This window comes from Vitis vinifera, chromosome 10, assembly GCF_030704535.1.
Source record: "Vitis vinifera cultivar Pinot Noir 40024 chromosome 10, ASM3070453v1".
NCBI classification, from domain to species: domain Eukaryota; kingdom Viridiplantae; phylum Streptophyta; class Magnoliopsida; order Vitales; family Vitaceae; genus Vitis; species Vitis vinifera.
This window is the reverse complement of record NC_081814.1, coordinates 25,867,243-25,939,331: the sequence shown is the minus strand read 5'-3', so window position 1 is coordinate 25,939,331 and position 72,089 is coordinate 25,867,243. Positions and strand designations below refer to the sequence as shown.

The 72,089-nt window shown below is 31.3% G+C and overlaps 3 protein-coding genes across 3 annotated transcripts; all 3 read left to right on the top strand.

The window, feature by feature from the left end:
* The first annotated feature begins 13,809 nt into the window (after positions 1–13,809).
* LOC100256682 (uncharacterized) lies at positions 13,810–27,236 on the top strand. Its single transcript, XM_010657725.3, has 9 exons — positions 13,810–14,189; positions 14,421–14,610; positions 16,892–17,152; positions 19,490–19,893; positions 21,000–21,089; positions 21,991–22,091; positions 25,309–25,355; positions 25,442–25,518; positions 26,802–27,236. The coding sequence occupies exons 2-9, from the start codon at positions 14,436–14,438 to the stop codon at positions 26,949–26,951; spliced, it is 1,305 nt and encodes a 434-aa protein (XP_010656027.1). The 5' UTR covers positions 13,810–14,189; positions 14,421–14,435; the 3' UTR covers positions 26,952–27,236.
* A 17,532-nt stretch (positions 27,237–44,768) lies between these two features.
* LOC100251557 (protein STRICTOSIDINE SYNTHASE-LIKE 10) lies at positions 44,769–46,437 on the top strand. The gene is made up of 3 exons (XM_002273544.5): positions 44,769–45,059; positions 45,352–45,621; positions 45,747–46,437. Exons 1-3 carry the CDS (start codon positions 44,794–44,796, stop codon positions 46,231–46,233), a joined length of 1,023 nt encoding a protein of 340 aa, XP_002273580.1. The 5' UTR covers positions 44,769–44,793; the 3' UTR covers positions 46,234–46,437.
* Positions 46,438–63,109: 16,672 nt separating this feature from the next.
* Positions 63,110–68,621, top strand: LOC109123305 (uncharacterized). Its single transcript, XM_059740465.1, has 3 exons — positions 63,110–63,222; positions 68,151–68,410; positions 68,499–68,621. The coding sequence occupies exons 1-3, from the start codon at positions 63,189–63,191 to the stop codon at positions 68,619–68,621; spliced, it is 417 nt and encodes a 138-aa protein (XP_059596448.1). The 5' UTR covers positions 63,110–63,188.
* The last annotated feature ends 3,468 nt before the right edge of the window (positions 68,622–72,089 follow it).

The following is a 72,089-nucleotide window of genomic DNA, read 5'->3' as shown; positions in this document are numbered from 1 at the left end:
TCCACTAACCTATTGCAAATGACAACTTCCAAACAAATGAGATACCCGTCGTCTACTTCAAAAAACCCGAGTCGAGTCATGTCCAAATTCAGTGAAGCCACTACTGTATCCTTGGGCAACATTGTACTCCCCGTTGAAGCTAGTCTAATTACTCTCAATGTGAGATTCTCTGTCGTAGAAGATCTGTTACCCTACAATGCTATCTTGGGATAATCGTGGCTACACAAGATGAAAGTCATCTTGCCTACCTATCATCAGATGATCAGCTACTTGATATAGGCTAGTCAAGTAGATTTGCATGGAAGCTAGCTAGTCGCTTGACAGTGTCACCAAGTAACAGTAGAATCTGGGCACACTAACCCGATTAAAGACGAACCCGAATCTTCCACGAGAGAAACAAAATAGCAATTACAGAATCAAGCGCAAAGAATGGTAGAGGATAGAGACCCATTGGTAGCAGACCCACTGGAACGATTATCGATATCAGAAGATGAGGAGCAGATGACTTATGCTAATGCTCTACTAACTAAGAACTAGTGCAACCATTTGGGGAAAATGCTCTGCAGAAATAAAGCCCTGTTTGCATTGAGCTATTTTGACATGCTTGGGATAGACCCGATAGTAAGCTCCCATAAATTAAACATCCTTCCTATAGCAACACTCATACAACAAAAAGTCTGGCGTTTCCATTTGGATAACAGAAAATTATTCAGATAGAAGTAGACAAATTATTAAAGGCCAAATTTATTAGAAAGGTGACCCATTCGAATTGGTTGTCAAATGTGGTGGTGGTACCAAAGAAAGACGAAAAATGAAGAGTATGTGTTGACTACACGAATTTGAATGATGTTTGTCCGAAAGACAGTTTTTCGTTGCCCCGAATATATCAGATAGTAGATCCCATGATAAGACATGGAATGTTATCTTTCCTCGATGCCTTATCCGGATACCATCATATACCAATGTTCCTATTTGATGCAGAAAAAACGAAATTCATTACTCCACAAGGACTGTATTGTTATATAGTTATGTCGTTCGAGTTGAAAAATGTTGGCACCACATATCAAAGATTAATGACTATAATTTTCAAGCCTTTAATAGGCAACACTGTGGAAGTCTATATTGATGACCTTGTGATCAAAAGTAAAACCAGATTTGAGCATCTCCATCATTTGGGAGAAACTTTTGAATTATTGCACAAATATGGCCTGAAACTTAATTTGCTTAAGTGTGCATTTGGAGTAAGTAAAAGAAAATTCATTGGGTTTATGGTGACATAGAGAGGAATAGAAGCGAATCTAGACCAAGTAAAAGTAGTGTTAGAATCATTTGCTCCTACCAACAAGAAAGAAGTGCAACGATTGATTAACCATTTAAATGCCTTAGGATGGTTCATAGCACCCTTCACCAATAGACTTTGTCTTTTCTTCAACATTCTCCAATGAGCAAGGAGATTCGGTTAGACGAGTGAATGCGAACATGTTTTTGAAGCTATAAAACAATATTTTTCAAAGCCACCCATCTTAAGCAGTCTCGAAGCAGAAAAAGAGTTGTATATGTACCTAGCCATGTCAAGCTTCGCTACTAGAGTCATTCTGTTCCGGAATAACCAACGTAATGAGTAAAGACCCACCTATTATGTAAAAAAGCTTTGGTAGATGTTGAAACAAGATATTCCCAAGTGGAGCAAATGATTTTTGCACTACGAATCACAGCCAAAAAGCTCCCGACCATACTTTCAAGCTCACCAAGTAATGGTCTTGACCAATTTACCATTACGAGTTACTTTGCAAAAGTTGGATCTCTCTAAAAGCATGATGAAATGGGTGATCGAGTTAAGTGAATACAACATATGGTACAAACCTTGACTTTTCCTTAAAAGGCAAGTTCTCACGAATTTTATAACTAAACTGCCCTAGGGTCAGAAGAAGCTGGAGAGTGAAGCACAATGGTAGATCCTTCATGTGGATGGATCATCAAGAATATCAAGGGTCGCAGTAGGAATACTATTACAATCTCTCACAAGAGAACAAATTGAGTAGGTCGTGCAACTTGACTTTCCAGCATCTAATAATGAGACGTAGTACGAAGCAATCATAGTTAGACTTGATCTAGCAGTTGCTTTCGCTACCACAAAAGTAGAAGTCAGAAGCGATTCACAACTAGTGGTCAATCAAATTCAAAGAAAATATGAAGCAAGAGATGAATGCATGGCTTGCTATCTCACCTTAATGGATGCTTAAACACAAAAGTTGGAAGGATGAACAATCCAACATGTACCCCGAGAGGAGAACGGGTGAGTTAATGCTTTGGTCGGAGTCACGACCACCATTCCCATATTGGAAACCACGATGTTACTAATCTATCTCCAAGTCACTCCCTCCATCTCTCATGAATCATAAGATTTGTGTGCAAGCTGCATGATATACTTTGATAAATAAACAATTATATAGGCAGTCATTTGGGGGACCTTATCTCATATGCCTGAACAACATGAAGACACAATATGTTCTAGTAGAGTTACACGAAGGCATATGTGGAAATCACCCAAGCAGGAGAACCCTGGCTTATTGGGCTTGTTCCCAAGGATACTATTAGCCCACCATGAAAAAAAATGCAGAAAACTATGCTAAAAAATGAGTCCAATGTCAAAGATATGCTCCTATACCCATATTTCCATCTGAGTGACTCAATCTAGTTACAAGTTCTTCGTTGTTTACACAATGGGAAATAGTTATAATCGGTATGCTCCCAACTAGCATAACACAGAAAAAATTGCTCATAGCAATAGATTATTTCAACAAATGGGTAGAAGTTGAGGCTTATGCCGCCATCTATCAAATTGTGTCGATTCGGGATCCTCTAAGCAATTATCATCGACAATGGGCCACAATTTGATAGCGATGTTTTTCGGATGTTTTGTTTGGAATTGAAAATAAAAAATCTTTATTCAATTCCCAGATATCCCTAAAGTAACAAATAGGCAGAGGTGACAAACAAGACTTTGTTGAATTCACTAAAGAAAAGGCTTGAGGGGGCAAAGGGAAAATGGGTAGACAAACTACCAGGTGTCTTATGGGCTTATTGAACCACCAATGATGGCAAGGGAGCACAATGACAGTGTAAGAGACGAATAACCCATGAAGCAAAAGTAAATAAGTGAAACCCAAAAAGCAGCCCTAAATAGGAATAGACATGTACATCAAAGCGTCTAAAAGTGTTAGGATTGAGCCATGGAAAGCATGACATGATGTAATAGATTGAGATTCATTTATAAATTTATTTATTTATAATTCTTGGTTTCCCTTAAATATCTCATTTGTATTAATTGGTTATTTGAGCATACACACCCTACATCACGTACATTGTACATGACTTAAGTGCATTAAGAGTTGCATAGAAGATCCAAGTCATGGGTTCCTTATAGAATGATGTTGTGTCCATAGTTAGTTCATGAATTTGGGTTATCCATATGAGACTATAGTACACTACCTTCTAATTGGAGGGATAACTTGTTTTGGTGATCAGGATGGTTTTCCCATGGTGAGTGTATTGGTGCTTGTGATGCACATTGGACAGGACCTACGGTGAATCAAGACACAAGATTATCAATTGTCATGATTCACTAAGTTGCTTTACTGCATAGAATCTCAACCTTAAGAGGATATTAAGCTTGTGTTAAAGTTAATAGGAGGCTTTGATCTATGGGTGAGACCCTAAAGTGGTCATATATCCCTAAGGATTGGGTCACTATTGATGGAGGCTAGTGACAATAAATATTATCAATAGGAGCATCATGATATCTCATGGATTGAGACAGTGTGTCCCCTTAAGTGATCCAAAGGACATGTGATCTAGAAGACTATGGTCATAGCATTTCCTTTAGTGAAAATTTGACATATGCTCTTTCGAGTTAGAGTATGTCAATTAATCATATAATAAATGGGATTTGTAACTCAAAGATTGGAGATGTAATCTTGATAGGTGATAACAATACCTTATTAGATTACGAGCACTAGTTCATAGGGGTCTGCATGCAGTGGATAGTAGGTCATGAACCTCGAGTTTCGTCTCGTTGTTATTTACATATGATATTGGAGTGTAGTTGATTCTCTTTAGTTGAATGTTGAATCAACTTCAGAATTGAATTCTAAAGGAGCCAATACTCTTATAGGTCTTAATGGTGCCCGTTTTGAGCTCATATACTATGATGACACGGTTTATGAGGGATGAATTGACTCTTGGTTCATTCTTGTGCATAGGGTCATTTTGGTAATTATGTAAGATTGCATAAAGGATAGTAAACAAGTTCTCTGGATTGGGCTAATTGATTAATTAGATGGCTCTATGGGGCTAATTAATCAATTAGGACCCATTTTGGGTTAGATTAAGTGACCCAAGCCTTGGTGGACTCAAGTCTTTTAAGCTTAGTAGGGAACCTTATAAATATCCTCATAGGGGTTAGAGTTTCCATAACCTAGAGAGAGACTTTGTCTTCCACCTCCAGAAAAAAAAAAAAAAAAAAAATAATGAGAGCCAAGAGATCATCATTTCCAAAGTTCACACTTTGGAGTGTCAAGATCATGGTTCGAGTCATCGGGCGGAAGATCTTGGGTGCATGAAACTTCCAGATTCATTGTTCTTCATCTTTTTCGAGCGGAGTTGATTTGAGAACATCCAAATCAAAAGTAAAATTCTCTAATGGCTTTTCTTTTGATCTTAGAATTGTAAAAATATGTTTTTTTTTTTTTTTGCTTTTATTGTATAGGATGTAGAGACCTAGGGTAGTTTTGCATGCACCTCTATGATCCAAGGTCAGAGAATGGAGAAATCTAGGGTTCCCAACAGAAAGGACATGCCGCCTGACAAGTTGCCCTAATGATAAGATTCTTTGAGATATGTATAGTGGATGCATGTCCTCTTGGTGCTAAAAATTTAAAACGAGACGACGAAATTCTTTCACTCGACTATTTGAAACCTAGTTAAACTAGGCTACAAGAATTTAGGGGGCATTGTGGGATGCGTGCCTCCGTCTAGCATGACTCCTGTTTTATGTAGCCGTATATCATTGTCTGTTTGTCCAAGGATTTGGATGGATAGAAATTGTCTGGGCACTATTCATTACCGTCTGTGAAGCACTAAATATGGAAGACATTAAGCACATTGAATGTCACAACCATTACTAAGCATAAACGCTAGACTTCTCAAGGCTAAAAACTATTATGAACGGATCAATTATTGATATTAAAGACAATTAAGGCACAACCAAAGCATAAAAGGAACGTTACTACTAGGCAAGGATAAATAGTCATCAATCATCAGAATGAAAGTATGAAACCAAACTTAGTGACCTTTTGCCCCAAATCTCCTCTACCTAACTTAAGCTTTGGAGAGGTGTGCTCGAAAAAGCCATCTGGACACTCCTTATTGCAAGTATACTCATTGTCCACGCCAAAAGAAGGCTAGCCAGATACAAACATTATTGGTTGTGCACCAACATGCATCAAAGTTGTATGTCAAGATAAATAATATTTACATTCATAGCCTTATAAGTAATGTAAAATCAAAATTCAACTTTGTTAAATATAAACCACATATAGAAATTTGACTTATAGTTCAACAAGTTTATCATGATCCCATATAGCAACCCCACGTGGTGCCACTAACATTCATATCAATAATGATGTATATATATAATTATGGTCAATTTTGCTAGAAACAAACTTAAATAGGCATTAGTTACCCACACAGGATAACTCAGCTCAATGGTCTTAAGGACAAACCTGTACAACCCTCTAACTGTAGACTTGAAAATGTGTGAATAAGCTATTGGATTCTACTTTAGATAATGTTTGTCATCTTCTCCAATTTGAAAGAGAAATATAAATAAATAAGAGAACTATTTTGTTGATATAGGGTATAGATAATATAATAAATGTACAATAGATATAATGTTGTGATTTTTTTTCCATGTCTATAAAGTCTTAACTATTTGTAGCTATGTGGTTTTAGGAGGATAGAGATCTCATTGGTTGTATCTTGTTAACATAATCTAATCTTATTAAATGTGGTTATTCCAAAAATTATAGGTCATTGATAAAACTAGTTATAAGAAAAAGTAAAAAACATTATGGGTGCTAAAAACTACTTAATTCCATTACACCATTAATGATAATAATAAAATGATAAAAAGACATTTTAAATGCTTAAAGCTTCCTAAAAAAGAACAAGAATCGTTTCAAACTTTAAAAGTAAGTGATTTCAGTCTTTGTATTCTTCACTACTACAAGGGCCCAAAAATTTTTGTTACTTTGACGTTAGTTTTAAATCACTTACTACCCCAACAACTTGAGTTCTACTACACAGGACCTTGTGTCCTCTATTAAATCACAGACAATTAGAATTAACATGCAATATTAAAAGAAAAAAAGAACATATCAAATTTTTAAACCATAAATTTCAAAATTCAAATACTAGAACTTGGTTTCAAAAGAATATCAAAAAAATTATTTATTTATTTAGTTTTTTAGAGAAAGAAACACAATAAAGCAATCCAACATCCATTTACAATACATATAACAATTTTCTAGGCCATGAATAACTCAGTAGAATAAAGTCCTTTAACTAATCAATTGTTTATATAAAAAATAAAAAATAAATAACCCTTTAACTAATCAACCCACATCTTGATTTTAGGAATCACTTAGCAATTGTGTGTCTTAATAAGAAGTGTAGAGGCCAAAGTCAGTCCCTTGAGAATCAATAGTATTACCCTTGTTGACTTGCACATGCTAAGAATACATTGATACAATTAAATTCCACTTATTTGGCCATTTTTTAAATTTGAGACAACTTAATTTGATCTCATAATCTTTCTTATTTGAACCTTACAATCCTTTGACAACATCATAAATAAAATACAATCATTTGCCTAAATTTTATTAGTAAGAATTAAACACAATTACTTATTTCCTAAAATTTAATCCAACTAGAAACAAGTGAGCAACAAATACAATTGAAGAATTTAACAACTCAGCTACCATAATCTATCAACTAATATATTTTTACTTTTAAATCTTGTAAAACAAAAGGCAATCACACTACATGATCTATTTGATTGATAAGAAAACAAAACAAAAAATAAAGATATAAAATTTTAAATCCAACATTTTGTATTACTTGGGACTAAAAAGAGCATAAAACTCCACTTGGTACCCTAACATAACTATCTAACTCATGCGTGGTGAATTTTCCATAATGTGGAAACTAAAAGAACATAATAAAAAATTGTAAAAAATAAAAAGCGTAAAAATCAAGGGCCTGTTTGATTGGTGTTTTCAAGAATTGTTTTTTGTTCTTGAAAACAAAAAAACACTAAAAACTTATTTGGTTGAGAAAGTTGTTTTTGTTTTTCTTGTTCTCAGTATTCTCAAAATGGCACTTTTTAGAGAAAAAAAAAATGTTGTTTTCCCTGTATTTTTTTTACTATTTACATAATTAAAAAAAACCATAAGAGAATAGCTGTTCTCCGTGTTTTTTTTCTCCCCATTCTCACATTTCCTCTTCTCCAGCACAATGGCATTATCTCCAGTAGCATGAAATGAAGGTAACTCCACCAACACATTTGTGTTTTCCTTTTATTTCCGCATATGTTGAAGTTATTTTTGGTAGATATAGTAAAATAGGCTTATTTTGGTAACATTTGTTGAGAAAAATGTTAGATTTGGGTAAAGAGATAATTTTTTTTTTTTTTTTTGGTATTGTAGAAGCTATTTTGTTTGTTTTGAAATCTATTTTTGTTTGGAATAGGATTGTTTCTTAGTTCTGTTATTTGAATGAGATCTGAGTTTTTTTTTTTTTTTTTTTGTCATGTGTTTTTAGTTTTTGATTTTTCCTGTTTGTATTTTCTCGTTTGGATGCTGAGAAAAGTGGGGAACAAGAAAGAAAACAAAACAAAACAAATTCCTGATTTTTCCCATTACTCTGTTTTGATTTTTCTTGAGTTGTTTTGTTCAAGAAAAACAAAAAACCTGCTTAAGGACATGGAAGAGAAAGAAAACGAGTTGCTAGAAAATTCATATTTATTGAGAGGGTTTTGCAAGTGATTTTTTTCTCAATTTTGAAGAAGATGAGAGACGAGAGAGAGTGAGGGTAGTAATATATATAAATAAGAAGGTAATATTGGGTAAAAAGTTTTCTCAAGATTGGAACGGTCAGAGATATTTTTAAGGGACATGAGGGTCATTTGTATGAATAAAATGATTGGTAAAATAAAATTCATACATAAAGAGAAAATATATTGATCAAAGCATATTGGTTGGTAAAATATATTAGTCAACACAAATACAACATCATCTTCAACCGTGGGAATCCCTTGGAAAGTGACCATCTTCAAACTTCACCTTACTTATAACTCAAACAATAATGAACAAAGTGTCATTCTAAACAATTATTGGCCAAAACAAATTTATTAAAATAACAACTTGGTTGCTTTGACTTCAATCATCCAAATAAAAATTATATTTAGATTAATTACTAAAAATAAAATTTAGAATAAAAATGTTGTTTATATGAAAACTAAAACTTATTTTGATGGTTCCTTTGCATTCTTTTTTCTACATCTCAAATGGACATATTTGCATTTATTTTCATATCCTATATATTCTATTTACAAGCTTGTTGGGTGAAAATTAGTTGTAAAAATTAAATTAATTCTTTTTAAAACTTTTTATCTCATCTAAATAGAATATACTATAATTTTTAATAAAATTAAAGATTAAATCAAGAAAAAAAATGTTAATAAAAATGATTTTATCATGTTTGATTTATTTTAAAAAATATATAAAAAATATTTTTATTTTAAAATTAATCAAACTATTATCATTTTTATTTACTTTTCTTTCATTTTCCCCAATTTTTGTTTCAAATTTTATAAAAACTAAAAAAAAAAGGTATTTAAAATCTAATTAATATCAAATCTATTTTTATTTTTATTTATTTTTCTTTCAGATTTTATCATGTTTGGATGCATTAACTAGACCAAAAGTCAATTTTCCTTGGCCAGGTGAAGGAAAATATTATGTAGTTGATTCTGGTTATCCTTGTATATCTAGATTTTTGCCACCATATTAAGGTGAGCGATATCATTTACAAGAATATCGGGGTAGACATAATCAACCTATTAGGTATAAAGAACTTTTTAATTATAGACATTCATCTCTTCGAAATATTATTGAAAGATGTTTTGGTGTTTTGAAGACATGACTTCCAATATTAAGGATGATGCCTTGCTATAAGCCAAGTAGGAAACCATCAATTGTTGTTGCATGTTGTGCCCTTCATAATTGGATTCGTCTATCAACTCGGAATGATCAGTTGTTTAAAAAATATGAGGTAGAAGACCTTTCAATCCAAGATGAAGAAGAGAACACAAGTAGCATAAACCATTCAATTAATTTATCAGATGAGAGTGTAGTAGTTATGGCAGCTTGTAAAGATCAAATTGCTCAAGTAATGTGGGCAAATTATACTAATTTCAATCCATGACTTATTTTATTTTTAATTTTAAATATTTGTCAACACTTTAGTGTTTGGTTAGAATTTATATATATTTGTTAACTTAACTAGTTCTCATTAGCATTATGTGATGTTTGTTGTAATTCCTAATGATTAAATATTGCTCATAAATTTAATTTATAATTGTAAAAATATGATGGACAAAAGACCCATATGTTATTGTGGGTGTGGATAGATGCGTATTTTCATGTTGAAAACACAGAAGAACAATGGTTATTGGTTTTATTGTTGTCCACGATATCATGTAAGTATATTTAATTATCACATGAAAACATATTGATAGTGAAATACATACGTCATATTTTATTTTATTTTTAATAATTTATCTATTATAAGAACATCATCATTGTTTTATATGGGTTGATGATTATAATTTACAACAACCTCAACAACTAGTTGTCAACTGATGTAAAAATTTTAAAATTAATGAAATAATTTTTTTAATTTAAATGAATTGTGTATATGAAAATTATTTATAAATTTATAATATCAAGTTACTTGAAGAAAACACTTTATTAATTGGAAAAAAAACAACTTTTAAACCTGTTTTTTGTTTTACTTGTTCTAAAAAACTTTTTTATTAACTCAACCAAACGTGTTTTTTCTGTTTGTTTTTTAGAACAAAAACTATTTTCCAAAATTCAGTTCCCAAACATATTTTTTTTTTCTTCTGAAAACACCAAAAACTATTCTTAAAAACTGTTTTCCAGAATAGTTTTAAAAAACAACAACCAAATAGGCCTCAATAATTCATATGCTATTATTTCCCTCTAATTTTCTCAATAACCAAGTAAGAGAGGTTAAGGTGAAAAAACATCGAAAATAACTAGCATTTTCAATAACTTCTTAAACAAAAACAATCGACACCATGAATAGGATCGGGTGGGGCTTTGATAGAGAAACTAAGCAGTAGCGCAATGAATATGTGTTATAGGTGGCTTTTCAGGAGTGTGAACAATTTCATACTTTTTTTCTTTTTTCATTATCTTCTCAACGTATGTATAGGTGTTTTAAATGACATGATTTATGATATAGACCCAAAGCTTCAAGAATTTTCAATTGTTAAATTAAAAACTAAATGCTTCATCCTATAACCTAACTAAAAACCCATAGGTCTCGTCATATATCAAATCTTGCAAGGAAAATAATAAATCAACAAAACAACTACAAAGTTTATTACCAATGTTGATTAGAAGACAAGATTTCATTGGAGCTAGCAGCAATCTAAATTCATTTAGAAAACAAAACAATCCAATTAAGCACAACTTGTTTATATTCATGGAAAGCTTTCATTCTGGTACCTAAAAAATAAATATTCAAGTTCAAGTTGTCCTCTACATTAAAACTGGGCAACACAACAAAAGTTTTGTTCTATAATAATGCATGTTGGCTAACTACATTGGAGGTTTTAGGTAACCAAGAGGAGCCATATAGTTTGTATTGATACAAACCATTAACAAATGGAATTCCAAATGCCAAAATTAGCAAGCATTTGATTGGAAGTCAAACTCAAAATCCTGAAACCAACCTTGTGCAAGTCTTGATCCTGAAATTCACTTGGCATAAAGATCTAAAATTTGTAGAGTAGAGGAAGTCGATCATTTCAAATTAGGTACTGATATAAGATGAAATACAACATAATTTTTTGTAGAACAATAAACAAAGAAGAGTATTTTTGCTATTACAAATAAGAATAGAGAAGGTGAAGCCATGAGTCTTGAAGAATTAAATGAATGAAGAGGAGTTTGGAAACCATAGACTCCTAGTGGTATAGATGGCCAACAAAACAAGAACATCAACTACGAAAAGAAACATATGACTTAGTTGAAAGTTAAGGTTATGACACTACTTGTTACGCTTGAAACTTGTTCAACGGTTCTCCTTCATTACCATAGTAGTTTAACTAGTATTAAGTAATGTTTTATGCCAATACATCAATCTTAAAATGAAAACATAGTTTACAACATAAACTTGTAATTACTTGTTTTCACATTATTTTCATATCAACGAATGAGAGTGCAACACATTCTAACTATTACTTTCTAACCTTATAAATGCATTGTCTTAAAACCAAACCAAAGCCGCAGGGGAAACTTGAAAAATTTACCATCTTTCCTTAGGATGCTATATTATATGTCATATATAAAATGCCAAAAGTCTATAGTTTCAATACTTGTCTATTAAAAAAAAAAAAATCTGCTAATATCCATTAAGATGTCAAATATCATAAACCAAAAAAATAGAATAAAATGTAGAAATTGATCAATCTTAGCTGAAAGCAAATACAACATAAGGAAATAGTGAACTCAAACTCTATATACTATCCAAGAAGTATGGATGATTTCGGTTTAATAATTTTTCATTTTTACATCTATGTAAAGTGTAGTGGGAAATGAATTCTCTTTGTTCCAAAGAAAATGTTTCAACATAGCAAATATGCCATATTAGTCCCTGGGAAAATACAAATAACAAAGAATTTATCAATCTTCTTGAACAACAAAAAGTGGACAGTGTTTTAAGAATCATATTTTTTTCATATGAATCACAATTACCTATACTTACCCATCACCAATGAGAGTAGCACTTGATGTGCTAAAACCCATATGCATATGTAAGTAAGGATTTTCAAACATTAATGACATTGAAAAGATACCAGATACATGACTAAAAAATCAAACTACAATTAGACACTTTGCAAGTCATAATCGAAGCAATGAAAAAATTAGAGGACAAATCAAAAGTTACATGAAATGCATTGACAAGCCTTAATCTTTCAACAATATTAAAACCAAACATAAATGAAAAAAACTTTCTTCCATGTCCCCTTACTTCCCTGAACAACTAACAACATATCCAAAAGGCAAACACAAATACATTAATATAGATACATCCGTCCTTATCCAAATTAATCATCATAACACAAATAAACCAACACAAAATATGTTAACAAAAAAATAAAACGAGGGAGAGAAACATCATTCAAACAATTAATGAAGAACAAACTAACTGGATGATGATGATAAAGAAAAAGATTAGGAGTTGAAGCTTTAGACAAAGGAGAAAAGGGTAACTACGATTTCCCATGTCATCCGATCTGCGTTGTTGAGTTATGAGAAGAAGAGGTTAGGGCTGGGTTTCATTGGATTCTTGGGATTCTGGGAATATTTGGAAAAATAAAAGGTTAGTCTTTTATGGGATTTGGGTTTTTCACTTTAAAAGGAAGACAAGGAAAGTGTTAAGGTTTCAAGATTTTTGGGTTTCGAGAGGGAGATGAAGCGGATGGAGTCTTGGGTTTAGTGTTAGTAGAGAAATTAGTGTCGAGTAAGGAGAGAAAAGTGACGAGGGATTTTGGTGTTTTTGTGTTTTTTGTGTTTTTTGTTTTTTTGGTTTTTTAAATGTGGAGGCTAAACTAACAAAAAGGGAGGGTATATTGGGTATAAAATAACAAATTAGCCTATAGCACATGAATCCCAAATTATTTTTGATCAACATAGTTGTCTTAAAAATACCAAAATTGGGTTCCCAATTTCTTTTCCCCCTTCAAATTAGCATCTAGAAACATACTTTTCCCTTCAAATCAGCACCATATTTTCTGAAGTTTATATTGAAGAGTATTTGACTTTCCCTAATCTATTTTTTTAAATATCATAATTATCGGTTATGTTTAGTGAAAGAACTTTTAAAATATAATTTTCAAAGAAAAAATGCAATTGTAATTACAATTTACTTCTATTCTAGACTACATGTAATTATCGCAAATAAGACTTTAATAAGTGGAAGATGTATGTCTAATCTAGCAAATGATTTAGAACAAAAGTTATTCCAAAAAACTATTTCATACATCACTCCACATCTTCAAATCAATTTATCAACTTTAATTTAAAAGTAAAAAAAAAAAAAAAAAAAAAAATCCATGTACCAAGTGTTTTTCAAAACATTGGACACCAAGCTATAAACAAAACCTAAATTTTTCAAAATTTTTATTTTTTAAAAATGAATCAAGCCCGCTACATGTTCAACAATCAATTTTCTTAAAATTTAAGTTTGTAAAATTTGAATTTATAATGTAAATTAATAATTGAAAATAATTTTAAACTAAGAAAATATTTGAGAATTCATCAAATTATTTTGGAAAAATATTTAAAACTTTTTAGATTATAGATAGTTTTTTATATTAAATTTTATTGTGAAAGAGAATTGAAGAGGAAGACCCTGTCCCTGCCTTCCTCTTTTGGCAAAACCATCACAACAACTCCCTTTGTCTTACTAGTTTTTGTCTCCACTTACCAAGCCATTCTTCAACTCCTCCTCCCGCCACATTGCATTTCCAGCAGACACCTACACAGAATCCTCTCTCTAAATCAAGCCCTTTCCCATGGCTTTTTCTCCATTACCCTCTAAACGCTGCTTTTTCCCCTCTGCACCGACTCCCCACTTCCCCTCTTCTTCTTCCTCCTCTCTCCTCTCACCCCAAAAGATTCCCCCCTAAGGAAGAATTACCCACTATAACCCTACCCGTCACCTATCAATTCTGCAAAATTCCCCATCCTTTTAGCCTATAATTTGATCAGATTTCACTTCCTCTTTGGGGATTTCCAGCGTTGCACTGAGTGGTAGGTGTTCTAATTTGGAGCAAACTCACCTAATTTATTTCCTTTGTTATATTTCTTGGGTTTGAATTTGTGGGATTGTCTGAATTTGGAGCTCAGCGGCAATGGGAAGTTGAAATTGGACTGGGTGCTCATTTTTGCAAAACCCACAAAAGCCCTAACGCTGACTTAGAAATTTTGCAAAATCCCATTTTCCCAACTGCTATAATTCACCGAATTTCACTTCTTTTTTAGTTTTCAAGGGTTTCAATGACCGGTGGTAGCCCAAATTTGGGGCTTAACGGGAATGACAAGCCGAAAATGGAGTCGGTGCCAAGCTTGATCTCGGCGACGGCGGCCACGGCTGAGGCGCCTAAATTGAGTTTTTTCCCGAGCTTTGAGGTCGGGGAGAATGTGGCTGTTCCTGTGTTGCAGTCACGGCCAGGTCAATTGAGTTTACTGCGTTTTTTGGTCTGTCTGACTCATGAATTATGATCGAGTTTACATGAATGTTAGGTTGAATTTCTGAATTTGAGTGTCAATGGGATTCTTCATATTTGTAATGTGATGCCCAGGAAATGAATTTCTTGGAAATGCTTCGTTTATAGTTTCAATTCTAACAATTCGATCTAGATTTAACTCTCCAAATGATCAATTTAGGCTGTGGTTGAAGGGCACACAAGATTGTACAATCTGGGAAATACCAAAAAGTTCTGCATATTTCAGGAATATTAATTACGTTTTAGGTTAGTTTAGATTTTTTATTTTTATTTTTATTTATTTTTTTATTTTTAAGCAGAATTTCTTAGCTACTGTCCAAACCATTTTTTCTGTTGCTTATGTGGACTGGGGGGCACTGAATCATTGCTCCTAGTAGGCTCGTGGGTCACTTGCATATCTGCAAATGGTTAGACGCAGTTGTGGTGCCTGCTGGACCTTCTCTGATGTCTTTGGTTGTTTCCCAGGAAAGCAGGGGAAATAAAGTAAAAAGTGGGAATGCTTTACCTTTTAAATGAAGAATGAAGAGCTTTTGTATTGCTTGATGGCTAATCTTTTTCATGGTGCGAATCCCATGCTCAAGTTCCAGATGGTTACATCCTATTGGGATCAACCTATCCTGCTATTTTAGGGAGTGGTTGTGTTGTCCATGACCCTATGAATTGTTTGGCAATTTTTCCACTCAGTTATAAAATTCCAATAATTCTAAGATTAGGATATTTGTTTTTTTTTTTGGGTTGGTTCTTTTATTATTTTTATTTTTTATTTTTTTACCTTTTTTAATACAAGGGAATCGTTTGTGTATAGAGGTAGTTTTTGGTTATTGAATTACTCTGACCTTCAGTAAAAGAGTTTTCTTGTTTTTAATTTCCCTTCATGTTTCTCTTAAGTTGATTATGCATTGCATCAATCTTTCATGAAGAAGCAAAGATATTATAGGGAGGATTTTAGGTGGAGGAACAGATGAGGCACCATGTTTCTGAGGATGTGGGAGATTTCAGGTTCTAGTCCTAATGGGAAAAAAAATGTTACCTATCAAAAAAAAAAAAAAATACATAGTTGAAGATGAAGCCTTTAGTTATTAGTTGAGAGTATCTTTAGTGAGAGGCAAGGAATGGGTGACTAATAGGACATGTAAAATCTTCATACTGAAACAATGAAGCAGTGCTCAATTTTCTTGCGGAGAACTTCGCTGATTTATTTGTTCCGGACTATTTGGAAGGCCAGAAATTGTAGATCTTTCAAAGATGTGGACCGAATGGTTTAAGCACTCTAAGACTCCTTCCTTTGTGCTTTGCTCCATTGGACTACATAGGCCCTTAATGTGGGACTGTTGTCTACTTTAGACTTTGTTGATTGGTCTGACTCTTGTTAATGGGAGGGTGATTTCTATGTTCATCTCTTTTTTCCTTTCGTCCTTTGGTGCCCTTTGTAAACTTCCTGTGCACTTGGGTTGCATCCCCTTCTCTTGTTAGGCACCTTTGTAAATAAAATTATCACTGCCTATCATAAAGAAAAAAAAAGAAGTAATCTGCCATTTGTGATTATCTTGTCATTTCTCTTTAAGATATATCTCCTGTGGGAATTCATTATTTTCTTTTCCTCAATCATTTGCATTTTGCCAACTTTAGTTTATTGTTTGACACCAGATTTAAAGGTTAGGATATATTGAAAAGCTATCTTTCTAGAGCTACAAAGTAATTTTCAGCTTTTCTACCTTGCTCCTCCACCATAATGGTAGAAGCACAAGCACTGGAGGTGGTGAATAAGGTTAGAATAGTCAGGGATGGGAATAATATGAGGATGGTTAAAATTTCATGATTTGTTTATAAATATGACATTTCACGGGTTGAATGGCTGAACTGATTAAGCGTTGCTGTAACATCATAGTTGGATGAGGCTTCATAAATAGTATTGCATACAATTCCAAACGCTTTCTTTGATTTGTTCACCTTTATCGCTCTGTGTGCCTACATGCTTATTCCAGCAAGCTACCAAGATGGCCTGTGCACCACCTTGATTTTAGAAGTACCCTGGACCTAGCTAGCTATTGAATCATTCCCCTCATTTTTTTATTTGCATAGGATGCTGCATCATCAACTAAACAGATGATAATTCACATTTGACATTCCATTTTTTTTGCTTTAAATTCTTCCCTGTCAACTGGAAACTTTAATGTGTATTGTATTACATCTAGTTATATGTGTGATATATTTTATTTCTTTCAGGTTTTGTTCCACTTCCGGCTAGCTCCAGGCATAGAGAGTCTGAGCTCATACCTGTTTTTTCTGGGGTCAATACACTATGGGGTTCCCAGGTTGTTGGAAGTCCATATCAGGTTCATGGCCTTCAGTATGGCAATATGTGTGTTCCAGTTGCCCCATGGTCAAACTTGAAGCGGAAGGCTGAGTCAACTGGAGACTTGTATAACCGCCCACCTATGGATGCTTTCTTTGGTCATATCCCAGGTGGTTTTGGTCGGGATTCAGGTACCTTGTGTTGAGGTTCTCTCTCTCTCTCTCTCTCTCTTTGATTGGTTTGTTTGAGCCAAATTATTAGGTGTTTTTAAATAACAACAATGGTCTCTTGCTAAATTTCTAAAATTAACACTGCTTTCTGCCCTTGTATTTACAGGTTCAGACTAACACTTGCTTTACCTTGTAAGACTTGCAATTAACATAGTGACAAAACTGGTATATCACCAAAAAATGGGTAAAAAGACACCCCACATATGCATACACGATTTTGAATCACTTTAAACAAAGTAGTTTATTGAATACGTGATTGTCTCATTACAGAAAATTGAAAAAAATATGATTTTATGTGGCAAGTAGAAAAGTTTATCTCTATAATTTTGGTCTCAGGACGAGATTTGATAAGCAAACAAAAAAAAAAAAAAAAGGAAAAAAGTTAATAACTTGCTGAAATAATGTCTTAGTGGAAGTATATCATTTTTTTTTCAATAAATGTTATTAGGACATTGAATTTATAAATCATATGTATATATTTTTTTCTTTATATCGACTCAAAACAAAATCCTGGTTTCTTAATATATTTTGTTCCCCATTCTTGGTTCAGGTGGTAAAAACATGGACTAAGGTTTGAATGTCTTGTTGTTCTGGTGTGTGTCAAAAACAGTTTCTTATTCATGTTTAAGAAAATAGATATCTCAAGTACAAAATGGTTTGTTTGTTTGAGCTTTTGTGATATTTCAAAGGGGCTCAATTAATTTTGGGTGAAGTACTGAAGTCTGGAAACCAATTTTATGTTTTCCTTTGTATCATAACAGAAACATAAAGTGCACCAGGTTTTTCTAATGGAAATATTTCCAAATTTTACATGATTAGCACTTAAAACTGGCAGCACATGGAAAAAGGTTGCTGTGCATTGATGGTTTGCAGGTGAGGCTCAGTTTGAAGGCCTATTTTAATATGGGAAACAGAAGAGATTTGATTTTTGTTTTCTTCAAAATATTATAAACAAATTAGTTGCCCTCGGATCACCCATTTTTTATAGCAAGATGGAAAAAAATCTTGATATCAAGTATTTTAACATCTGTAATTTGTTTGACACTTCTTGGTGATAATTGTCTCATTGAACAACTGTTGCTGAGACACCCATATTTGATGACTGCTTGAAGGCTTACAAAATTGTCAACATTTTGTTTACTTAAAAATTATAAACACATCAAAGGTGCACATTATGTCTTTCAGTTGTGGCATATGTTATGAAGTTCTTATTTTTATCATTATCTTACTCCTTTGTGTTTTTCCACATGCATCTATGAAAACTTAAACATCGATGAATATCAATGTTAAAATATAAAAATTTACAAATATGTGAATATATTGTCCTATACCTTTTTCTAGATTTTAGTGAGTTGCTTGGTCTAAAGCCTTGCAACTGTGTTGAATGTGGCACATGTGTTTGTCTTGAATGAGTTTGGTTTGGTTTTAATGAATCTGTTCATATTTAAGAAGTTGTGAATCCAGATTTTATTTTAGTTTATTTTATTTGTTTATCGTGATAGGTGACTTTTATTTATTTACTTATTTTTGTTACATGGAATCAAACTTCAAACCTTATTTTTGATAGAAAAATAAAGGTGATGGATTAAAAGTGCCAAACAAAAAGAGGTCATATCTCATTTACATATTTTATGAGCCATTAGCCTTGGTTGAACAGTGATAGTCAATCAGTGTTCCACATTTTGTTCAGGTTTGCAAAGTATTGTTCTGGAATCCTGATAATGGTTTGGGCAATTTGTAAAATACCAAGTAGTTCAGCAAGCATTTTTGTGATGGTTCATATTCTTAAGATGATGCTTGTGTGTATAGTCCCCTGAGTTTCACTAAACAGAAGGGCATTCATAGACAGTGTTTGTTTGAAGGTTTATACTACCCACTAAGAACAGATAACAGGCTTTGCAGATGTGTGTCGTATTGCATAATAAGCTGGCATTCATGCTAGCTGAAGGTTAGGGAATTCTTGTCTATTATGACAATAAAAGTAAATTTCTTACTGGCTCCAAACTTTGATTGTTTTTTTTGGATGTGCATGAGAAAAAGGTGAAGCATCAATTTGTTAATATGGATAGCTTTATTATTTTTAATGTTTTATATCAAAAGTCGACTAAAAAGGACGAATTTGTGTTAGCTTTGCATGAGTTCAGACATAATATTTGTATTTTCAGAGAAATTTTCTCATTTCAGCTATCAAACAAGTTACCATGTTGGAGTTTGAACAGATTTGACAAATATCATTTGTATCATTGATTTCAATACCAATACACTAATCCATTATTCATATGGGTTTGTACTTTGCAGTATTTCATGCAGGCTTCATGCCCATTCAAGCAGTGTTCCAGAATCCTTTTATGCCCACCGCAGTGAGGGCTCCACCTTTGAGTTACAACCTTTCTGCACCCCTCAGCATTGAAGTGGCTAAACGTCCTGAAATGAATGTTTTCTCAGCTTCTCAATGTCCAAAGATTGGCAACCCTTCTGATATTAGTTCCTCAGATTCTATACATACACAGAAGATGCTTCGTCTGAGTATGGATGTAAGCTCAGATAGACATGAGATTGTCAACCTAGGAGCTTCAGATAAACATGAGTTGCCACTCTTGTGGAAAAATAATGCTCCCAGTGTGACACTGTCAGACATTATTAATAGCTCAGAAACTCGGCCTGGAAGTTCTCCTCCTGCAAATATACATGAGGATGATGAGGTACATTTTCTCAAAGATGTCTATTGGCATTAATTTAGTAGTAATTTTGAGACAAAATGATATAGCTGACCTGTGAAAGATATGGCATGCATTACATTCTGGGTCCAAAATTTAGACACAAAGGGACAGTTTCAGACATCCAGACCACTATTTTGAATGGTTTGAAGTATAGATCTGCAGTTAAAAAGAGGTAGATAATTTTTTTTTTTTTTTTTTTTTGTGTTAGGTAGATCCATACAATTGCCTTTACCACCCCCTCCCCCTCCCCCCTCTCTTTTCCTTTTTTCTTTGGGCCTTTTGATAGGAATACGATTCCTTTATTTATTCATTTATTTTTGTGTTAGAGATCTTTTAGTTTTAACCTTTTCAAAAAGTTCAGTCAAACGTCATGCATATAATATGCTAATACCGCACTTCTAGATTAGTTTGTTGTTCAATGTATCTGTCAAATGCATGTGTATGTATGAATACATATGTACATAGTTTTTTGAAATATTCCTTGTTGGAATTCCTGTTGGTTTGTTAAGCCAATCAGTGCTGGTAACATGCTGATTTTAGTGCTCAGTGGAATTCCTTTTGGTTTGTTAAGGCAATCAGTGCTGGTAATGTGCTGATTTTAGTGCTCAGTATTGAGGTTCCTGGTTGTAAAGCAGTAGTATAAGTGTTAAAATCAAACAATATAATTCTTTAGTCTCTTGCTGAGTATTTTTCTTTAACCATTTTTGTCTGGTGCTAAGGAATTCATTGTACAGCATGAAGAGAAACTTTTTACATCAGCATACATGTTTGCTGCACCAGTCTACTAATTTCTTTTTCACCAAGAAATATCTCCATAGATAAGCATTGAGCATGAATGGGAATGTGGAACTTACTGAAGCATTGAAAACAAAGTAGAATGGGTTTTGTGAACTTTTTTTAAGATGTTAATGGGTTATGTGGTGGGAGCTTGACAGAAAGATTAGGAGCCTAGCCTTTTCTTTTATTGCTAGGTTATAATTGTTTGAAGCCATTGAGTGGACATTGCATTAACTTATTATTGATTTTGATTTTTCTCTCATGTATGTCTATCTCACTGAGTTTTGGTTGACCTTTTGTGCTTTCTTCAGGAAATTAAAGGGAAAGGTTGGTTGATGCTTGTGCAGAAAGAGTTGCGGAATACTGATGTTGGTAACCTGGGAAGAATTGTGCTTCCAAAAGTACGATCTCTTTTTTATATTTGGGAATCATAAAGCTGTTTCATCCTATAAGAGGATAATTGGGCGAGATTCATTAGCTTAATTGCAAATCTAAAATATTTTCTCATGTACAATGGACCATGGCTTTGGATGTGCCCTATCATCCCCCAGACACTCTAGCTTCAACCAACGTACTTGTGTCAACATGACATGGGTGTGGGCGAGGAATTGTTATTTTATACTCCTATTTTGCTCCCAATATGACTATTTGATTTTAGTTGATTTCTTTTACTTTCAACTTCCTTAGTACATAGTTACATTGAAGAAAGAGAGGTTTTTTGGAAAGATAACATTTATAAAGTAATTAGGGATAAAGAAAGGAAAGATAGGGATAAAAAAGAAAAGAAAGGGAATTTCTATCAAAAATATCTTTACTTTTTATTGATATATATATATATATCATGCCGTGATCAAATGTTCATGCCCTTTATTAAGATCCATTTTAGTGGAGTTCATGTATCCTAAATTTGGAGGCATGGAATATTAGACACCACGAATCATTCTTGCATCTGATATCCGCTCCTGAATCCATGTAACATAGGATGTGCCAAATCTAATGGATTTCTTATGCCAAAAGTCAGCACGTATGGATGGCATTTGTGTATGGATATGTACATAGATAATCATCTGAGGCATCTGTTTTTTTATTTATTTATTTATTTTCCTTATTGTTTCATTTTATTTTATTTTAATTTAGTTTTTTGGGATCAGAACCATTGAAGACATATGTGGTTCTCAAAAAATTAGACTTTCCTAATTGGTGAAATGGGTATTATTAATTTCTTTTCTCAATTTAAAGTTGTTATTTGTGAAAATTAAAGAAAAGGAAAATTCTCATGTCTGTTTAATTTTATTTTTGTAGAAGGATGCAGAAGCAAATCTTCCTCCCCTAGTTGCTAAAGATGGACTGGTTCTGCAAATGGAGGACATGAAATATTCAGTTAACTGGAAGTTTAAGTATAGGTATGTTTAGGTACTGTAGCAAAAATAATTATATGGATTTTAGCAATTGACACTTCGAAATGGAAGTCAGCTACATTGAGGCTAAATTTCCCTTAACATTATAGCGTACATGTATAACTAGCCTTCTGCATTTAGCTGACAATTTAAAATGTAGGTCAGCTATATTGGTGCTAAATTCCCCACCCAGCATTCTACTTGTACTACCAGCGTTCTATTTATGACTTTGATTTGGAAATTGTATTCTTATGCTGGTTAAAATGTGAACTATGAGTCCATTATTCAGGAAGCTGTCATTGGATTTAGGATAATGTATATATTTGTTCAGGTTTATTCAAAAGTGTTTGCAGGGTCAGACAATGGTTTTCGTTGGTTTGCTTATTCATTGTTTTTGACCAAGCGATCTATTTGGTGGTTGCAAAAATAAATCTTGCGGCCTCGAAAGAGAATAATAAATATTGCTAATTCCTCAAGAATACAAAGCATGGGAACCACTTTGAGAAAGTACGATATTTGAAGAATCAACCTCGTTGACTCCTTGAAGCTGAAATAGCCTTTTTGAATCACTTTGTTGTCAGCAACTTGGCATGCATGTTATCTCCCATTGCAGACACTTAAGAAAATATGTATGTATTTTCAAATTGGGTTTTTGCATTTTCAATAGCAATATCCTTGACTGAGGAAAGTATTCAATTCCCCCTATTTCTGACAACTAATGAAGGTAGGATTCCATCATATGGAGGGATCTTCACACCATATTCTAGGTCAAAACTGTGGCATCATCTAATTACAGTAGTATTAATTTTTTGTAACTTGGTCCTTTCCAGGTAGCTGCAATTAATTTATATTGTTCCTGTACCTTATTTTTTAATAATTTTTTAATTAGATTGTTTCTGTACTTTATCTGCTTTTCTTTCCAAAGACGCAGATATAAATCTTATCGGATATTTTTTGGTTTAGTTTTATGATATTTAGGACACTTACCTTGATGGTTCATTGGGTCCACACATGCCATATGTCTCCTCTATCCACCTGTACAAAAGAGTCCTTTATTGACTTAGGAAATTTGTGTAGGAACAAAGCTAATGATTCCTTTCTCTTTGTTGTCTAACCCATTTTAAACTTATTACTTCCTTTACTATTTTATTTCCTAAGATTGTTCCACACACAAGAAGCTCAAAAAACGATAACTATCAACGTTTGGCATAATAAATTCACAATTTAATATCAATATAAAGTTGTTCAAATTTCTCGTTTTTTGAAATCTCCGTTTTCAATACTTAGGATTCAGGTCATAGTGCGAGATTGATATTTTGTTCTAGATATCTTAGGTAAGTCATAAATGTACATTGATTTTCTTGTCAATAAGTTTTCATTTCTTGTATTCTTTGTCACTCATCATCTATGTAGCATGAATACAGATGCTGGACAGGAAACTGATCTGACATGAAACAATATTGAGAAAATGGGACAGGAACATACTGAGGACATACATTCATACGTACATACATACATACATACATACGTACATACATACATACATACGTACATACGTACATACATACATATATGCATACGTACATACATACATACATACATACATACATACATACATATATGCATATATATATATATATATATATATATATATATATATATATATATATATATATATATCTAAATACATTAGTTTGACTAGTTTATTTTAATTTCTTGTTTTCTATTGCATAACTTGGAAGAAGGTCATTAAAGATAAGATATATTTACTTAATCTGTATATGCTATTAGCATTATTCCTCTCATAACATGGTTTTATATTGAAAATTATATTCCTTTTTGACACTGAATAGCCATGTGTTGACACATACATTTCATTTTTGACATGTATAGCCATGTGCATGATATGGAAATGGCAAGTTTGAGAAGGTATAGATATGTCCTAGCGTCCTAGGAATGTCCGACATTTATGTCCAATATGATGTCCGAATACAAATAAAGTGGCCCTTTAGAAGTGTTCATGTGGTCCACAATTTAGAATACTTGACAAATTATCCAAATTTGCTACTTATAGAAAGGCAAGTTTGAAACTTTTTCATTAGGCATTTATTATTGCAATATCTGGTGATGTCTGAATTATACATGGGTATTATGAAATATTAGGAAAATTTTCAGTTACAGTAAGTTTCTTTAAATTCTTAAAGATTTTATAATAACAATATTTGCCTTCTCCCCTCTCTCTTTTGTTCAAGATACATACATTGCCTTTTTCCTTTCTCTTCAAACCATTCTTGTTTTTTCTTCAAATTGTTTTCAGAGATCTTTTGAATTTGTAGTTGTCATTGACTTCTGAACTTTAGGACTTTCTTTAACCACTTCTTAATTCCTGGGTGCTGAAGGTAGAGTATTAAAATTTTTGTAATACCCAACAGTTCATCTATGTGGCACATGTATGGGTCACAGCACAACACGACATGACAGATATGCCAACATGGAAATCCTGGAAAAGCAGGACATGGACACAGTGAGAACAGTACTATATATATATATATATATATATGTAGAAAATAATTATATTATACATGATAGTATATAGTTGTAATTAATTTGTCTAAAATTTCATATTAAGAATTTCATTACTTGGAAGAATAAACTTGATACCATTTATAGAAGTTTGAGTTGTTTCTCTTTTACCTTGTTCATTTTCCTGAAAACTGTATTACTATTATTTATTAGAGCAAAATAATCATGTCTTAATGTGTCGTAAGCGTTGTTTGCCTGCGTAATCCATGCGTAGAGTGTGAAAAAAAAGGTATTATAAAAATATAGGCACTTCCAGCAAGTTTTTGACACGTGAATGGGAGTATCAGAGTTCCTGTTCCACACGGATGCTTTTCTTCTTTAGAAGCGTCCAATGCTACATGGCAGTTCATGAATCCCAACTTTATCACTGTCATATTGTGTAATTGTTTGTACTTTCTATACCTCCTTTCTTGTGTCTTTCTCTTTCCATGGTAACAGAGTGTTCTCTTCTAGCTAGATCCATCCTGGCTTTGGCTTTAGCTTATCAAATACTCTATTATTACCAGGGTATGCTGATCCATGGAGCCAATGCAAAACTAATACTTGTTCAGATATTAGTCATGTCGAGGATCGGCATATTAGTGCTTGGATAACTTGGTTGAAAATAATTGTATTAATTGTACTTTGTTTACCATTTCAGGTACTGGCCGAACAACAGAAGTAGGATGTATGTTATGGAGAACACAGGCATGTGGGAATTTACTTAACTAATATTTTCTGATCAACTAAAATTTTTGAGCTAACTTGGTGCTCCTCCCTCGGTCCATATCCAGGAAATTTTGTAAAAATGCATGATCTTCAGCCTGGTGATTTGTTTGTAGTTTATAAGGATGAAAGCTCTGGAAAATATGTAAGTTAAAACAAACTTGGCATGTTCTGTCACGATTTTGATTGCTAGCTATAGCACCACCTTTCCTTTTTTTCTCTTTTGCAGAAATTGTTTTTCAGTAATACAAAATTTAGTTGGATAGAGTTATTTCCGAATCTGATTTTGTTTCGCATGCCATTGTCCAATCTTGTGCTTTTGAACGGCTGCGGAAGCAAAGATAGAGTAATAACAGTATTGCCCTTTAAACTTATGTTTGTATTATTATCTCTAGTCAGGTTCGACTTTTGTGTTTGAGCTCTAGTGATCCATCAACTGGGTCTTCTTACCTTCCAAGTATTGAGCACATGGAATGCACCATGGGAAGTGAAATCTTCTTCCACCCCACAGCTATGCTAGACAGGACTTAGGAATTGCCTTTCCAATTCCTTGCCCAGATTGACGACAGTGAAACATGATATTGTACATCGGTACCTATGTTGAGTGTTTGTGTGTGACACATTTAAACTACTTGCTTGCTCGATGTTGATTATGTTACCTTCTTTTCTAAGAAAAAATGTGTTGATTGTTGTTACATGGGAAAATTATTATCTTGCAATTAAATGCATTTATGCTTGTCTTGACATCTTTACTAGGTCTTGCAGATTAGACTTTAATGCATAATGTGTGTTAGTTTTCATGTAAAGATAGAATAGAATGGAGCCCTGTGGGGGGTAGTTCAGCGGTTATGCCCTTTAGCAATGAACAAGAGGTTTGCTTCATTAGCTGTTGGGATAGATGTCTCATTGCCGGGTTGGATTCCTTGTTATCAAAACAAGAAGGGGAGAAAAAAATACAGAAATGTGCATTACTTGAACATCTTGTACTATGGCATAAATACCTGAATTTCCTTTTGTGTTTAAATGAGTGTTGGCAAAATATGTGCAAACCTCTGAATCCAGTAGAAGGACTTCAAATGTACATATGCAGGCTTGTCTTTTTGGTTAAAGCAGGTTGGATTCTGGTAATCCAAAAACGAACCTGATTACAAAAAGGTTCCATTATGGCTATTCTTCTGGACTTGCCAACCTGAATTTTATTTCTATATATTTGTTTTCTACGTAAGCTCTATTGATTCTCTTAGAACGATTGCTGAAGTGGTCATGAATACTTCTCTCCTTTTTAGCATCAGAACAAATTTTCCATTATAGCTTTATCATGAATAACATCAGACATTGATTTTCTGTGAATTTTTGTTTCTGTAACTAATTCCTGATAGTGTTTCTTGCCTCTAATTTTTTACTGATTATTTCCATTTTCCTTTCAAGATTGTTCGTGGAAAGAAGGCAGTGAAACCGGCACATGCTGAGGATAAGGATGGATCAATACATCGACACAGGGTAGGTGAAGCAGACAGGGACTGGTACAGACAGATTTGGCCAGAACAAGGGACCTCAATACAGCTCGGTACACTCTGAAACTCCAGTGCAGAACCAATAATACAAGTGGCCCATCTCAAACCGTGCCTCCAGATGTCAGCCTAGGTGATACCCTTTGATCCCTGACAGCTGAAAATGTACTTTTTACCTTACATAAGTTCTCTGTAATTGCTCAAGAAAAAAATTGAATAGTTGCTTCCTGTAATTCATTTTTGGTAGATAAAGACTAGTTCTTAGCCTTATGTAAATCTAGTTTTGACTGGAAACCAAGGACCTCAGATGCCTAATAAAAAATATACCCAAAATCCAGATGTTTACAAGTCATCTTTCTCATCTTTTCAACTTCCATTTGACATTTTTTAACAAACGGATCTATGCTTCTGCCATGGATGTTGTTGAAGGCTTATACAGTCAGCTGCTTGGTAAGAAGTGTTTCTTTTCTTTCCTATTTCATATTCTAGTAAAATAGTTGTAAGGTTTAGAAATTCTGGTGAAGAAAGGATAAGAACATCATTTTATATTTATTGTTATGGGAGGAACCCATGAGTGAGATAGACTACTCCTTCCCCTAGGGGTCCGGTACGATAATACCTATGAATATGAACCCTCAAGCCACTTGTGGGGAGGTTAGCATGTGCAAGTCACTTGTGTTACTATCATGATATATTCTGATAATAAATTTGGGAAGATGTATCCATCTATTGATATTTCTAAATATTTTATCGATATTTCACTTATTTTTTGTTTTTCTTTTTATTTTTTTTATTTTATCAATATTTCTAGGTGGAACATATTTCACCGATTTTATTTTATTTTATGGATTATTAAATAAATTAATTTTAATTATTTTATTTTTACATTTGATTTTATTTACTACCAAAAAATATAAAAATATAGTTTTCTTAACATATCTTTATATATATATATATATATTATTTATTTGATGTCATTGAATACATTTAAATTAAAATGACTCATATTTTTAATATTAAATATATTTTAAAATGAGACATATTACCATAATATTATTATAAAATAATATATAATGCAACTTAATATATATTTATAAAGTTTATATCTTTTATCAAGGTAGAGGATATTATTATCAAATATAACAAATTATATATATATATATATATATATATATATATATATATATATATATCATTAAAAAAGTTAACTTTAAAATGTTATATAATTTTTTAGAGTTTTTTTTTAATATTTTCAAAATTTCATTAATTTTTATGTCATCGGTTTTTTTTTATCAAAATATCTACTAATATATCTCTAATATATCCATAAAATTGAAATATCGATATATTTGTAATTATTGATATCTTCATCTTGACCAAGATCAACTCATAAGAATTAAAAAAATAAAAAATAAATAAAATATCATTTTTGTAGATATCAAAACTTGTTTTCATCATGATTTGAATTTATATTTCCATATAATATTATAATTTATCTCTATTTTCATTTGACATGGAAATAGGAATGAAATAAAAATGAAAGCAATAACAATGGAGTAATATAAAATAAATAAAATAAGAATATGAATTTGTCATTTGAATTCCTTGGCCCTCACGGAAAGCCACCATAAAAATTGATCAACCCTCCCCGAGACTGAGAGGGAGACCCACATAATATAATAATAGCTGACAAAATATGTGATATGAACCCATCATCATATTTCAGAGGCAAATATATTTGAGACCAATTCCTGGACACCGTCTCTTCTAATATGTCCAATCACCACCATATATATTTGAGAGTTGCCTTTCATGTGTATACGGTGGAATTGTTTTATTTTAGTCTTAGTTTTTATCTACTTGTTATTGGTATTAAATAGGCTTTTGATTAGGGATTGCAATTGGACGGGTCTTTTCGGGTACCGCCCCTAATGGGACGGGGTTTAATTTAATAAACGGGTCTGAGACGAGTTTGAGAATTTTTTTAAAAACCCGGGACTGGTTTAGGTATTGTCTCACCCCGTCCCGCCCCAATTATATATAAAATTAAAATTTAAAATTAATTTAATTTAATTTTTATTTTATTATTTGTAATATATAGATAATAATAAAATATTTTTAATAAAATAAGTTATAAAAAAATATAATAATTTAATTATTTATAAAATATATTTATTTTAATATAATTAAAAAATTTTAAAGTAATTTTTTTAAAAAAAAATTAAAATTAAAAAAAAAAGTTAAACGTGGGTATGAGAATTTATCATACTTGTCCGTTCTGTCTCGCCTTGTTTAATTTTTTAAATGGAAGGAGGATGAGAATTGTTTCAAATAAACGGGACAAAGTTGGGATGAGGACGACCCGTCTCGAACCACCCCTTTGTCATCCCTACTTTTGATGTAATTTTATTGTTTTTAAGTTTATGCTTTTATTTTTCCTACCTTTTCTGTTGCTAGCTCACATGTGTTTCCAAAACTATTTTTCAATGATGTTTTTCTCTTTAAGATTATAAGAATATTATAATAATCTAGTTTGTCTGACTTTGAGGATTGACTTAAATAGTAAAGGGTTTAGGTCTATTTACAGGAGGTTTCAGGTTCAAATCTTAATGAAGATTGTTGGGTCTTTATCCAAGTTCTTCAATGAATTGAGATCGAATACCTATCCAAGAAGACAAAGAAAACAATACCAAAAATCAAAAGAAAAAAAATACCCAAAATTAAAACAGAACAAAACAAGTAAAATTTATGTGGTTTAGATCTATGATTGAATTTTATATCCAAGAATCAATATCACCTTAAAAAATCCTCTAAGATTGAACCATTTTACACCGTCAAGAATTTTTTAGAATCATCAAGCTTTCACTACCCAACAATGAAGAAGACTCATGCTCCGAAATCTTCTCACTTCTTTTTTGAAATTAGAAAACTCCACTCTCCCTTTTTTTTTTTTTCTTCACATTTTTATACATGAGTACATGAAAAAAAAAATGCTAAACAAACATGAATGCCAACTCACACTTTCACTCGGTTAATCAACTAACTTTGCATACGTCAACAATCAATTTTGGACCCCTAATTTCCACAAAGACAAAAAAGGAAAAAAATAATAGTGTAGTTCACCCGTAAAAAAGAATAATATTAGTCTTTGTTACCCAAAAGGACATTCATAGGATATGAGTGTTTAGCCTTCAAAAATGCTTTCGCCCTTAACTTTTTGTGGAACAAATGGATAACTTGGGTTTATAAAAATAATTCAATTTGAAAATACTTATAATTTAAAAATGAAATGCTAAATAATTTTATGCTAGTTTTAGAGCTTGTGTGGGAATGTTTTCAAGAACAGTTCTCTTATATAGTTTAGAATAAAATTCCACTCAAGAATTTGTACCTATTTTCTATTTTAAAAAATATATATTTTAGAAATAATTTTTATTTATAATCCTTCATTGTTATGACTATTTATTCATTATAACTTTTAGGTATAAGAAAATACATATTAACAATTTTGATATATTTTCTTGATAGAGTGAAGAATATTAATTTTCTCGTTTTCATGACTTAGTGATATGAATAATAATAATAATAATTATATAGCTTTCGGCTATATAATATATGTTTACAATAAAATAATTTTTATATAGCTTTTGACTATATGAGTTTTATTATTTATTAATTTAGTAACTTTTTCGATATATCTTCAAGTTATGATTAATTAAAATTTGAGTAATTTTGTAATAACATCAAAATAATTAACAATTATGTTATGATATAACTTCTAGTTATATGACATAATTAGAAATCGTCTCTATAGCTTTTGGTCATACGGTTGTTAATTGACAATCTTATTTTGTGTAACTTTATACAAGAGAATTAAAAATTATATGAATAACTTCTGATTATAAAGTAATTGTCAACATAGATTATTTGAATAATGTTGCAATAATATAAAACAATTAACAATTATGTCGTGATACAACTTCTGATGATACAACATAATTAGAAACTATCTTTATAGCTTATAGTTATAGAATCGTTAATTGGTAACTTTATTTTGTATAACTTTTGGTTATACAAGATAATTAAAAACTGTCTCCATAACTTTTAGTTATAAAGTTGTTAATTGACAATTTTATTTTGTATAACTTCTATTTATTGAAGAGAATTAAAAATCATATCCATCACTTCTCACTATGAACTAATTGTCAAAAATTTTCTATATAGCTTCTAACTATTAGAGAGTTAAAATATTGACGATTACAAACTTTTGACTTAATTATATAAAATATGGTCGATATAGCTTTGACAATGACATAAAATAAATAAAAATTATAATAATAAAAATAGAATATAATGACTTATTGTTTTTCATATTTATTTCGAAATAAAAGTGCTCAAAGAAAAATAGGATTGCCAAAAACTTTTATAAATGAATTCTTTTCTTTTTCTACCCGAAGGTCATGTTAATAACATGATGACAATATTGTAATCTACAAATTATCATAAATATTTATAACACTTTTAATTCTTATATTTTTATCTCTAATTTTCTTCCATGCACGGTAAAGAGTAGAAAATGGAATCATTCTTATTCCTGAGCTTGCCACAATGAAATTTTTTTATCAACCCTTGTCAGAGGGAGACCCACGTATTAATATGACTGACAAGAATTTATCATTCCACACATGCATCTCATATGTGACATGGACTCATTATCATATGTGAGTCATTACTCTGCAAATATTTGTATTTATGAACCCATCACTTTATATTTGAGCCCCACTTGTCATTAATTCTTTCTCTAAAATGTCCAATCACCTATATATTTGAGAGTTCCTTTCAAACATAGAAGCTGTGGAATTGTCTTCAGGTGAAAATATAAGCGGATTTATGCCTTCCTCTTAAGATAATTTATTATTATTATTATTATTTGAGATTTTTTTTTTGTTTTTTTCTAAAAACAAACACCCAGTAAAGACTTCTTTTTCCTTCTCTCCATCAGCAAACATTCCATAGGGAAAATGAGTTACTTTGAAGAGTGGGCGTTGGAAGTAGTTGGAAAAGAAAGATGGGCATGGAGGAAGTTGGGGGTGTAAGAGAAAGACGACCTTTTCCTTTTTCCCACTTCTTTCTTTTTATGTGGCCTGAATTGAAAGAAATAGTGGTGCAGTAGCCAGAGGATTGCGCACCTGGTTATTAAATCCATCAATTGCCCAAGGATTGTATGCTGGATTTGAAGAATCTTTCATCAGGAGTTCACATCAGATTTATGTTCGTCTGGGCCATTTCCATTGCCACCATTACCGACCCTATAATGATCCACCTTATTATTAACATTGAGTAGTGCATTAATAGACATTATTGGAAGAATGGATGGGTGTAAATATCCAAATGAAAAATAGAACAAGAGTGGATAAAAAAATAAAAATAATAAAAAAAAATCTTAAAACGACAGTGAAAAAAACCAATAAACCTTATTTCCAACAAAATTCAAACTCATCAATAATTTATCAAGGTTTTACTACTTCTAATGTTTAGATCCTTCAAACTACCTCTTTTTTGTTATGAAATGTTTATTTGTGGAGAATAAAAAGTTTAAATTTTTTGGGCAAGTAAAAAGGTAGATATTTTAAGGAATAATTAGATAACTTTTTAAAAAATACATATATTTCAAATTATTTTTAAATAAATAAAGATAATACTAATTTAAAAATTTTAGGATTTTTTTTCCATATATTTTCATATTAGTGAGTCAAAACTCACTTTTCCGATTTATATTTATAGGTTTTATCTACTTGTTATTAATGGACATTAAATTAGGTTTTTGATGCAATTTATTATTTCTAATTCATATTATTATCATGGACATAAATCATATTTATAAATACAATAGTCTAAATTTATTTAAGGGAATAACCTATTTATAGAGAATAATTTAAAAAATAAAATACTCTCAATATGGATGATACTTCCAAATTTTTAGCAATGAATCTCTAATCCATACAGCAATGAATCTCACATCTTTCTCCGTAACCTTCATTTATCATCCCTCATGTTATGCATTGCTCGACTTGTATTTGTTGAAGCTCTCATCATACTTCACAAGTCTTTGACATTTATTTATTTAATTAATTAATTATTTTAATGATATTAACCTCCTTCACTACCATGCTGAAAGCGACTCTCATAAGTTGTATGCTTTTAAGCTTTGAAATTTATTTCAAACTATGCGTAAAACCCTTACATGAGGTTTTAGCAGCAATTTGAGTTAAAGCCAGGTGTGACTTGGGCCTTTATATTAAATAATTCATCCTCTTTATGTGCCAATTGCCATTAGAGCATAATTGATTGCTCTAATAAGTAAACAATGCTATGACCAATATATTAAGTTAGGAAAATCGTATATAAAATATAAAATAAATAAAAATGACTTAATATTAGGTAAATATTTTTTATTCCTAAAATAAATAGTGTAGAATATATGAAATGTTGGTAATCATTAAATAAAATATATTTATTTTATTTTTATCTTCCTATCTTATTTATCAAGTTACCAATTCACATTAATAAAATCTCTTTAAAAAATGAATAATTAAAGAAAAGTTATAAAATTTTTAGATTTGTGCAATAAAAATTTTCACTTTTGGTTGCATAGGATGTGGTACTAATAAATTATGCTTCCGTGCCCAAGTTGATCCTTAACTTTACCTCTAAAATTTGATCTTTGATATTTTTAAATTTTTTTATAAGCTATTATTTTAAGTTACATTTTTTTATTTATGGTTTTAGTATGTGCCTTCAAAATGTAACTTTCTATAAAATAAAGATAGTATTGATTTTATTTAATTATTTATTTTTAAATTCTATTACAATTTAGAACTTCTTTTTTTTTAAATTTTTTTTATAAAAAGTAACAAAAGATTGTAAGATAATTTCAAATTTATAGCAAATTAATGACCCACTCCCTTCTATGTAAATATATTCGAGTTGTTACAAATGATATCAAAATCGATATCCAACCTAATGCGAGGCTTTGTCTGTCAATCTTCACAAAGGATATTTATTTGTTTGATCTCATAATCCAATGAAGTACAATATTCTCGTGTATGCATAAGGAGATAATTATAATGTTTTACATCGGATAAAAGAAGAAGTTTTTGACACTATATTTTGATATCCCACATCGAGGCTATTGTGTTTCTTTGATATCCCACATCGAATTAAGATTTGAAATCAACTTTAATACTATTTATAATAACTCACTCATATTTATAAAGGAAAAAGTGAATTATTATACATATCAGAGTCGATTTCAACCCAAATGTAGGCCTCTATTTGTTTAATCCTTTAAGTAATGTTTGTTTATTTGACTTTGCAATCTTATTAAATACAACAAAGACATTGTATCTGCATGATTGGAGAGGAAGTTGATTGTTATATCTAGGGGTCTCCAACGGGCGGGCCGAGCCGGGTTGGGCCGTAAATAGGAGGCCTGCGGCCCAGCTTGGGCCGGGCTGGGCCATGCTAAAATGCTAGGCCCGCGGCCCAGCCTATGAGCCCACGGGCTGGTCGGGCCGGGCCAGCGGGCCAGGCCGGCGGGCTTTTTGAAATAAGCCAAAATGGCTTTCAAAAAAGGGAAGGGAGAGGGGGGGATTCGAACCTCTCCCCTCATGTTTAAATTTCAAAGTTCTAACCAACTGAACTACATTCCTTTTATGCTTATTAATTGAGTTAGTTATATATATATATAAATAAAGTATATTATTTTTTAAAAAAAAATTAAAGGCTCCAACGGGCGGGCCTACGGGCCTAAATTTAGGCCTGTGGCTCGGCCTGCCCATAAACGGGCTCGGGCTCGGGCTCGGGCTTTAGCCCATCGGGCCGGGCCGGGCCTAAAGCGAGCCGTGGGCCACAGGCTTTTTGGAGACCCTTAGTTATATCTCACATTTGTTAAGGAAAGAAGTTCTTGATATTATATAAAGTAAATTCTTCTTAATTATGTAAACGTGTTTAAAAATCATGAGAGTTCTTTGCAAATAATATTTATAAAAGATGAAATGAGTCATTACAAACTGTATTAAAATCAACCCCCAAGCTTAGTGTAAGACTTTGTTTGTCCGAGTTCATAATGTCTTGATTGTGTGTCAGTATGGAGGATAACTATGATGTCCCATATATGATAAATAAATAAAAAAAATTATAACTATATATATACAACAAATTGAAAAAAAAATGATTATGAAACTTGACAAATTTTAAGATAATTCCAAATTTATGACATACTGCTGCATGTGAGATATAGTTCCCAAACTAACGACATATATCTACATATGGGGCGGACATAAACAGCCTAAACTACCTTAACTAATGAAATAAAGTTGTCTTTCATGACACCACACCACATTCACTTTATTACAATTAATTCCTTATGATAATACTTGATAAAAAGAATACTATCTCCTTTCCCGATAACTATTTTTTAAAACAGTTATAAAAAATAATATTTAAAAATAATTTTTTTGATATTTTATAAAATAAAAAGTCTATTTTAAAATCTAAAATATTTTTAATATTTTTAAATATGCTTTAAAAATTATTTTTATATATAATACTTTATTTTTAATCCTTCCGCATGTCTATATAATTGTTTTTTAAAACAGTTCTAAAAAAATAACTAAAAAATATTTTATAAAAATATCTTATTTGATATTTTTTTTTTAAAAATTAAAAAAAAAATTTTGATTATCAAATTTATTTTCTTATTTTTTTGGTTTTGGAGAATATAAAATTATTATCGAAGATGTCAAATAGGTCCATGTAACGCCTAAGAAAAGTACAATTTATTTATTTGTTTTTATTTTGTAAGTAAATAGTCCTGTCTAGGTGGAATGAGTTGGCTACATAGACTAGTCACATATTGCCACAATTTGAGGGTTGATAGCTTGGTGGACCATAGTCTATACACCAAAATCTAGCTGTTGGATATAATTCCAAAATGGGAGTAGGGGTTACTGTCTTCACAAAAAGGGACGGTACGTTGTCATTATATATGGACTGCTACACCTAAAACATTCAATTAATACTAGAGAAATTCAACCACAAAATAAATGAAACACAACTACCTCCAACACTAAATTGAGTGATGCAACTTGGCCCAATTAGTTCATAAGTTCTAATCAAAACCTCCTGTCTATAATAATTTCTTCCACTAACTCACCCACCAAAAGTTCTTATTAATGAGTCTTTAATATCTTTCTGTCTTGAAACCTTTTATTTTTTTCCTGTTCATTCTTGATCCTCCCAAGTGTAAGGAAAGTACCAAGGAAAAAAAAGTAAAGGGAATGGAAAAAATAAGAGAAAACAAAACTTAGAATTATGGAAAAAATATTTTACTTTTTAAAAAAATTTCTAGCATCATAAAAAAATATAAAAGAATTAATTTAAAACTAACACAATTTTAAATATTTAATTTGTATATAAATTTTTAAAAAAGTAAGTAAAATAAATTTTAAAAAGTATAAAAAATAAATTATTAAATTTAAGTCTATTATTTCTTCTTTAAATTGTTTTTAATCTCTTTTTACTTCTCCCTTTTCCCCACAAAATCTTCAAGAAGAGTAAGGGGACAAATTTTCCAATTAGCTAGTAGTTGGTAGAGAAGTATAAATTTTACCTTCCATAAATTTCTTCTCAACTGCTTCCTGCTGGAAGCTATTAATCGTGGGTTTCATTGTTTTTTCCAAGGCCATTGACCAATTATTTTCACCCAATTTAGTCTTCTTTTTTTTTTTTTTTTTTCCTTTTTTCATTAGGGTAAAACTTTGACATGAAAAGAGTAAACCTGGGTCATGGTCATTTTTAAAAAATTTAACAAATAAAAATGCAAGTGGTAATTATGAATAATAATAAACAATAATAAAATAAATATAATAGATGAACCAATTGTATATGAAAGTAAATAAATAAAAGAAGAGATAATGCAAATATTATATTTTTATAATAATTCGGTGCAACTTGATCTACATCCACTATACTCAAACTTCAACTGTATAAGGGTTGAATTAAACCAAGACTTTTAGATGCAAAGGGTCTGTTTGACTCCTACTTTCAAGAACTGTTTTCTATTCATGAAAATAAAAAATACAAAAAACTTGTTTGGGGAAGGGGACGTGTTTTTATTTTTTGTATTTTCTGTATTCTCAAAAACCATTTTTCTGAGAACAATAAAAAGATGATTTCATTGTTTTTTCACTGTTCAAAGAATAAATTATTTTTTGTATTTTTTCTCCCTTCTTTTTGTGTTTTCTTAGCTGTTTTTTGTGTTTCCACAAAGGTGATCTTCACCTAACCACCACACCCCCATCCGCAAACCCTTTCTTCTTCCTTAAATTATTTAAATTAATATACTTACACATGGTGACAAAATCATCATTTGTTTAAGAAAATTATAATTGGTGTAAAAATTTTAAAATGGAATAATTTTTTTTTAATTTAAATGAATTGTGCATATGAAAATTATTTATATATTTATAATATTAAGTTAATGGAAAAAAGCACTTTATTGATTAAAAAAATAACTTTTAAACATGTTTTTTGTTTTACTTATTCTAAAAAACCTTTTTATTAACTCAACCAAACATTTTTTTTTTTTTGTTTTTTAGAACAAAAACTATTTTCCAGAATTCAGTTCCCAAACACAATTTTTTTTTTTTTTCTAAAAACACAAAAAATTGTTCTTAAAAACTGTTTTCCATAACAATTTTCAAAAACAACAACTAAACAGTCCCAAAGTCTCCAAACTCTTTACACTTGGACTATGGTTCTTGGGGCTTTTTACAACAAGTCTTTTAAAGTCAAAATCTTCCTACTTTTCCCCTTAAATTATAGTTCCAATGAACCTTCACAAGAGATACCCCATCCCTAAAATCTTCAAATGATCTCAAACTTGGCAACACCTAATAAGGTTATAATTAATAAAATATTGATCTTCATACAAGTTTAGGTTCAAATTGACACAAGATAAAATTAGGATTGAGGTGCATTAAGAGAAAATATTGCAGGTTTTTAAGCAAGGTGCACCTAAACACACCCCACTTACGGGTCAAATAATATTTAAGAATGATTTTGAACAATTTCTCATGCACTACAAGAAACTTGAAGCCTTTAAATAGGAGTTGAAGACCAAAATTAGCCATTAAACATAGTTTAGAGTGCATCGATCAACTTTTCGATATAATCAACTGCTAGCCATTAGGCTTGGTAGGTGATTGTTTGAGGTCTAGAGGCTTGATTGGTAGAGTAACTAGTTCAACTGGTACTCGATCAATCAAGGCTTAGCCTTAACCAATTGAAACGCCAATATTCTACTAACTTGAACCATTTTTGCCCCCCTCGACTAGTTGACCCTAAATGGTTAATCGATTCCCCTAAAGTTTGAGAAATATGTAATTTTAAGGCCAAAAACCTTGAGAAAAATTCAACTATGAACTTCTTAACTATTGAAAAATCTTTTAGAATGATTTTGACTAATTTAAGCTTTGGTTGTTTTTTAAAATAATTTTTTTATCTAATTTATAAAAAAATAAAAACTAATTTAAAACTTATAGATGAAATAAGGTGCTTTAATAAAATATGAATTAGAAGGCATTATAATCGTAGTACATCCACAACCTTATAAAAAGATTTTAAGAAAAATATGATAACGATACCATCTTTTTTAAGTCTACTCCTTTTTCTTAAATCTCGTCTAATTTGATGTCTTCTTGATTTGCTTTTGTGAAACCAAGGTTTGGTTAATCTTATTTTTTATGATAACAAAATAAGGTTTAAAACTAATGATTATATTTCAAGTATGATTGTAAGACAAATCAAGTTAAGGAGAAATCATGAAGAAGAAGACCACCTCAAAGAGGAATGTTTTTCAAGACCCAAGCTTAATAAGATCTCTTTATAAGGTTGTTGGTGTACTAGGATTTTCATGCATTACATTCTTTACTTATGCACCAAAATCATCCAAGAGTTATTTTGTTTTAAATATTTTAAGAATTGGATGATTTCATGTTTTCAACTAAAACCTTGTGTTAAATGTTTTTCAAACTTGTTTTAAAAGGTTTTAAGTTGAAAAAGTTGGTTGTTGAGCCAAAAAACGGCTCAACCGGTTAAACCGGATGAGGAACCGGTCGACCGCAAGCTCAACCCGTCGAGAGAGCAAAAGACTTTTTCTTTCTTCTAGAACGATTGTTCAACCGGTCAAGGTTGAACCTCAATTGGTTGAGGTCCGGTTGAGGCCCAACGGTCACCTGCCAAGCGTTAAATGCTAACGGCTAGTCAACCGATTGACCCCTAACTCAACCAGTCGAACCCCCAATGGCTAGTTTGGCTTTTTTCTTCTATAAAAAGGCTACAATCTTCATTGTTTCATTAGCGTAACCTTCTCATACCTTTCTTGAATATATTTGAGCCTTTGAAGAGTGTTTTTTAGTGTACCATTGTTCTAAAACTTGCATATATTTAGTGCACCTTTCAATCCTAGTATTCTTGTTTCATTTGAACTTAAAGTTTTTGTACTAGGATTTTGTGAGATCATTTATTTGTAAATCTTTGAGAGGAAGTTTCTCAAGTGTGGGGTATCACTTGAGGGGTTGTTCAAGAGTGGGATATCTCTTAAAAAGTGTAAAGGGTGCTTGGAGCCAAAAGTCCAAGAGGGTGAATTGGAACCATAATCCAATTGTATTGCTTGAAGGCTTGGTTTGGAAGCCTTGAATTAGTGGAACCTTAAGCTTGGGGTTGAAGCTAGAGGAGAGTGGATATAAGTCGGGTTGTGTCAAACCACTATAAAATCTTGTGTTTGCATTCTCTCTTCCCTACTCTTTTAATTTATATGCAATTATCTTTATATTACTTATCATATACTTGCATATAATTTTTTGTCTCTTACATTCACATAGTTTAAATTTACAAAAACAGACCATCACCCTATTCACTAGCCCCCCCTTCCACCCTTTAGGGTGATTACCATACGTTGAATTAACATAATTTTTCTAACAACTTTGATATTTAGATATTATCTCTTTGAGGTCTTCCCATTCTCCTTGATTTTTTTTACTTGATGCCTTGTTGATTATTCATAAAACTTTTTTCATCAATAAATTAATTATATTAGGTATATATTGGATCATAAATCTTTGTTTTTCATTTTTAAAATAGAAAGTGATAATACTTCCTACATAAAATGTACAAAGTCTTTGAAACTTACCTTAAAATGATAATGACTTGTAAAAATTATCTAAAAAATATATTAAAGAATTCAAAAAAATTACCATATCAAGTTTTAAAAATTTTAGAAGTAATTTTTAAACTATGTTTGGTTCTTGAAAAATTTCCAAAAAAGTATAAGAAAAATAAATTAGATAAGAAAAATGGAGGGAAAGAAAAAGTGAATGAAAATTAAAAAATAACTAAATTTAAAGTCAATGAATTATATATGTTACTTCAAATTCATTTTACATATTTCTCTTTTATATAAAAATTAAATAATTTAAATATACATTTAAATTATATTTGAATTTTTTTTACGTGTTTTTCATATTAAAATTAAATATGAGAAAAATATATTTCTTTTCTTTCATACTTTTTAGGAATGAAACATAACTTCAAGGATATAATATATTTATGTAAAAATTATTATATTTTATATAGAAGTTATTATTATTTTTTATATTCATAATGTACCACTTTTTAAAATTTTCTTATAAATGGGTAAGAATCCTCAAAAAGATAAAAATAATATATATATATATATATATATATATATAACTAAAAGAAATGGTGTATTGGGGGTACTGTACACTTTTATCAATAATTGGGCCCGGTGAATTGACAAGACAACTACAAGTTTTAAATATGAGATATCGTCGCTATTGACACATTTGACCAATTAAAATTAATATAAATAACTCCTTGACTAAAAAAAAATAAGGAATAATTGTGTTTTGGGCCCAGTTGGACCCAAAATTAACATTTGGTCCTCCAACCACCCATATTTAAGCCCAAGACCCAAATAAAGTATGAAAATTAAGATGAAGGATATTGTCTTTCATTAATTCCTAAAATGCCCTTATCACTTATATGCATATAAGTGTGACTTTTAATTTTTTTTTTTTTGTGTTTTTTTTCCTTTTCTATTCCCTATTAAATATTACTCATTTCTAATTTTTTTTTTCCTTTTTATTCCAATATATATTTCTATTTTATGTCAAATAAAAAGCAATAATATTTTTATATTTTTCATTTTTAAAGATATTGAATCTTTTTGCTCTTATTAAAAGCAATGATAAAAATTTTAGGATTTTTCATTCAAATATTTTTTTATCTTTTTGTATTCATCTTTTAGTTTAATTTTAATTTTTTATTTTAAATTTATATTACCCTTTCATCTATATTTTTCTCTTATTTTTAATTATTTTTTATATTTTCTACATTAACCATATTTTAAAAAATTTTAAAATTAACTATCACTTCACTTTATTATATATATATATATATAGCTTTTTAATTTTTAATGTTTTTATTTTAAAATTTTTAAAAAGATAAATTTGTTGAAAAAAAATAACTAAGATATGAAGTTCTAATATTATATTAATAATTTTTCTTATCTAGATAGATTAATGTAAAGTATTTTGACCTACAACAAGAAAATTGTCAATACAATTTTTTAGTTAAACTTTAAAAATTAAGTTTCAAATAAAATATATTATATAAAATTTTATCTAAAAATTATTGAAAGCGATATTTAATTTTTTTATTTATTGACTTTCAAACTTATCTAATTTTTTACTTGAAAGGTAATAAAACATGTTTACAAAAAAAAATTAGTTTTTCATTTTTTAAATAAATGAGTATAAATATATTAAAAGAATTAAAGATAATCTAAGTAAAATTTTTGATAAATATGATTATAATTTTAAATATAGATTCATTTGGATAAAATTTCACAAAAAAAAAAAAAAAAAGTGAAAAGAAAGAACATTGCTAAAACTACAAAAACAAAATATGCAATTACAAAATTTTGATGATGAAATTTAAAAATAAGATTCAAAACAATTCTTGAGTGAGAGAATTTGAGTGGGGGAAAAATCTTTGAGTGGAAAAAAATAGGAAAGTTTTTCAAAATCACTTGAAATCCATAACAAAAAGTAATCTTGTACACCCTTGTACAATTAATAAATTTGTTTTGTACAGTTAGTGTAATACCCTTGTACAATAACTCAAATAACTCAAAATTTTATTTCTTATGTGTTAATTTTTGTAGGGAATGTCTTAATGAAATAGTTTGGTAAAAAAAAAGAAAAAAAAACTATCAATAATCGTCTTAATATCAAATTCAAGTTGTTTAAAAATCGTACAAAACCTATTAGGAGCCTTATACACCCTTGTACAATTAGTGTAATGCCCTTGTACAATGACATAAATTTCATATTTATCATAACTTAAACGTATTTTAAAAAAAAGACAATATAGAAAATAAAAATAAATAAAAATAAATAAAAATAAAAACTAGAAAAATATTTTAAAACCAAACTCAAATATGATCTATATAATTTTTAGTTATTTTTTTTCATCTAAAACAAGTAAATATACCTTTCAACCCTTTTTATATAAAAATAAATAAATAAATCTCTACTATGTATTGATATAATCCACTTCTAAAATTAGGTCATATGAAAACATTTTAATTGAGTACTTAAAATAAAAATTCTCCATCCATCATCATTTTAATCGAGTACTTAAAATAAAAACTCTCAATCCATCCACTTTCTTTATTTTTCTTTTTCTTATTTTAATAAATTTTCAATTAATTCAAATCATTAAAAAAAAAATCCTTAATAAACAAATTTGTAGCATTTCATATAACTTATTACTAAAAGTCATGTTCAAAAAGTTATTAAAATAAGGAAGGAAGAAGATTAAAAAAAAAATTGAACTTTTTATTTTATAATAGTAAAAAAAAACTTTAAAATACTTTTTAGTATAAAAAATTTAAAATAGTGAATATATTTATTTTAAATGGTATTTTAATCATTAAATTATTTACTTCTAAAATGTAAACTATAAAAATAAATGTAAAAGATAATTTTTATTTATTTAAATTAATATTTTTTTAGAAAATATTTTCCAAAATAGTTTTTGAATCGTTAATATAATTTTTGTTTATTTATAATTTAAAAATAAAAAATAATGTAATTTTTCAATTATTTATAAAAGAGTTTAAAAAAAATGAAAAATCCAAAAATGGTTAAATAAGAAAGAAGAGTGACAAGTAGTAGAATAAAAGACAAAAATGAGTCAAGTAGGTATTTTTGTCAATTACTATCTCATATCCTTAGGCTTAAATATGGGTGGTTGGAGGACCAAATGTTAATTTTTGGGCCCAACTGGGCCCAAAACACAATTCTCCCAAAAAATAAAATGTACACCGAGGTACTATCAACTTTTATCACTAATTGGGTCTGGTGGATTGATAAGGCAAATTGCCAATTTTTGGATATGAGATATCTATCCTAGTCACTATGGATGCATTTGCCCAATTGACACGCTTGAAAAAATCAATGTTGGACTTATTGGATCCTTAACAATTCACACGAGGATTGGCCATTGGTGACCCCTAGAAAGCCTATTTTATGAAATTTATCAGAAATAAAAAAAAAGGTATCTATGCTTTATTTATCTCCAAGTAAAGATGAATACTATATGGTAGCGGCATAAAATTCTTTGGCACTAAATCAGGATATTCAGGAAGAACGGTTGTTCTAACTCGAGAATCATATTTATTATGAGAAAAATAACTTTCTTTTCATTTTCTTTTTCTTTTATCTTTAAGAAATGTTTAGGTAATATTTAGTTGTTGGAAAGTATTATGAAAAAGGAACAAATATTTTTTAAAAGTGATTTTTCTTATATTCCAAAAAAAGAAAAAGAAAAAGAAAAAAGAAAACCAAAGAAAAGATGATAAAAAAGGTGTGCTCTTCAAGAATTTAATTTTGTGCTATCAATTTTTCATAAACAATCAAACAAAACAAAAAATTTATAAATTTTTCTATTTTTTCCCTTATATGATTTTTTTTAATTTATTTTTTACAAACTTTATGGAATTCAACATATCCTTTTATAATAACCCTTTTTTTTTCTCATCCTAAAACAAAAATGTTTTGTCTCTAGTTAAAGAAACCATAAAACAAATTTCCAATTTTAATAATGTGTAATAATTTTTTATTGATACCGTTGTAGGAAAAAAAAAGGATAAGCACAAGTTCACTACTCTAAGATAAGAACTTCACCACCACCTTCAAGTGGGCTCAAGTTAAACTACTTACGCGCATCATTTACAATTTTTTTTTTTTAAAAAAAAGTTATTTGTTAAAAATAGATTAAGATGTTTTCACTTGACTAACAAAACCTAAAGAATACATTAAGTTGTTCGATCAGATAGTAAATTTCACTTTATTTTTGGCTGAAGGATAAAATGGCTTACTCAAAAATAGAATTTTATTATTAGTAAACTGTCTATAAAATCTATTTTCAAAAATTAATTTTTAAAAACTATTTAGCCTCAAAAACCAAAATTAGGATTCACCAACTTTCTAAAAACATTTTGGTTACAATTGGTTTCGGAAAGTATTATTGAAAAAAAATACTAAAAAGAAAATTATTTTTTTATATTTGATTATATTATGAAAAATATTAAAGAAAATTAAATATAATTAAAAATTTATACGATTAAAAATAATTAACTTCCAAATTTAATTGGAACATGGCATTGGGTCCTACTTGTTATGGGTTCTTATTCTATATAAAGAAGCACAGACCCAAGAGAGCTACTACATTATAACTCTAAAAGTAAAAACAACATCATGACCAAGTCTGCATTTTCCTCCTTCTTGATCAGCTTCGCTGTCTTCCCCTTAATTGTTATGTGGGTTTTTCCCCAGTTGGTTTCCTCAGTTTCTCGAAGACAGTATAATCAACTTGAACTTCCTTCCGGTACCTATGGCCCTGAGACCCTTGTCTTCGACTGCAATGGAGAAGGCCCCTACACCGGCGTCTCGGATGGTAGAATTCTCAAGTGGCATGGCTCAGAGGTTGGTTGGAAGGACTTTGCGGTTACTTCCCCATTGAGGTATATGCTTGTATTTATGTGCATGCTTGTTAACATTTTCTTCCACGGTTCCCTTTTTGCATTAGTTCTTAGTCTACTCTTCCATCTAAATGTCAATAATAATGGATCATTTTGGGTTCTAAATTGGCAAGAATATTCAATGCGTATGCGACGCAACTGCACCCATCATATTCAAACGGTGTTTGTGTGTTCCTTTGGTATAATTTTTCTACCTCTTTCAACCACCGGAGAGGTTGGTGTTCATAGTTCCGTAAAAAAGGATTGAAACTGGTTGATTTTCCTCCATGATCAGGACTTCTCGACTTTGCGATGGCTTGTCAGACACGAGCGCCGAACATGTATGTGGGAGGCCGCTGGGCCTGAAATTCAACCAAGCAACGTGTGATCTCTATATTGCAGACGCCTATTTCGGGCTGTTGGTGGTTGGGCGCAAAGGCGGCCTTGCTAGACAACTGGCAACCAGTGCAGAAGGGATCCCATTTCTATTTGCGAATGCCGTAGACATTGATCAAAAGACCGGAACTGTTTATTTCACAGACACCAGCACTCGCTTCCGAAGATGGTATAACATCTTTTATGTTTTCAAAAAACAAAAATAAAAAATTTCTGATAATAAGTTCCTTAATTTCTTTTAAAGATCACTGTAATATTGCATGGACTAATAAGGAATGTGGTAAGAGTTTGCAGGGAGTTTGGAATAGCGATGGAAAGCGGGGATAACACCGGAAGGCTAATGAGATATGATCCAAAGACGAAGAAAGTGAAAGTGTTGCTCAAACACCTATTTTTCGCAAATGGGGTAGCGTTAAGCAGAAACGGTAGTTTTCTTTTAGTGACGGAGACAAATGCAAATAGGGTTTTAAGGTTCTGGCTGGAAGGGCCGAGGTCTCAAACAAGGGATGTTTTCGCAAAACTTGATGGATGCCCTGATAACATCGAGAGAAACCCTAAGGGTGAATTTTGGGTAGCACAAAACCCCAAATTTGATTCTATTGGAACTCCCCTACAAACTAACATATCCGCTCTTAAACTGGATGAAGAGGGAAAGGTTCTGCGGGTTTTGAATGAAGAATTTGGCTCTTTGAGTGATGTGATAGAGAAAGATGACTGCATGTGGTTAGGGTCTGTGCTTCAGTCCCATGTTGGCATGATACTTCAATTTAAGCTTTCGTGAATTGTTGGTTAGTTAATTAGTTGATGGCATCAGAAAATGAAGCTTTTGAAGGTTCCTACTAAATGTAGGGAATTAGACCCATTTGTATTTATGTCAATTTGGGAGTGATTGTATGTGATAAAACCACTCTCAGTCTCTTTCAGAGCACTTCTCATCAAAGTGCTTTAAATGGAAATATTTGATCCGAAAGTATTTTTAGGAGAATCAGCAATCAAGTGATTTTCTAACCGTGCAGGTAATTTTTTAGATATTTAAAAGGTTCCTTAAATTTTATTAAATATTTAAGTTTTTTTTAAAAAAATATTTTTAATATTAATAACACTTCTATCAAATTGATTCTTAAGTTGTAATACCAAAAATGTTTTCATGGCTGTGTTTATATCTAAATAAATAAATAAAATGATTTTTAATTTTTAGTAATATATTTATAAAGAAAAAAAAAAGTAAATTTTGAAAGATCTATTTATTAAGAAATATTTTAAATAATTATTAAAATTAATTGACTTGTCAAGTATTTTAAAATATTTTGATTTATTCAACTCAAACCAACATAAAACTTAAAAATAAATAAATAAATAAAAATGGAGTTTGATGATATTTATGAATTTATTAAAATTGTCTGGCTTTATTAATAGAAAGCCTCCTATGTGGATGAGAGTCACATCACGCCCTCTTGAGAGGTGTTTTGCCTAGTAATGTCTCCACAGTACATGACCAAAAAGTCCAAGATAAAGAGAGGTCAGTCAAAGCATGGCGGTGCTTTAAATGTAGAGGGATGAGAGTTAATGGCACACACCCAATTTTTTAACTTCCTTTTATTTCTCCTTGCTTTTTCTACTTAAATGCACGTAGACCCCGCGACCAAACCACTTGTTAATGCTAATATTAAGTGGGTGTTTGATATTCCACTTAATAACTTAATTTAAATCATGAATTAAATTAAGTATGTTTCATACCTATATGATTTAAAGTTAAGAATAATTTTAATAATAAATAAAAATAATTAATTTATTTTTAAGTTTATATTTTTATTTTATTTTATTTATCTCATTTATCCTATTTACCTTCACAATCTTCTTTATTATTCCACAACTTTTACTGAACATCTTTTGTCTTAATTATAAATTATAAAAATAAATATATCAATTTTATGATTTAAAATAAATTATAAAATAATTTTATCTCATAACTTTCATATTTGAAATAAGAATTAAATAATAAGTTTTAAATCAATAATTTAGTCATTTAGTTTAATTTAAAGTTATTAAGTGATAAACACTAAATTTTATTAAACAACCCCTAAATTTTTTAATTTACTTTTTTTCATTAAACTTTCATTCTTCGTGTATATGTATACATATGTAGAATGTCATTTGTTAGTAAGATAAAATCACTGATTCTTAAAATACACAAAGTTTTGATTTGGTTCAATCAATGATATTTACATTGACCAAGGAGAGAATAAATCTTTATCTTACGAAAAAATTAGTACTTTTTATTTTTAATATTTACATCTTTAACTTTAAATGGCCGTACAATTACTTTTCCTTATAGATATTTAAGCTCTTTTATGGGCGCGTTTGAAAATCGAGTTAAAAATAATTTTTTATTTTTGAAAATTGAAAAATAAAATTGGGTCTATTTGATAACAGTTGTGGAGAATAGTTTTTCATTTTTTAAAATAAAAAAAAATTTAAAAACATGTTTAATAGCCAAAAAAAACTTTTTTTTTTTTTAAATTGTTTTCACTTATTCCTTCAAAGTTATTTAAAAAAAATAATTATATAAACATATATAATAATTAAAAATAAAACTTTAGATATAAAAAATATTTTTAGAATATATTTAAAAATAAGTTAAAAATATTTCATATTTTCAAAAAGAATTTTATTTTATAAAATATTATAAAATAGTTTTTAAAAAGACTTCTTATTACCAAACAGGATAATAACTTCCTCCCTAAAAAACGGAAGTAGAAAAGTCGCCAAACAGGCCCTTTATTTTTCTCAACCACCAACAATCAACTTCTGTAGGAATCTATCAATTATTGTACGACACAATCTAATTGAATGTGATCAATTTAGGGCTTTTAAGCCTCCATTTAACAGTGGCAAATTTAATTAAATACCATTTATATTCATTAATGTCATTATGAGCCACCACAGCTGATTACCTGTTGTACTTATATTTTAGACCCTTTTTTTTTTTTTTTTTTTTAAGAAATAATCTGGTTGACCTGCTGGCAATATATGCATCAATTGACCAATTAATTAATGGAAATCCTGCTGTCTTGGGACAGTTGAATTTAATTGTCTCAGTGATTGACAGTTGAAATTAATTAAAGTTTACTGGATGCCTTTATCACAATTATATATGTGTACGAGTATCCTTTTATGGATGAAGAGCACTTATTTGGGAAGGTATGTTAAATTCCTATTTTAAATATATATTTTATTTAAAAAAAATATTATATGAAATATTTTTTAATTTTACATATTTATTAGATTTTTTATAGAATAAAAAAAACTAATAAAAATATCTCGATAGATCATGAAGAGAAAAAGTCATGAGAGAAATATGAGAAAAAGTCAAAAACATGTAATGGAGTAAAGAATATATCATTTTCATTCTTTTTTTAATATATTTATATTAATACTTTCTGTTGGCATAATAAGTGGTATCAGAGCTATCATGTACTCAACAGTTTTTAAGATTGTAGTTCCAATATTGGTAAGTTGGAAGAAAAGAAATGGGTAGAGATTTAGTTGATGGATAAGCTTTAACAAGTACTTGGACCACTACAAATTTAATTTCCAAGTGCCAACAAAATGCCTCTTAGCAGATAGATGTTGCCTATCACCAAAATCAAGTCTGTGAGTGGACACATGTTGGTAAGTTCTAAAACTTGGTTCATTTAATACCCAACAATAACAAACAGATAAAAACTATGAGTAAATAAAAAAAATAATCTTTAGAAGAGACAGTGCACAGGAATTGGTCTCAAATATAATGATGGGTCCATATCAAAATTCACAAATCTCAATATTTTTGGAGTTTGCCTCTCAAAGATGATAATGGGTCCATATCATCATCATATAATGCATGCATGGAATGATAAATTATTGTCAGCTATTATTACGTAGGGGTATCTCTTGACGAAGGTTGATAAATTTTTGCGGTGGCTTTCACTGTGAGAGCCACTTAGCTAGTTTCAATGCATTGCAGGAAGCTACTATTCATTTTTTTGTGTGAGAGATTACAGAGAAGTTATGTAGGGTAATAGTACATTTTCAGCTGTCAGGGATCAAAGGGTATCACCGGGACCGACATCTGGGGGCACGGTTTGAAATGGGCCACATGTATTATTGGTGTCTGCACTGGAGTTTCAGAGTGTACCGAGCTGTGTTGATTATTGAGGTCTCTTGTCTCGCCTGTACCAGTCGTTGTCTGCTTCACCTACCCTAGCTGCATGTATTGATCCATCCTTATCCTCAGCATGTGCCGGTTTTCACTGCCTCCTTTCCGCCAGTAATCTTGAAAGGAAAATGGAAATAATGCAGTCAAAAACTAAAGGCCAGGGATTTGTTGCAGAAACAAATTCACAGAAAATCAGATGGAGCTTTCATTTAACCATGTTCTGATGCTAAAAGTGGAAAATTTGCTCATATTTTGCCTATTCTCATTTAAACATGATAGGAAATTCAGCTATTTATTCCAAGGTTCATGACTGAACAAACCAGGGTTGTTTTTCCAGCTCTTTCATCCTTGTAAACTGTAAACAGTTTACCAGCCTGAAGGTGATGCATTTTTACAAAATTTCCTGGACATGGGAAGCGGGAGGAGCACCATGTTAGCTCAAAAATTCTAATGGATCAGAAACTATGAGTAGTTAAGTACATTCCCACATGCCTGTGTTCTCCATATCATAAACCTTACTTCTGTTGTTTGGAAGAGAATAGTCTGTTAGCATGGAAAGAGAAAGACACAAGAAAGGAGGCATAGAAAGTGCAAACACTTACAGGAATATGTAGCACTGGACGCTTCTGAACAGGGAAAAGCATCTCTCCCATGATTTATGCTGGTCAAAAATACACTGGACGTGTCTACACGTACATGGCTATAAAACCATATTTTGAGATGGTAAATAAGATGTCAAGATGTCAAGATATCTAAAGAGAGCAAAAAAGGCATAGTGTAGGGAACAACTATGTAGCAATCTCTGAAGCTTGATAATGGCCATCAGAGTCCTTTGGGCTAACTCTAGACCATTTCGTGTTCACAAGAAATACCAAATAACAATCTGTAAACCTTGACAATGGCCATCAGGAGTCGTATGGGCTAGCTAGACCATTCGTGTTCATGAGAAACACGAATTATGGCCGGCCAAACCCCGACCTAAACCCATGATCAAAATGAATCCCACCCAACCCAATGTCAAAGTTATAGGCCCAATAGAAGTTTATAAATAAATAAACCAAGTTTTTGGACGTCCACGTGCATAAATGTTACACATGGGTACCCAAATAGACGCCCCACAGACTGTAAATAGTAAATACTCACGAGTCCAAGTGATCCACTAATCAATGTTTTATTTATCCTGAGCCTGAGATACTCAAACTGGGTTCACGGAAAAGAGCTCAACCATAGTTTAAGCCATCCAACAACGCTTACAATGATCTAAGCATTTGAAGTGGGGAAAGCCAAGGAAACATCATGCTCCATGACGGTGGTCATGCAATTCCATTTACAATAGGAAATGGGAAATGAATATTGAGTAGGTTTGGCTAAAGTTGTATTGGCTTTCTTACGTACGCAGACCTATTGTGACAGCATGCCCCCCCTGAGGTGAGACACGTGCTGCGGCCTCATCCCAATCCCCAACAGCCCCATACGCTCTCTTCCATTTCCAAAATTAGGCCATCTACTTCTTACTTCTTGTACCACCAAACCGGAGAGGGTGCGTTGGATACAACAATTACTAGAAAGGGTGGTCTCTTCTAATAATTATTGGGAAGGACTTTAATAAGTCGAATATATCAAAACTGTCCTTTAACTAAAACTTTTAAAATTCAAAGCATTTAAAGCACTTCACTTGATTTGTCAATACATTTATGGCACATGGATCCCACATTTATTATAATGATTGATATTCAAAATTTTAAATCAAAATTTTGGGTTTAATCCTTATAATTATATATAATTTGTAATTTAAATTTATATAAAACCATATATTCTGTGCCAAAAAGGAATATCATTTTCAATATAAAACCATATTTTAAGAGCAGTAATGCTGATAGCAGATACAGATTACTTGTTTCAATTCATATCATATCAATTTCCTATCAGAAAAATGGGATCAGTTTCCTGTCCAGAATCTGTATTCCTGCTACATGTCTGATGAGTGACAAAAAAATACATGAAATGAACTTATTGACAAGCAAATCAATGTACATTTATGTCTTAATCTAAGATATCTGGGACAAAATATCAATCTCCCACTATGATCATAACCTGAATCCTATGCGTTGAATACAAAAATAAAATAAAATAAAAATAAAAAAATATAAAAGAGGAAAAGGAGAAATTGTTACGGCTTTTTATTGATATCAAATTGTGAATTTATTATGCTAAACATGGATATTTATCTTTATTTGATCCAGTTTGTTATGTCTGTGGAACAATCTTAGGAATATAAAATAATAAAGTAAGTAATAAGTTTAAAATGCATTAGAAAACAAATTAAGACAAATGAAGTATTGGCTTCCTTCCTAAAACTAAACCAACTAATATCTTATAAGATTATATTTCGGTTTTTTTTTTGGAAAGAAAAGCAGATAAAGTTGAGAAACATTTTGATTAAAAATAATTACAAGAATTTTTTTTTAAAAAGTACAAAGATGTCATGAGAGTAAGGGTATGTTTGGTAATTGTTTTTGAAAAGAATTCTAAAAAATAGTTTTTGAGAACAATTTTTGAAAATTATTCTCTGATTTTTGTAAAACAAAAGTCTATTTAAAAACCTAAAATAATTTTTAGGTTTCTAATATTTTTAATATTTAGAAACCTAGAAAATAGTGTTTTATTTTTAATCATTTTGCATGTTTGTATAATTATTTCTTAAAACAAGAAAACAACTAAAAGATAGTTTTTGAAAATATCGTTTTTTTTTTCTTAAAAACAAAAAATAAAAAACACTTTTTAATTGTCAAACATGTTTCCTGTGTTTTTTTTTGTTTGCCCTAAGTTGAAAATATAGTGGAAAGATCCCCAAATGAAAATCATTGACTATTATCCTTTGAATAAACATGAACAAATTAAGATATACATTATCCTATATCGGAGAGAGAGGGGTGGGTGGGGGGGTGGGCTGACCTACGTTTTAAATTGTCAGCTAAATGCAGAAGGCTAGTCATGCATGAAAATTATAACGAAAATTTAGCCTCAAGTGTAGCTGACCTCCATTTTGAAGTGTCAGTTACTAAAAGTGCCTAAACATACATATACTTTAACTTCCATTACCTGAATATTTCATGTCCTTTGTTGATAGAACCAGTCTATATGATATAGCGGAAGTGAAGATTAAACTTGTAGTTCGTTGATTCACATAGAATGAATACCGAAAAATAAGGGTGCAAGTAATTCATTGATTTGAAGAATACCAAAAAACAAGCAAAAAGAGAGAATAATCTCTAAAATTCTTTGTTAAAAAAAGAAACAATTACTCACAGGGAAAATTCTATAGTACCGCAGGCGATACCGTGCCTCCTAGGAGTATCAACTATTGGATGGGAGATTTTGAATCTTAGTTGTCCAAATGGTAAGTTAATATATATATATATATATATTGAAAACTAAAACAAGTAGTTGGTTGCTACCTGTATGAGAAGGTCGTCTTCTGGTCCTCCTTCCCTCTTCTCCGTATTTCGTATTTAATATTTGGTTTAGGAGGTGCATTTCGAGTGAGAAATCTTCTAGTTTACGTGCTCCATTTTGGGTGAGATTTCCTTTGGTCTATGAGCTCCATTTTTGGTGAGAAATCCCTTTACTCATTTCTGGTGAGAAATCCATTCATCTTTCCCATGAGAAATCCCTATATTTTCGATGAGAAATCCCTCTATTTGTATATTGGTTCTCTTCTATATTGTGTTCCTATGAGAAATTCATCTCCCCTTCTAGTGACACTTAAGCTTTGTGAGGAAGAAGGTGGTGAACCTAGAAGACTCGTTATCGATTACGAAGGAGGTATTCAAGACCCGGATTGAAGACGAAACTAGAAAAAGAAGAAGACTCGAAGTGATAATGAAGGAGGAAAAAGAAGAAAAATAATCGGAGTTAAGATTCCAATGAAATAGGAAGAAGAAGAAGAAGGCTGAAAGTGTAGAATTTGTTATGAATCCAATGATGCTTGTGTCGTAATTATTTGAGTAGTTTTATCTTAACAAAAAAAAATGTGAGTATTGTTGATGTTTTTTTTTATTAAAAAAAAAAAAAATCTTCACTTCAACATATATATTTCATGTTTTTTTGTTAGAAATTGATGGAATGCTCAATATATTCATAATTGAACATTGAAAAAATAAAAAATTTATTGAAATGTGAGATAAATTTTTGTTAAGATAGTCTGGTAGTGGAAGTATTTTTCATTTATTATGTACTAGTTTGACTTTATTTTTTCTTATAGCCATCTTGATTCTTGTCATTTATACAATGAATCAATATTAAAGAAACAATGATAATAAGTTATTATGTCTATTTTTTTAAAATGTTGAAGCCTCTAACATAGTTAGTATAGAAGAATAAAAATAAAAATAGAAGTTATTTCATAGTATTTGAAATCATATTATAAAATTGACTTAATAATTTGATTTAATTTTTAGGAGCAAATGAGATGTTGTTGAACTTCCTAGAAATCCAAAGAGACCAATCGGAGCTTGGATACATTATTAATAAGGTAAAATAGAAATATATAAAATAATCATTTATTTTTTGTGTTGTTGTTATAGCTATATTTGTTTGAACTTGTTGTGTACTAATGATCAATTAGGTATGAATATAAAAGAAGATGATAAAGGAATGAAAATAAATGATGATGTAAGGAGCAATACTTTTTTAGCTAGTATAATTATTTTTTAAAATTCGAATTTGAACTAAGTAGTAAATTAATACGGTTGAGGAAAATTTTGAGCAAGAAGTGGAACGTGCTTCCAAAAGTAAAAAAAGAAAAAGAAAGTTTCATGGTAAAGTCAAAGGAAAGTTCAAAACAATATTCACTTCAAAAGGATATAGCTCCAAACATAAAAGTGTTTTTAATTAATAAAAAGTTTCATTACTTGTATATTTGTTAAAAATTATATTAATTTAAATATGTTTATGTATCATTTTACTTATATCTTTAGACACGATGCTCACTCGAGCGAGTGCTTAGAATTGTTGAAGAGTTAGAACAAAAATAAAAAATGGTCATAAAAGACATTGGATTTGGTAGTCTCTTGTGTGAATGTTTAGCTAGGTTGACAATTCCGAAAAAAATTCTTAAGTATCCCCTAACTCGATTTTCCAATTCTTCTTCAGACTACTTGACCTTTGAAGATTAAGACTTTGGATTTGCTAAGAAGCCGAGGTTTGTAGTTGAGCGTGTGTTAAATGAATGTGAATCAACCCTGTTTTTCATCTTTAAAAAAGTTAAGAAAGCTAGGAGAAATATTTTTGTTAAAAGGCTTTTGTTTCTCTATTTCTAGATCGATCCAAGTGCAAAGGCAAATTGATCCAACTAACCTATTTTTAAGATCCAATCTCAACCATCAAATTAAGGGTTTCTTTTGCTTTTTAAATACAAACTTCTCCCATTTTTGGTTAGGAGAGACTGCAACAACCATGAGAGAGAGCTCCTCATTCCTTACCATTTTGAGGGTGTTTGCATATTAAGAAAATATCATCCAAGTTTTCCAAGAAAATTTATAAATAGATTTTTTGAAAAAGAAAAATGGGTTAATTCCTTAAACTTTCATCTCTCATTTTATTTGGGTTTGGGTAAAAATCCATTTTCTTTTGTGTGGATTCAAGAAAAGGCCGAGATCGACCTTGGTATGGACTCCAAGTGTGCTCCAGAAGAATGTGAGAACTTGTAGGTTCACTCCAAACCTTAGAAATGACTCTTGGATCACCTAGGAAATCAAAAACATTGTCTTGAATACCATTAAAGAGGAGTCTTTATATTCCGAAGGTGAGGGTGATGAGAAAATGTCAGATGGAGATGTTGCTAGATTTGTTAGAAAATTCAAAAAAATACATTACGTTTAGGAAATATAAGAAGTCCAAGGAAAATGCTAAAAAATGGAACAATTCAATGGGAAAATCAAATGTAAAAGACAAAAGGAATGACAAGAGTGTCAAAAAGGACCTTGAGGTTAAGTGCTTCAAGTGTGGGAGAAAAAGGCACTATACCACCGAATATCCCTCAAAGAAAAGATGAAGAAATCCATGCAAGTCACTTGATGTGACACATAATCATGTCAATCAAGTGAAAAAGAATCCAATGCAAGTGATGAATGCACCAATTTCACAATCTTTATGGCAAGTGTCATTGAGGAACCACTCAAGAAAGAGGTTCTTAGTGAGTCTTGTGAGTTAAGTGACTCTGATGGTGATGAAATGAATTTTGACTCTACATATGAGACTTTGTACAAGGAGTGCTTAAGTCTTAAATAGGAACAAGTTGAGTGGAAGGCTTCTAAAAGAAGTTTAGTAAATGAGATTAAGACTCTAAAGGGAGAAAAAAAGTCTTTGCTTGATAAGATTGCCTTTCTTGAGAATGAAAACTTTGACATAAAGAAAATATGTGATGAATTAAAGAGTGAAAATCAAGTGTTTAAGAATGAGTTGTCTTAGGAAAGAAAAGTCACACCCTAGCTCTAAAAGAGTTAGTGATTTGATCAATTCAAGAAGAAAATCATTTGACGAAAGATGCTTAGGTTTTGTTGATGAAACTACCACTCCAAGTAGTGGTAAAACAATTTTTTTCACGCCTTGTGAAAGAATGCTTCCTAAGGAAACTCTCTCTAAACTAAAACTTCAATGCACTCATTGCACTATAATGGGACACACCATTAATAGATGTTATGCTAGGATGTATGAGAGTTTCCAAAGAAAGTTGACTAATCTAATGAATAAATCATTCACTTTGAGAAATAGGTTGTTATAAGAAGGCAAGAGAGTGTTGAAAAAGGATTCAAATGTCCCTCATCATAATGGTTTCCAAGGAGGCACTTCCAATGGAATGACCAAAGTCACAAGTGTCAAATAAATATGGGTGTGAAAAAAAAAGAACTTAATTGCCATGTTGTTCACACTACACTTAAAGGTAGTGAGTCACAGTCATGGTACTTTAATAGTGGTTGTTCACATCACATGACAAGTAATAGATCATTTTTCACTAAATTCACTGAATTTGATCGAGAAAATGTGACTTTTGGTGATGGTTATATTGCTTGTGTGAAAGGGAAAGGTACAATTTATGCTCTCGACATCCCTAACCTTGAATAGGTCTTGTATGTGGAAGGATTGAAAGCTAACTTGATTAACATTAGTCAAATATGTGACAAGAAGTTCAATGTTCAATTTTCACAAAATTTATGTAAAGTGTTTGATTTGAATGGAAATTGTGTGATGAGTGGATTGAGAACTTCAAATAATTGTTATGTTGTTTGTCAAAATCCTTTTTCTTCTTCATTTCCTTCTCTTGTGTGTGGTAGCTCAAAAGTTGAATCAATTGATTTGTGGCACCAAAGGTTGGATCATTTAAACTTCTGCGACTTGATGAAAGTTGCTAACAATGAAGTCATCAAAGGGATTCCTAAGCTTGGAAAACCCTTCAATCCTATTTGTGGTACTTGTCAAAAGGGAAAACAAACTAGGAGTACACATAGGAGAGTGGATGAAATTTTGACCTCTAAACTTTTAGAACTCTTACATATAGACCTCATGGGACCAATGAGAAATAAGAGTTTAGGAAGCAAGAAATACATTCTGATGATGGTTGATGATTATTCTAGGTATGCATGGGTTGCATTCCTAAGAGATAAGAGTGAGGCATTCATAAATTTCAAGGACATTGGATTGAAAATTCAAAATGAAAAAGGGTATCTCATTGAAAGAATTAGGAGTGATAGGGGGAAAGAATTTGATAATTCCGATTTTTTAGGATTTTTTTCATTCTCTAAGAATCAAACATGAGTTTTCAGCCCTTAGAACACCTCAAAAAAATGGGGTAGTTAAAAGAAAGAATTATGTCCTTCAAGAAATGGCCCAAATAATGCTAAATCAGCATGAACTTCCTCTACATTTTTGAGTTGAAGCCATTAACACAACTTAATATACTTCTAATAGGATTCACTTATGTCCTCAAACTAGGAAGACTTGTTATGAATTGTGAAAAGGAAAGAAACCTAGTGTGAAGTACTTTAGGGTGTTTGGAAGTAGATGTTATGTCTTGAAAAAATCATGAAAATCTTGGTAAGTTTGAGTCCAAAAGTGAGGAAGGGATATTCCTAGGATATTCCACCAAAAGTGGGGCATATAGAGTGTACATTTTGAGTTCAAAATGTATGGTGGAATCAATCAATGTGATTATAGATGATCTAGGATCAAAATCAAGAGTGTGATGAGGATAGACTTGATGTGTCAAAAGATATTGAATTGTTTGAAGAAAAATCTAAAGATGAAAAGCTAAGTGAAGAGGAAGAAAGGGGATAAGAGCAAGGAAAGAAAGGAGATAGGGGAAGAATTGAGCCATAAAAAAAAAAAAAAATATGTCAAGGGTACTTAAGAACCATCCATTGAGCAATGTGATTGGGAACAATGAGGATAACATGGCAACAAGGAGACAATCCAAGCTAAATGAGATAAGTTATGGTTGCTACACCTCCCAAATTGAACTAAAAAAATATTGAAGAAACTTTGAATGATGAAACTTAGGTAGAGGCTCTTCATGAAGAGCCAAATCAATTCTCTATAAATAAAGTTTGGTTCTAAGTGCCTAAACCAAAATATGTGAATGCCATTGGAACAAAATGGATTTTCAAAAATAAGATGGATGAAAATGGAATGATTTTGAGAAATAAAGCTAGGTTGGTTGCTCAATGGTTTAAGCAAATTGAGGGAATAGATTTTGATGAAACTGTAGACCCTCCATTTTGTCCCTTTAGCACATGTCTTTAAGTTCACCTCCAATGCTCCACATGTGTTCCTTGGTGGCCCATTGCTACTCATACTACTTATATTTTTTGAGCCACTTTGGAGACTTTGGTTGAGGGGTTTATTCGGCTCCACATTACAACCTTGGCTACCCTTCAAGTTTAGATTAGGCTTCACTTAGGTGCACTTTAGGTTAAACTTAGTTAGACCCACCTAGTCTCACCCTAGGCCCGTATAGGCATACCCCAACCCATTAGGCACCACCTTAGGCACTTTTAGACTCACTTTTTATATGACTTGCATGATTCACATAGTCGCATGACTTGCATGGCCCACATAAGATTGACCATTTTATTTTATTATTTTCTTTTACTTTATTTATTTATTTTATTTTACTTTATTCTTTTATATGTTGCAAGATTGCTAACTTTTTTTTTGTTTTATTCTTTTTATTTTCGTTTTTATTGTTTGACAAGAGAATTGGGGGCTACTGATTAACTCTCACTAAGACATGTGCACTCAAAGAAGGTAAGAAAAATATTTTTGAAGGGAAAAGGGGATTAATGTGGCTGTATACATATGGAAAGAAAAGATCCTACATAGAAAGGGATAAACACTCTGATTTTCGAAAAGGAAGGAAAATAAAAGAAAGGAAAGTGGATTTCCACTACTACAAAAATAGAAAATTATGACGCTTTAATCCTTGGCGCTTTCATAAAGTATCATTATATTTGGATATACAATGGCGTTTTTTCAAAAGGGTCATTTTTTATATTAGTTTTTTTATTTCATGGCGCTTATTTAAAGTATCATTGCTTGCTATGGCACTTATAAGAATAACTGGTTATTCCATGACACTTTATAGCAGTGTCATAGTTGTGATATTTCATGGCGCTTATATTAGGTGACATTAAATAATAGTATATATATATATATGTTCTAAATATATATTAATTAAATGCTTTTCCCTTTCTACACTCACCAGCCAGACATTCCCTCCACAATTTCAGAACTGAAGAAACCCCAAAACCCTATAGCTCTCACTAAGTCCACCACTAAAATGCCCTAATCCATTCCCCTTGCAAAGTCATTTGACTCCACATCAATTGCCAAAATCCATTCCTCTTGCAAAGTCCACCACTAAAATGCCCTAATCCGTTGGAATGGCCATGTCTAACTTCCATGCATGGGAGGTTACCATTGTCCAAATCTACTACAGAGCATCATAGTTACAGGTAAATCTCTTTCTCAAGTAATGTTGTTTTCCTCAAACTTGAATAGATTAGTACAAATGAAGACAAATAGAAGGGTTTTCATTGTTCCAAAAATCTAATATTATTGTTTCATAGATGGGGAAATTATTTTGGGAGGAGAAAATCAGGGTAATGGTATCCCAAATAAATACAATGCATTTTTTGTTCTTGTTGTTATATGGTACGTTGTAAGTTGTAATAGGTATAGTTCCAGCTTCTCCTTTTAGTTATGGTGGGAAGTGCCGCCTTGTTTTTGCCTAGTGTAATGCCATGGAGATGTAGCAGCCAGCATGGTGATCGGGATGGAGGTTGAGGGTAATGTGGTGGGTGGCTCACGCACCAGCACAAGGGCGTGGGAAAGGAGGTGTAGTCTCTGCCGCCTGTAGGTATGGACGTGTCGTGTTCGTACACCAAGGAGAAGACAAGTTCGGCTGCTATAGTTGAGAAAGCTACAGAATGGAGGATTTTTAAATGGTATTGAGAAGGGAACAACTGGCAAAGGCATTACGTGTTTTAAAATTTTCTTTGGTGGGCTTGGGTTTGAGTTTTAGTTGTTGGGCAGCTAAGGATTGGGGGAGGCACCAGGTCCAAAATATATGGGCTTGGCTCGGTTGAAATCAAGATATAGACTTTCCATAGCAAGTTTTCTCAAAAATAAAATCCATTTAAAGAAGAAACTTCTACACAATGTAAATAATAATAATGATTTAAATTTTACTTTAGGGGATAGGAATTTGGACCTTGGATGTGGCTGGATTTGGGCCCATCCGAAGGCCTTGTTTGGTCCACCTCATCCCTCCTACAAAGTCATGAATGACGACTGATGACTGGAGAGGCAAGACTCGTACAATCTGGATGTATTGATACAGTATTGCTTGGGAAGGAGAGGTTGATGTCGGCGTCGTGCTAGGTAGTGTTGAAGGAGTTGGAGGAGATGAGGACTGAGGCATCGTAGCCTTCGACCATGCAGTCGTGGAAGAAGAGGCGAAGAGTGGCAGTAGCTATGGTAGGGACGTTGATTTCCTTGGTGCTTATGATCTCACATATTTTAATCAGGAATATTCTATGTCTCTGTGTCTTTGAAAGGCTGTCAAGTCTAACTCTAAATTTGGTGCGTTGAAAGGATTCTAAACCTACCGCTGTCATTGTTCTAGCAATTTCTTTCCTGTTGCATCCTCTCTCAATCTCCTCTGCCATGGCTGCGACACCATCTTCCACTGCTGAAATTTCCTCATCCATTGAAACATCATCTCTTCTGTTGTCTGCTGCACATATTGATATTCCCAGCCAGGTTTCGTCCTTAGCGGCATCGTCGTTGACCGAGGTTTTTAAGTCCTTGCCTCCTAGCACTCTTGTCGGACCTTCATCTATCATCTCCACCACTGCTCTTCCTCCCTTCTTGACTCAGGTATCAACTTTGTCATCTCCTATTCTCCTCAAATAAATTCCTTCACCCTATTCTTTTCTTCTTCTTATTTCTCTACACCATCATATCCTTCTGTTCTTCTTTCTTCTTTGTCACATTCTTATCAGTTTTCTATTTCGAATTCACTGCCTTCTTCCACTCTACTTGCTGCACCGAATATTACCAATCAAACTTGATTCCACCAACTATCTTCTCTGGAAAGATAAATTCCTCCCTGTTTTAATTAGCAACGACCTCTTAGGATACGTTAATGGCACTTTTCCTTGTCCTCCTCAATATACCTGTGATGCCGAAGGTGTAAAATCTGCAAGTTGGGATTGAAAGTTCAAGGAAGCTGCTCTTCTTTCTTTACTTAATAAAATATACCTTGTTGAAATCAAAACCCTTATGATTATATTTATATATAGATATATTAAAAGTTTTTATATACACAAAATATTAAAATAATCCTTTAAACAACAAATTAATTATAATTATTTTATATGTAAATAATTTTTTTATTTAATTAAATTGTAAAAAGTTTTTAATATCATTAATATATTAATTAAATATATCATAATTTTAATATTAAATATATTTTAAAATTAAACATATTATAATTAAATATCACAATATTATTATTGAATAAGATTTTATATAATTTAATAATTATAATATATATATATATATATATATATATATATATATATATATATATTAATTTTTTTAATAAAATAATTTTATAATATTTATTACACTTTTAATTTTATTTATAAGAGTTTTATTGGACCCTGTAATGTTGAGGCTAAGTACAAGGGAAATTTTAGAAGGTTTCAAGGAATGATCCAAACAAAGAAAAATTAAAAACTTGAATGGGCTTCTTCTATATGCTTCTTTCATAAAAGTAGAGGGACAAGTAAGAGAAACACACATGGTCAAAGTAAAGAGGACTAAGTAGGTGGTCAGGGGGCAAAATAGGTAATGAAGGTAGCAAAAAGGTTCGAGATTAATGTTGACTCAAGAAATTTCATTAGTATGGGTGACAACTTACTAGGAACTTCTAATTATAGACTTGAAGAGTTTATGGACTTCTTCAAATTTCATATTATCGAGTGCCATTATATTTAGTCAAATCTTGAGGGGAAATGAATTAAATTAACCCTTTAAAAATATTACTCAAAATATGGTAATGGAATATTTCAAAACTTGAATCATTTGTGTGGATTGAAAGAGAATATTGCTTTTAAAATGCAACTTCTAACTTTCTATTTTAAAAACAAAAAATAGTAAAATATTTTGTATAAGAGTTGTTACTATTTCTATTTTCAAAACAAAAAATAAGAAGTGAAAAAAAAATGAATATTAGCCTACTTTTAAAATTTACACTAATTACTTTTTAGAGAAAAAAAATAACTTTAATGTAGTGTAACCATATATACTTTGTATACATAAGGAATCAAAACTAAGGTATAGGATCATAGGTATTATTATTAGATGGTGCAACTTGTTGGAAAAATCAAAGGGTGGAATTGCTGGATGCTGAAAACCTAGCCTATAACTTCTCTTTCACAATATGATACAACCTAACCAAGATGATTACGGATTGTTAAGCCACCTTAATTTAGACCAGACTTTTCTATCTCATTTGTTTAAGTTCTACCCATCTTGCAGTCATCTTTCTTGCCCTAAGGACTTGACCCGGGTCAGATAGTGTGGTTCACAGTTCACCCACCATTAGGTCATCACCAAAAGTCATAATCTCAAATGAAAAGGGGCACAAGGAATAATCTTCTTACCTTTCTCATCATGCATATATTTTATTTTATATGAGTATTAATTACCATTTAAAAAAAATAATAACTAAAATAGTTTGATTTTAATAATTTTATAAAATTTTAAAATATCTAACCATTGTTGCACATGTGAAAATTTTTTTTTTCTTACTTTTATGTTTTTTCTTCTTAGTTTATTTCTTATTTTAATTTATTTTGTATTTATTTGTTAATATCTACTAATGGATTTATTTTATATCTTTATTTATTATTTGTTTTGCATATACATATTTTAAGAGACAGTGACCTACATTGGACTACGAGAGGTGTGTGATGCAAGACTCGAGACAAAGACAGAGTGAGGAAGGTACACTATTTTTCCTTATACAAACCAACATATTTTAATTATAATACCATTTTACTTTGGGTGGTTAGAAGAATATAATGGAAGCGTTATTTTAAATTTTGTTTAAATCTTATTGAGTACCTGAATTGTACGAGTTATTCCCCAGCTTAGTTTGATACCAAGGCCCAAATTTTGACCCAAGGCTATGACATAGACTGGTGTGACTTGATTCGCAAATCATGGGCCATACATATGCTTTCTTATAATAATCTTGTTTAATGATGAAATATAGCAATAATTATGGAACAACTTTAGGTGTTTTATAATTATTAGATTATTCAATAAGTAATTGTGTTTTAATTTTAATCAAACATGCATGCATGAAACCTTAGAGTTCCCATTCAACTATCATTGTAAGATAAAAGTTTCTCTTATTACATACTAAAGACATTTAAGTTGTCAAAGGTGAAAAAGGTTTTATCTAAGCCACTTTCAAGTTGACAACTTTTAAATTGTCTAGAATGTGATAAAGATATTTTTTTTGCAATGATGTTTGAATTGTCCGATTGGACAATGTAGGAAAACATAATATCTATGAAGTTAATTGCTTGTGCTTAATTCACTTTTTAGAAATTTTGGTAGTATTTCCTCTTATTCTCTGGGTGCATATTTGAACAAGGTCACATATTATACCTTGTTCATTTTGTGTACTTGGAGAACTATGGGGAAATGCTGCCAAAATTTCTTTAAAATGAAATTGAGTATATTGGCAATTAACACATAGGGATTATGTATTCCTACATGGGATAGGAACAACTACCTGATTTTGGATGATGGACATGTTAAAAGGCATAAAAACATGCATCAAAAGGTTCTATTGTCATATTGTTAATCCTTTTTTTATTGATGATGAGGTTCAAATTTTTTATTGCACTTGAATCCTAATTGTTTGTCCATAAAAAGTTTAAAAGAAATTTTGGATGTCACAAATGAGAAACTGAAAGTTTTGAGTGTTTTCTAAAGGTAACTTTTCTAAGTCTTTTCCATTTCCATTGTTTGCTTATGTTTGCTATATAGGAATTGAGTTCAACTATTATAGGCAAAGGAATTGTTCCTAGATGTCAAAAGATAGAAGATCAAAAGACTATGAGGATGGGGTTGAAAATTTTATTTCATTTGCAGTTCAAAATTCTGCAAATCAAAACTCCATCAAATGCCCATGTCTACAGTGTGGAAATTTGATCTTCAATACTCCTCAAAAGATTAGAGAACACCTATTCTTTTATGGAATTGACCAAAGTTACCATACTTGGTTTTGGCATGGGGAGGCAGCTCTAAGTAGTGGACCCCAAACTACAAGGGTTGAATGTTTTGATAGAATTCATATTGGTAATGTGGATCATACAGTAGAAATGGTTGAGGCTGCACAAGATGATTGTAAGGCTAATCCAAAATTATTTGAAAGGTTGCTTAAAGATGCTGAAAAACCTTTGTATCTCGGTTGCAAAAACTTCACCAAATTATCTGCTTTAGTTAAATTATACAATCTGAAAGGAAGATATGGGTAGTCTGATAAAAACTTCTCCGAGCTATTAAGCTTACTTGGTGATATGTTGCCTGTAAACAATGAGTTGCCATTGTCTATGTATGAAGCAAAAAAAACATTGAATGCATTGGGAATGGAATATGAAAAAATACATGCATGTCCCAATGATTGCATACTTTTTAGGAATGAGTTAAAAGATGCATCTTCATGTCCTACATGTGGAGCTTCAAGGTGGAAGGTGAATAAAAGAGGAAGCAAAAAGAGTAAAGGAGTTCCTGCTAAAGTGATGTGGTATTTTCCACCTATCCCACGATTTAAAAGAATGTTTCAGTCCTCAAAAATTGCAAAAGACCTCATATGGCATGTAGAAGGTGGAGAATTTGATGGAAAAATGCATCATCCATCCGACTCGCCATCATGGAAGGTAATTGACCATAGATGGCCTGATTTTGCTGCAGAACCTAGAAACCTTAGACTTGCCATTTCAGCAGATGGCATAAATCCCCATAGTTCTTTGAGCAGCAGGTATAGTTGTTGGCCAGTTGTCATGATCACTTATAACCTTCCACCGTGGTTGTGCATGAAGAGAAAATTTATGATGTTATCTTTGTTAATATCGGGTCCACAACAACCTGGAAATGACATAGATATCTATTTAGCACCATTGATTGAGGACCTTAAAACCTTATGGGAGATAAGGGTAGAAGCTTATGATGCATATCAAAGAAAGGTCTTTACATTAAGGGTTGTTCTATTATGGACAATAAATGACTTTCCTGCATATGGAAACTTATCTGGTTGCACAGTTAAAGGATATTTTGCTTGTCCAATATGTGGACCAGAAACCTATTCACATAGGTTGAAGCATGGGAGAAAGAACTCATTTACAGGCCACAGACGTTTTCTTCCATGCAATCATCCTTTTAGAAAACATAGAAAGGCATTCAATGGTGAGCAGGAGTTTCGATCACCTCCACAACCATTAAGTGGAGAGGAAATACTATTGAAAATGAATGCCATTTGTAATTCATGGGGGAAAAAAAGGGGAAGACATGAAAAATCCAATGTGACTTATACCAATTGTTGGAAGAAAAAGTCTATATTCTTTGAACTTGAGTATTGGAGATATTTGCATGTTCGTCATAATTTGGATGTAATGCACATTGAGAAAAATGTTTGTGAAAGCATCATTGGTACATTACTTAACATCCCAGGGAAGACAAAAGATGGACTCAATTCTCGTCTAGACCTCATGGACATGGGCTTAAGGTGTGAACTGGCACCAAGGTTTGAATTGAATCTAACTTACCTTCCGCCTGCATGTTATACATTGTCTAGAAAGGAGAAGAAAGTATTTTGTCAAACTTTAGCTGAGTTAAAGGTTCCTGAAGGGTATTGCTCAAACTTTAGAAATCTTGTGTCAATGGAAGATTTGAAGCTTTATGGCCTGAAGTCCCATGATTATCATACACTGATGCAACAATTGTTACCAGTGGCATTGCAATCACTTTTGCCAAAGCATGTACGACATGCTATTGCTAGATTGAGCCTTTTTTTCAATGCTTTCTGTAAGAAGGTGGTTGATGTGTCTACATTGGATCAGTTACAAAATGAACTTATTGTGACATTATGCTTGCTTGAAAAATACTTTCCGCCATCCTTCTTTGATATCATGATTCATTTAACGGTTCATCTTGTTAGAGAGGTGAGACTTTGTGGACCGGTTTATTTTAGATGGATGTACCCATTTGAAAGGTTCATGAAAGTATTAAAGGGTTATGTGCAAAACCGTAACCACCCTGAAGGTTGCATTGTTGAATGCTACATTGCAGAGGAAGCTATTGAATTTTGTACAGAGTACTTATCAAATGTGGATGCAATTGGAGTTCCTAGTAGCACTAATGTTGACCATAAAGTTGGGGCGCCTATTCTTGGAGGTCATATCACCGAAGTTGATTGTAATTTGTTGTTGCAAGCACATCATTATGTGTTGGAAAATACAACTATCATCCAACCTTATATTGAGTAAGGGTCAACTATTTTGATTTTATGTGTAGATTACTTAAACTAATTTTGGAAACTTATTGTTACTTTCTTATACATATCTTATAGAGAACACATGAAATGGTTGAAATTGAACCATCCTCGTCAATCTAAGAGACAAAAGTGGCTACAAGAAGAACACATGCGGACATTCACTCATTGGTTGCAAAAAAATGTATTGAATTTATTCTAAAAATTGCACCATTCTTAGCACTAATCATAAAAAATATTAATAACTATGGTCCATTCAAACAGGTAGAAGTTGCCATTGCTGACAAATAACCTATATTTGAAACCTTAAGATGGATGGCACATGGTCCTACCCACTACGTGGCCAAGTATCATGGCTATGTTATAAATGGGTGTCAGTACAATGCAAAAGACCGTGATGAGTTACGAGTTACCCAGAATAGTGGAGTTAGCATTGTAGCAACAACAATGCAAATTTCTAGTGCCAAGGATAAGAATCCAGTGTTTGGTGAGCTATGTTTCTATGGTATTATTACTGAGATATGGGATCTTGATTATACCATGTTTAGGATTCCAGTTTTCAAATGCAATTGGGTTGATAATAAGAGCGGCATCAAAGTTGATGAGTTTGGGCTAACATTAGTTGACTTCACTAAGATGGCTCATAAATCAGATCCATTTATTTTAGCCTCCCAAGCCAAGCAAGTATTCTATGTACAAGACCAACTTGATCCAAGATGGTCAGTTGTTTTGTCAACTCTTGAAAGGGACTTCTCATTTTCAGCAAAGGATTCTGATGACTTCATGAATAATTCTATTGAACACCATTCTCTCATTACCACCTTGGCACAAGTTGAATCATTTGATACAATGGATGACTCTAATGTCATTTGCATTCGAGGAGACTGTGAGGGATTCTGGATTGATAACAAAGCTTCTATGTAACTAAATTTATGACCTTGTTGTTTTGTTGTGAAGGTTGTAACTATCCCATTAACTTGTTAATATTGAAATTCTGCATTTCAGTAAATAGTTTATTTATTTCTAAGTGGATTAAATTCATCATGTCTCTAAATTTATTGATTCCCTATTTCATGATTATTATTATACACATATCTCAGAGTGATCTAAAGGGTAATACAAGGATATCAATTTGTCTCAGCTCAAAGCTTATGATTTCTAGTTCCATAAGAAAAAAGTTTGGTGAGGATCTTCTAGTAAGTTTTTATTATTATTATTTTTAAATATTTCATAACATGTGAATATTGTTATCTAGCATGTAAAATGTTCCTAGTATGTTCATGTTACTAATATGAGTTCATGTTATAAAAAAATCAATTTTACTTGCAATTAATGGGTATACTTATCATTTCTCATTGATGTGTTATAGGCATGGATTCAAAGGAAGAGAAAACCCCTTCACAAAAAAAATATAGAGGGACAACAAGGAAATCCATGATTATAAGGAATAGGAATAGAGGGATAAAGTTGGTCATAAAGTACAATGCTGATGGTATCTATGTAGGAGAATCTTCTGTGCACCTAACAAGCTACTTAGGTGTATTGGCACGTACGATGGTACCAATCAGATATAACACATGGCGAGATGTCCCTGAACAATTGAAGGATAAGTTGTGGGACTCTATTGAGGTTACTTTTTTTTTTAACATAAATAAATTTTCTACAATCTCTATATTTCTTTCAAATTTTGAGAAACTAATGACTTTATAATTTGTAGATTGCTTTTACATTAGACAAGAAAAGTAGAAGGAATTGTATGCTTACATTAGGAAAATGTTTTCGATCTTTTAAGAACACGTTGATTGTGAAACATATTCTTCCTTTCAAAGATGCTTCTTAAGAAACCACCAGCTGAATATCATTTTATCGATGATGAAGATTGGAATATTTTTGTGAAAAATAGGTTGTCTGAAAAATTCCAGGTACAAATACAATTAACATTAAACATACTACATGCATCCACATATATATACTAAGCATCCATTTTAATTTGTAGGAATATAGGGAAGTACAAAAATAGAGAAGAAAGAAGCATATATATAATCATCATCTAAGTAGAAAAGGGTATGCTGGACTTGAAGAAGAGATGGTAAGTTTTTGTTAATTCTTATTGTGGTTTAATTTTATATGATTGTATAAGTAATGAAGGAATATTTTATATGGGTTTCTTAATTGTTTCTTTTCTAACAAAAAAATAGAAATAAAACCACATGTGTCATCTAATAACTATCTTTAATTTTCCATTTCTATTAGATGATTGAAGCTGGCTCCACATAAAGCATTGATAGAAGTTTACTTTGGAAGAGGGCAATGCAAAAAAAAAGATGGCAGCTATGATGATGTGGTCCTACCAGTAGTGGAAAAAATAGTAAGTAGACATTTTGTACCCAAAAATCACATCTTTAAACACCTTATTTGGTTTTACTTATTTGAAAGTTAACTTCATAACTTCCTTTTGTTTTAGGATGAATTGATGAAAGAGTCTCAAGAGAGTGGCATAAGCTATAGTGGGAGCAATGACATACTTTCTCAAGCACTAGGTACTCCTGAGTATACTGGTCGGGTTCAAGCTAAAGGGAAGCACTACACGCCTAGACGATATTTCAATAGTATGTTAGAACATGTTGTGAGGGATATTTTGAAAGCAACTCAAGAACGTCAAGTTAAGTTTGAGGCTGATGTGTTAGCGAGACTATCTCAGATAGGAGTTGCTACACCACAATCCGATGTGAGTAGTTCCAACATGAAATCAAAACTGTTGCTTCTACCAGAAGTAGTGGAGAAACCAATTCGTAAAGTTGAGGAGGATACCTTACCTATGAAAATAGAACCACACATGAAGGTGTGTTATTTTTAGTTTACATTTCCTAGTTCAATGACGGAATTGTCACAAATTCCTAGATAATTTTCATAAATAATTTCTTCCAATTGCTTTTATTTTTGTTAGATTGATACTTACATTTTAGGTAGATTCTATTACAGTATAATTACTACTAGTAATATTCTATTCCACTACAACAATTACTTATAAAATATGTAACTTTATGTCTTAAATATAGCCCTAACATAGTCAATGCACTTTAAACTTCATTTATTGATTATTTTTTTATATTGAAATTAACAATTTAATTTACTTTTGAAGGCAAGAAAATGTGAGTTGGCAGTAGGGACCAGAGAAAATACAGTGGCTGGTGGAATAATTGTAATGGATTGTGGCCCCAACTACCTAGTTGTTTTGGATGCTCCCTATGAGTCAAATACACCATTTCCTATTCCCATTCCTGGACAAGCTACAACAGTTGGAGCGACAATGGGCTACCAAGTTTTATGGCCAACCCATTTAGTCAATTTGAGTACTAAATTCATTAAGGTGTGTTATTTTCATTTGCAATAGTTTATAAAGATATGTATATCATTTGAAAACATGGTGCTTTCTTTTATAGGGATCTCACAAAGGGAAAAGACAAAAAACAACAGAAAATGACTTGAAAATTGGTGAAAACCCTCAAGATATCAACAATTTTGATGCATTAGTAGGTCTCATGCTAAATGAGGGGAAAACACAAGGTGTGGAGGTACCAAATGATGTATTTGGTGAGAGTTTTAAGACCTTCCTTATGAAAGAAGACATGGATATGATAATTTCATTTAAGGAAGTGTCGGCTAATTGTGTCATATATTATATATGGTAAATAATTTTATAACTTGCTAATGTGTTATATATATATATATATATATATATAAAAGTAAAATGGTCATTTCTTATCAAGGTATGTGGAATTTAAACAGGCACCTACAGAAAAAGCTAAGTGATGCAAGGCTCACCGAACGATTTGCCTTTATCAATCCAGCTTTAGTCTCTAAAGCTGGAATGGGTGAGACAACAAAGGAAAATAGGTCAAGGTTGATTGCAAATCGTTTAATGCATGCAAAGCGTGCTGACTACATTTTTATTCCATATAACTCTGAGTAAGTTATGAAAAATATTAAGTTTTTTTTTAATGTTAAATAGCTTAATCAATGCTAATTACTAAATAATAACTAATGTACTATTGTAGTTTCCATTGGGTCTTGGTGGCATTGGATATGAGGACAATGATTGCGTACTACCTTGATCCGATGCAAAAGCAACCATGTGATGATCTTAAGGAAATTGTTAACATGTAAGTGTCTTCATTTCCATACTTGAATATAGTGCATAGTATCTAAAATGTTAATTTTCATTTCCATGTAGGGCACTACGAATTCATCCACCAGAGAAACAAAGATCATCAAAGAGGGAGCTGACATGGGTAAAAGTAGTGGTAAGTTACTTGGTTAGAGTAAGATATATCATATGACCACTTATATCAACCCTAAAATTTGAATATGGTTTTATGTTTTGTCACTTAGATAATAATGACATAAAACATCATGATATTAATGTTTTTATGGTACCATAATTCATATGTGTGCCTATAGTGCCCAAGACAACTAGGAAGTGTGGAGTGTGGTTATTATGTGATGAGATACATGAAAGATATAATTATTGATCCAAGCCTCCTATCCACAAAGGTATATACTCATTAATAAATTTTATTAGTTTCTATACTTTAGTAATTTTTTGTTAACTTAACTAATCATCATGTATGTACAATTAATTATTAGTTTAAAGGGAAAAAATCGTATAGTGGAGTTGAGCTTAATGAAGTACGATCTGAGTGGGTTATGTTGGCAACTCAATTGATTCTTACCCATGCCTGAAGGTATAAATTAACATCTATAATGCTTGATTTTCATTATTAATGAAGTCTTGAATGGACTAATTTTTTTAATTTACCATCTTATGTATGCAGATGCCCTCATTTCAGTCCAGTAAGAGTTGTAGATCACATTTTGACGATTCTCATAAGTTCTCATCTCATGATAAGTAATTTTTTCCTCCATAGTGATAGAATATAATAGTTTTATACATAAACCATTTCAATATAACAAATCAAATTATTACATCATCACCAATGTTGTTACATGGAGAAGTTATTTTTGTTATTGTTGTATGGAGAAGAAGCATATAATTTGTTAACTCAATAAATCAAATTCTTATATCATGATCATCAATGTTGTCATTATTATTGTTGTTGTTGCATAGAGAAGTTGTTATTGTTATATGTTTGGACTAAAAAAATCAAATTATTACTAATATAATTATCACCATCGATCATCAATGTTATTGTTATTGTTATTGTTGTTGTTGTTGTTACATGGAGAAATTGTTATTGTCATGTATGGAGAAATTGTTATTGTTGTATGGAGAAGTTATTGTTGTTGG

Bases quoted from the DNA above. Each gene is read 5' to 3' on its own strand.
- LOC100256682 (XM_010657725.3), top strand. From the start codon at position 14,436: ATGACCGGTGGTAGCCCAAATTTGGGGCTTAACGGGAATGACAAGCCG. The intron at 25,356-25,441 runs GCATGTGGGAAT...GTCCATATCCAG, and splicing joins GTATGTTATGGAGAACACAG to GAAATTTTGTAAAAATGCAT. The intron at 25,519-26,801 runs GTAAGTTAAAAC...TTTCCTTTCAAG, and splicing joins ATGAAAGCTCTGGAAAATAT to ATTGTTCGTGGAAAGAAGGC.
- LOC100251557 (XM_002273544.5), top strand. From the start codon at position 44,794: ATGACCAAGTCTGCATTTTCCTCCTTCTTGATCAGCTTCGCTGTCTTC. The intron at 45,060-45,351 runs GTATATGCTTGT...CTCCATGATCAG, and splicing joins GCGGTTACTTCCCCATTGAG to GACTTCTCGACTTTGCGATG. The intron at 45,622-45,746 runs GTATAACATCTT...AAGAGTTTGCAG, and splicing joins AGCACTCGCTTCCGAAGATG to GGAGTTTGGAATAGCGATGG.
- LOC109123305 (XM_059740465.1), top strand. From the start codon at position 63,189: ATGCAAGACTCGAGACAAAGACAGAGTGAGGAAG. The intron at 63,223-68,150 runs GTACACTATTTT...GATGTGTTATAG, and splicing joins ACAAAGACAGAGTGAGGAAG to GCATGGATTCAAAGGAAGAG. The intron at 68,411-68,498 runs GTTACTTTTTTT...TATAATTTGTAG, and splicing joins AGTTGTGGGACTCTATTGAG to ATTGCTTTTACATTAGACAA.